Raw genomic sequence first — 70,663 nt, forward strand, 5'->3', positions numbered from 1 at the left:
AGTTATGCGATGGATTTCGTGTTTCTCTAGCTAGCTTGTCTAGGCATGCTTGCTTTTTTTTATGTTTATTCCTTGCTTCATTCTTTCTATGTTTGTTGTTTAGTGCTTGATCTTGCTGCTAATATGTTGCAAATTCCTCCATTTGCAAAGCTTTATTAATTTCATTAATATGTATTAAGATTTTTTTTTTTTGAAGTTTTAGGTTTCCACAGCTAACAGTGTACTCCGAGGCTTAGTTATTTTTGTGGCTGTAATTTTTGGTGGGCTTCCGTTCTCTGTACATTGTTAGCCCAACAGTTTTGGCAGCATAGCTTTCACTTTACTGAATTGCCTTGGTAAAAGTGGGAAGCAAGCTGCCTTCTCTGCATCATCATTGTACAGGGTGTGCTACAGAATGCACTTCTCCCTTATGTCATAGCGCATGAGGAAGGCAAGTTGTAATTCGTGTCAAGGCAAAAGCATTCGACGTCTTCGAGAAACGTAACTTTTTTTTTGCGCGCGAAATGTAAAATCTCATCCTTGATAGTCGACGCAATTCCGAGCAGTGGCATGGCTGAACTGCACAAGCCTAGCATTACCTCCGTGCATTCAACATGAACTGCCTAAGTTTTCAGATTCGTTCAGCACCAATGTGCATTGTCATTTGCTTGCACATGTGAATGGTGTTTTTAATGAGAATGCCATTGAATGAACTGCAATTAATGAAATGTTTCGAACATGCCCCTAGTGTACAAAGGACTGTTACTTACAGAGCATGTGCATGTGAGTGGTCGTCACTCTGAATAATACTCCATCACTTGCTCAGTGTATTTTTGTACAGGTGAAACGTTGACCCGTTTGAATTCTCATAATTTTGGTGCAAGATTTCACAGCCACTCTTGCTGTTGACTCGCTGCTGAAACCTTGTGTAAGTTCTGTGATTAATTTTAGTCTCATGAACTTTTTAGAGCGGTGAAATCAAGTCTAGTCGTGCGAGTAGCATTGATGTTTTTATGGTACTCAAAGTGCACCAGATTCGCTGTTTTTCCCGCTTAGTCTTGCTTGATTGCATTGTGCTCTCAGGTTCAGTTGCTATTTTTACATGTTTTTCTGAATCGCTTTTTAATCCTACCATGATGCTAAAGGGAACAGGCTTTCGCAGATTTTCATGGGCCACAACACCCCCCCACCACCACCACCACCTTCTCGCCCATGAATTCAGATGGTTCAAAGTGAATGTGATTGCATTCATGTATTTGGTTTAATAATGCAATTCGCTGAGCCAAATTCCTTCGTGAGCCTTAACGAGTAATAAATTGTTGTATTTTTAAGTAAACCTGTCCCTTGTGTTTTGTTTGGCAAGGCTTGAAATCGGAGTTTCAAGTGGATACACTGGTTTGTTACATTCAGCATCTGCTATTTAAGTTTCACTGAGTTGGGCAGATAAGGGAACATGTTTAGAGAGTGCGAAAACAATTGTCATTTGCCTGGCCAAATCAACTCTTGAGTGCCACAATGCAGCGCAACCAATACATGCAAATGTCTCGTTAGGAGAGACAAGGTACAGCTGTCCCCATTTCAGTGGACACCCAAAACACGCCATGAGTGGAGGGGTGAAAGGTGGAATGAGCAGGCAGAGTGGAGGAGGCACCATAGTGCATGGCTCCGCCTGTTAATTTCGGCTCTACTCCTAATGGATCCTATGGAGTCAACCATGGAGTCGGTCTTATGTAGCCATTATTGAGTGATAGTGTTGAACAAGTTAGGCAAAGTTTTCTAATGAAGTGGGAAAAGTTCCAGGACACAATGTTTGAAATGCATTGTAATGTTTTATAGGTATAATATACATGATATTGAGAACAGATTAATTCAGTGTCTGGTTTGAACCAGCATTTACAGTATAGCCTTATTAATTTCTAACAGTAAAATAATGTTCCAGTGTAACATCACTGCAATGTATATAAATTTTTAACATTTAATTCTTCGGTCCTACCTAGAATGTTGCTGTCCTAATGAGTAGTGGGTTTTGTGGTGCCAGTGAGTAGAGTAATATGCTATGCGAAAAAAAAAGAAAGGCAAGAGGAGCCTTGCTCCTCAGGCTTTGTTCCTGCAGGAAAGTTAATGCTGCCCAGTGGATGAGTACATCATCGTGCTGAAACTAATGACTTAAACATTCCCATTGCACGACAGGGTGAACACATTTCTGTGAAGCTGTTAACATATCTCAAGGAGCAGTTGAGTGGTTGTCTGTTCATGCTTTAAGGTCATGTTATGGGTCCACAAAGCCACGTAGCTATCTTGTTGCAAATGTCTTGTGAGGAAGGACAAGGCACAGCTGTCCCTGTTTCAGTGGACACCCAAAACATGCCATGAGGGGAGGGGGGAAAGGTGGAGTGAGCAGGCAGACTGGAGGAGGCACCATAGTGCATCGCTCTGCCTGTTAATTTCGACCACCTGGGCTTCCTTAACATGCACTTGAAGTCATGAAATTAAAGAATTTGGCAGGTACACAAGACTGCTTAAGCATGAGAATGTGAAAGCATTGATGTGCAGTCGTGCTCCATTGCAGAATGACTGAGTCATGACTGTGCTTACTTTAAACAGACTCTATACACCTTGCCTTATGTTACTTGTAAAGTGTGAGTCATGCTACATTGCAGAATGACTGAGTCATCACTGACTATGAGGCATCACTATGCACTCTATTTGTACACACTATGCACCTTACATTGCGCTGTAAAATGCAGTCATCACTATGGCTAAGCGTGGTTTGTACAAACTCTACGCCTTACCTTACTTGTAAAGTGCTGAGTCATGCTGCATTGCAGAATGATTGAATCATGACTATGACTGCATCATGACCACAGATACTTTGTACAAACTCTATACACCTTACATTATCTTACTTTGCAAAGTGGAGTCATGATATTTTGGAGAATGACTATGAGTCATGGCTGCGGCTATGAGTCATGACCTTCATAGGTATTGGTAGCTTATGTTTCATCTTTCGTGACTTTACATGTTCTCTACATGGGTTGTAAAATCGCACACCAGCTTTCTTGCATCCTCCAAAAGCCGGTAGCTGCTCCACTGGCAGGTTGTCCTACAGCGATGGCTGTTAGTGAACGTGTTCTACGAAAATGGGGTCCGGAGTTGACACAGGGAGCTCGAAGTTGCGTGCGGCGACCACCATTGGTGCGCAGTGTGCTGTAGTCTGATACAGTCATCATGACAATTCGTGGTTAATCCCATTTCGCAGAGGCACCTGCCAACCGCATGTCTGCGATGTCAAGCTAGGGGATTAACTGCTACATCACATCAAACGGTTGACGCCATTGGGTGAAGGGCCACTTTTGAGGGGCGTTTGCTGCTTCATTCTTGAGTAGTATGCCCCGTGCGTCACAGATGGGCATATAGGCACGTAGCAAGTGCTAGGAGGCGCCCTGTCATTCGGACCCCTAGCGCCATCTAGTGAATAGTTGCTCAAATGTTGCAGGGGTACTCGTGGTGCCAGCGTCTCGCGCTGCGTGTTTGGCACCCTGTCAAACTGTAGCGATGGCGCCAAACAGCGTGCCGACATAAATTTTAGCCGGGTTTCAGGAGCTACAAGATCTTGACAGCTTTTTTTTCGTGGAAACAATTTGTAGAAGGGAAGAAAAAGCAAGACCGGTGCAACGCCGCATCGACCTTTCTCGTCTCGTGTTTCACGTAGTTTGTTTTCAGCGTCAAATACTGATCCATTCAGTATGTCATAATAATAATAATAATTGGTTTTGGGGGGAAAGGAAATGGCGCAGTATCTGTCTCATATATCGTTGGACACCTGAACCGCGCCGTAAGTGAAGGGATAAAGTGTGTCTCATATCATGCGCTCGTAGTATTCCTAGCTGCGGCCCGCGGTGTACAGCTAAGCCGAGGCGTAGAGCGAACTTTTTGGTCATTGTAGCTGCGCGTGGGCTGCATGGAACTACGCATATCCTATGGCGCACCTGCGAAGCATCCCACTCGCCCACGACGTGCCGTCAGTTGTCAGCTGTTGTAGCGAAGGCAGCCGTGTGTTTATACCGCACGGCTAGGCTCGCACGCAGACGGGGAACGACCTTGACCCGAAGGGTAATTACAACTGTGACATTGTCGCCGATAGACGCCGCCGTTGCGAATAAAGGCCGCCCATGGCTGCGGACTGATTATAGTGAACTAGAATATATTCTAATGCACTATAGGAGAGATAAAGCCCCTGGCAGAGGACTCTGCCCCTGGATTACGGACGGCCATCAGGCCACATTTGTACAGCCTGCTTCAAAACGGAACGTGGCCGTCGACGTGTTCGGCTACTGATCCGGAGTACCCGGGTTCGAACCCGACCGCGGCGGCCGCGTTTCGATGGAGGCGAAACGCAAAACGCGTCCGTGTGCTGTGCGATGTCAGTGCATGGTAGATCCCCAGGTGGTCGAAATTATTCCGGAGCCCTCCACTACGTGCGACGCCTCTTTCTTCCTTTCTTCTCTCAGTTCTCCTTTATCCCTTCCCTTAAGGCGCGGTTCAGGTGTCCGCCAAGATTTGATATGCGCCATTCCATTTCCCCCAACACCAACCTTTTTTCAACTTTCGACATACATACATACAACATATATCAACACATACATATATCTCACAACACATACATATATCACATTTCCTTTCTCCCAAAACCAACTTTCGACCCGCCGTGGTGGCTCAGTGGTTAGGGCGCTCGGCTACTGATCCGGAGTTCCCGGGTTCGAACCCGACCGCGGCGGCTGCGTTTTTATTGAGGCAAAACGCTAAGGCGCCCGTGTGCTGTGCGATGTCATTGCACGTTAAAGATCCCTAGGTGGTCATCCAAAGAGGATTGGTCACCCATGTCCAGCGAGCGGCCAAACTCAGCGGTGCCCTGGAATAGGGGCGCCGACCTCTGCAAGACAGAGGGAGACATCTGCTTGAAGATGAAGACCTCTCTCTGACCGAAACACCTTGTTAGAACATTAAAGTGTATCCTATCCTATCCCAGGTTGTCGAAATTATTCCGGAGCCCTCCACTAAGGCACTTCTTTCTTCCTGTCTTCTCTCACTCCCTGCTTTATCCCTTCCCTTACGGCGCGGTTCAGGTGTCAAACGATATATGAAACAGATACTGCGCCATTTCCTTTCCCCAAAAAACCAATTATTATTATTATTATTGTTAGTATTTCAACTTTCAACGTGTTATATATAGTCGTGTGCTACATAGCTGCGTGCAATGGGCAGATTTCCCTTTCCTTTATTTCCTTTAGGCCAAAATGAGCCATGAACCACGCTCGAAGTACGTTATTTGTCCACTGCAGCTCTGGCGACAGATATTTTCTACGAAAACAGGGACACCCGTTTTTGTTCCACGCTCTAAAGACAAATATGTCTCAATGGGAGTAAAAAGGGAGTAAGCTGACCTCTAGCGCACTCCCTTTTAGGGGCTGGGTATTCGTCCAGGAGCAGATTTCGATCATGCTTGCTCTTGGCAACGGAGGCATACTACCACTGCAATGCGTAGTAACCTGACGCATTACAAGCAGTGCGAAGAGGTTTATAATAATAATTAGTTTTGGGGGAAAGGAAATGGCACAGTATCTGTCTCGTATATCGTTGGACACCTGAACCGCGCCGGCGAAGAGGCTTTCAAACACAATACCGGAGGCCTTGACTTGAGGTTAGCAAGCAGAGGAGTCTGTAACCTCGGTAAAAATTTTCGTAACTGCTGGATCAGCTTGCACTTCTAGGCATGATACACATAAAAATGAGGAGCTTGGCGCATGATGGCCTGAGTTGCCTAAGTGTCATAAGACCAAACACGAACGAGTAAAAATGAATCGTGCCTGTTGCTTGCAGTGAAATCCTGTTAATTCGAATTTCCTGTTAGTTCGAATTTCCGGTTAATTCGTACTGTCGCTGCGTCCCATCAAGCTCGCGCGTGATTCCGTTAGATTAAACGGCCAATAATTTGAGCGCTCGCACTCGCTGCTAATCCTCCGGCTCGTGGAAACCGATCGCGATGCTTCTGGATACCTTGCGTTCACACGGCTTCCCATTGCCGCCTCTGTTCACGTGCGCACGGTCAGTTGAGACCAACTGCGCTCTCGCTACCCAGCGTGCACTACCCACGTTGCCCCCTCAACATTGTATACGGTTAAACTTAAATCACTCGAACTCGGAGGGAAGCTGACATGTGTGCCGATTTGATGTGGAGTTCGAACTGAATGGAACTAGATCGGAAACGAGGGCTGATGCACTCTATTTCGCTCGTAACCGTCTTGGATACGTGCCTCAAACTCGGCGAGCTGCGCGGCAAGGCTCAAAAGACATGTAGGTGGACTCCAGGCCCAATGGGCACTGGAACTCGCTTGGACGTCCTGCGGATATCCCGAATGCGCGCATGACGTCCATGGGAGTTTATGTCCATTGGAGGATGGTTCGTGCCTCGGTATTTGGTCTGACAGTGCGCTTCTTCACTTTCCAAAACCGTGTCTTGCAGGCCGCGTGTTTGAGAGACCTTCATCGCGACGTTTACCGAAAGGCAACCAACCAACGAACAGCGTCAGAATAGTATACATGCTGTGCAGCCGTGAGGATTAAGGTCATTGTTGTTAGACAGAAACTGCCGCTCACGGTATATATAGGGATCAAACCATGAACGCGTAAGCAGGCGCTGATCGTGGCCTTCGGGACACATGATGGCCGTCGTAAACGCTTTATAGCGACGTATGCCGCCGCAGCTGCTTACGATTCGAGTCCGCGCATTCCCGAGCTGACAGCCGCCAGATCATTGGAACCGCGAGGCCTGGAGAAAATGCATCGCCGATGGATTTTTTTTTTTTGTCCTCTCTCGTTTTTATTGTCTCCCCGCGCCCGTAGGCGCTTGTTTTGGAACGAGTTTCCTGGAGGAAAAAAACCAAAATCGAAACTTAAATTCATAACTGTTGCCACCTGGCTTGAAAGTACTGTCTGGCTTGTCCACGAACCCGCCGCAGTGGCTCAGTGGTTAGGGCGCTCGACTACTGATCCGGAGTTCCCGGGCTCGAACCCGACCGCGGCGGCTGCGTTTTTATGGAGGCGAAACGCTAAGGCGCCCGTGTGCTGTGCACGTTAAAGATCCCCAGGTGGTCGAAATTATTCCGGAGCCCTCCACTACGGGCACCTCTTTCTTTCTTTCTTCTTTCACTCCTTCCTTTATCCCTTCCTTTACGGCGCGGTTCAGGTGTCCAACGATATATGAGACATACTGCGCCATTTCCTTTCCCCCCCAAAAAAACAATTATTATCATTACTGTCCACGAAACACCTAGGGACCCTGAAGAGTAGTTACTTGCCATGAAAATTTCCGTTTAATCGTGTATTTTCATCTACAATACAATTTTCGTTGTCCTTTTTCCGATATCGTTCTATATATGACCTCTTCGTGTCTTACATCTGATCGCAATTTTCTTTGCACCTTTTCTGATGCACCCGCCGTGGCGGCTGAGGCGTTATGGTGCTCGACTTCTTAACCCAAGGACGCGTGTTCAAATCTCGGCCGTGGTGTCAGTGCACGTTAAGGAGCCGCAGGTGGTAAAAAATAACCCGGAGTCCTCTACTGCGGCGCCTCTCATGGCTCAGGTGCAGTTTCGTGACGTTAAACCCCGCATACCACTACTGTCATGCACTGCACATACTGTATATGCAGTCATGGGCAAGGGTTTACCGGAGGATGCGGTTTTGCGGAAAATAATTTATTTCACCGCTGTCTCGCTGGCCACTCAGCTGGTACTCATTCCAGCAGATGGTGCGATCATATCCCCTTTTGATTCTATGCTTTCCGTTAACCTGCTTTGCCCGACCAATCAAAAGTAAATTCTGTCCCGCGAAACCGCATCCCGTAAGCTTTTGTCCATGACTGTAATAGTAGTAGTAGTAGTGGTTTATTAAAATAATAATAAAAAGGAAGGATAGGATTTTTGCTAGCCCCGGCATCTGCCATCGATACTGAAGCACCTGAGCTGGGGCAGCGGAAATAAAGGATAGCAGGCAGAATGGAGAGATGAAATGAAAGAGGTGAGGGGACAGTAGGAGAGGATAGGGGTAAAGGTAATATACAAAAACTGTATAGTTTATCCCTTCCCTTACGGCGCGGTTCAGGTGTCCAACGAATATATGAGACAGATATTGCGCCATTTCCTTTCCCCCAAAACCAATTATTATTATTATTGTTAGTAAAAAGTCTTAGGGTCAAAGGCTTTCCGCTTCAGCCGCGTAACAGAGGCATTACGGCACCATTAAAGACCGAATGACCTTGAAATGCTAGCATAAGGTAGTGAAGCTTCTTGTGGTAGTGAAGCTTCCTGCTTGACTTGTGTTTTGAATGATCCGCTACGCGGACCATTCTAGGAACATTCATTTCGCTGCAGCTGAACGCTGCGACCTTAAGACTTTTGACTAAGACTGTACGTGTTTGGCAATTTTGTTTCCGACATTTGTTTCACTCGAGAGTACGAGAAATAAATGTCCCGAAACAACAGTGATAAGAAGCAGAGTGTGCCAACTTGCACACACATCTCGCATGTTCGCGTTAAGCACGAGGGACATCTGAACACAGAGACGTCGTTTGTCAGGACGGCCTTTCCGAGTGGGCGCATGCCAATCTGCGGATCGCATCTCGGCGGGAGCTGCGCGAAATAGCATCAAGTGATCTGACGCGTCGCAAAAATAAACCAACTGGCGCAGGCAAACATTGGCACGGGCCGCGCGTGTGTTCTAGCTGTGCTATGCCGTTGTCCCACTTAGCCCCGCGCGCGAACTCCGCAGGGGGCGCTTACGTCACGCGCGATCGCACGCCGAGCGAGAGCGCTTTTCCAGAGCGCTGCCGCAGGAACGGGCGTTCCCACCGATCCCATTGTGCAGGCAGCTGCGCCGACGACAGAATAAAGAATGTAAATTGGTTATCAGGAAAGGACTGCTTGTTGCTATGAAGGGGGGGGGGGGGATACTGGCCCCGACGTATGTTGGCCCTTTGGGCACCACTCTTGAGGGCCAGGGGAGGGGAATTGGGATGTTGGGAAGGGGACGGGGGGGGGGGGGGGGGGGGGGGGCACCTTGCGCAGTGGTTAGGGCGCTCGGCTACTGACCCGGAGGAGAAAGGGCACCAGCTTACGCCAATGGAGTCCCGGACTAAGGACTCTCCTCTTTCCCAGCCTCTACCTGTACTGCAATAAATATATTTTTATCATCATCCATGGAAATGCGGCCGCAGTGGCAGGGCTCGCACCCGGGTACTCCGGATCAGTAGCATAGGGCCCTAACCACTGAGCCACCGCGGCGGGGGTGGTGGTGGTAGTGGTTTTATTAAAAATAATAGTTAAAAGGAAGGAAAAGATTTTTGCTAGCCCCGGCATCTGCCATCGATACTGAAGCACCTGAGCTGGGGCAGCGGAAATAAAGGACAGCAGGCAGAATGGAGAAATGAAATGAAAGAGGTGAGGGGACAGGAAGAGAGGATAGGGGGAGAGGTAATATACACAAACTATTTACACAATAAGAAATGTGTCCAGGTTGTGCGCGTGATTAGTTCATTTTAGAGGAATTAAATCACACACTCGCCAGCACTGTGATGGTTACAACTGGAATGGGGCGTCCAGTTATTAATCGTTCACGGTAGAACTCGCGGAGCGTTCGATCACTGTGTGTAACTATCTGGCGGGGGGAGGTCTTGCAACACCGTATGTATGGGCAGCCTCATTTCACGTAAGGGAGGTTCCCGAGGTGGCTCAGTAGTTAGGGCGCTCGGATTCTGGTCCGGAGTACCCTGGTTCGAACCCGGCCGCGGTCGGGTTCCTGCGTTTTATGGAGGAAAAACGCTAAGGCGCCCGTGTGCTGTGCGATGTCAGTGCACTCTAAAGATCCCCAGGTGGTCGAAATTATTCCGGAGCCCTCCACTACGGCACCTCTCTCTTCCTTTCTTCTTTCACTCCCTCCTTTATCCCTTCCCTTACGGCGTGGTTCAGGTGTCCAACGATATATGAGACAGATACTGCGCCATTTCCTTTCCCCAAAAACCAATTATTATTATTATTATTATTATTATTATTATTATTAGTATTAATTTTTCGCTCACAACGCCGACTACGACGGCGGGCATTCCGCAGAACGAGAGCCTTGACGCTATCGCGTTAAGATTAAATTACGGTTGCGCTGGGTGCGGCGACTGCAGAGCCGCATTCCCATCGAGTGCCCACAGAAGACTCCTTCATTTTATCCAGGCTATCTATTTCCTTCTTCCAAACTGGCCTGGATAACACGCAGGCAACCATATATGGTCCTCTGTACCTTACGTGACCGTTGATGCGTAGTGTATACGTTTATCAAGACATGAGTGGTCTTTATCGTTTTCCAGGTACGCTTGGTTGACCTGTATTCTTATCGATGTGAAGTCCGCTGTGTGGAGGCAAAATTGGCTCCGCCAAAGTTTATGCCCAAAGCCTAAGTAATGTATTTCTCCATTAAAAAAAAAGGAACCAGCTCTCAGCCTTTTTCGTGTTAGCAATGCACAGCTTAGGTGGTGAAAGTACGCACCAGCCAGCGGCACCAATACACGCGGTGCTTTGCTTATAAAAACGCCAACGCATTTAGTTTCCAAATGTTGTCGTTGAGGGTCTTTTACGTTTGGGTTCCATGTTTGGAACAACGAAGTCGCAATACACGTCTGTAAAGGGTAAACATTTAAAACTAAACATTTTGACAGATTTGCCTGTCTGGTTGGGTTTGAAGACTTATAATAAACTGCACTCCTTCATCAGGGGTGACTGAGGGCAGTAGCTAGCGTCCTTTAAGTATCTGATACTTAAAAGACGCTTGCTACTGCCCTCAGTCACCCCTGATGAAGCAGCCGAGTCGTCTTCGAAACGTTGGGTTGAAGTTAAAATTTTTGGTTGGAGATGTAGTTTATTATAAGGGTAAACATTTACAACTACTATATTACAGAGGAGCTCGATAGATGTATCTTTTCAGGGCGATCCTCGTTTTCCCTCTGACTTCTCGGTGCTTTTCCGTATGGTCGAAAACTGCCCCCCCCCCCCCCCCCCGCTTCCACACACGCTTTTCTAGGGCCCGCCGTCGATGTCCCCTGCTTAGTTCTCGTTCTCCCTACCCTATAGGTGAATTCCAGACGCTTTTCTCTATATATACATACAGTTGTATCGAGACATGTACATACATGTCTCCATACACAGGGTGTTTCACCTAATACTTTACACAATTTTTAAAAATAGGCTCTCTGAGATAGAAGGACACTTTTCTCGGCACAGCGTTGTAAGCGATGCAGTACATCAGAGTACAGCTAAGTCGGTGTAACTAGCAGGCTGGTTAACTAATAAAGAATAGTTCACTTTTGAACTATTACTTTTAGGCTCATTAGTTATTGAGAGGCGTGCAATCCACCACACCGTAAGTAATATCCATATCAGTTTTTAGAATTTCGAAGATGCGCTTGCCCTCGGCGCTGTGGCCCAACAAATTTTGGCTATTCCGACGAGTTATCCCGCCGCGGTGGCTCAGTGGTTAGGGCGCTCCACTACTGATCCGGAGTTCCCGGGCTCGAACCCGACCGCGGCGGCTGCGTTTTTATGGAGGAAAAACGCTAAGGCGCCCGTGTGCTGTGCGATGTCAGTGCACGTTAAAGATCCCCAGGTGGACGAAATTATTCCGGAGCCCCCCACTACGGCACCTCTTTCTTCCTTTCTTCTTTCACTCCCTCCTTTGCCCATTCCCTTACGGCGCGGTTCAGGTGTCCGCCGATATGTGAGACAGCTAGATACTGCGCCATTTCCGTTCCCCAAAAACCAATTTTCAATTCCAGACGAGTTACTGGAGTGGTTTCTTTGCCTGGGACCTTCTCGAAAGCGCATGTGTTTTGGAGCGATGTAGCCAGAATTTGTTGCGATACAGCCCCGAGAGTAACTGCGTTTTCGAAATTCTACAAATTGACGTGGATATTACTTGCGGTGGGCTGCACGCCTCTAAATAATTAAGGAGCCCAAAAATAATAGTTAAAAAGTTAACTGTTCAATATTATTTAACCAGCCTGCTCCGTAGCACTTCTTTGCTGTATTATGACGTACGGCACCGTTGACAATGCTACGCCGAAAAAAAAAAACGCTGTTCTAACTGAACAAGCCTATTTTCAAAAATTGTATAAAGTCTCGGGTGAAACACTCTGTGTGCTTATTGCTTCCATATACCTATGTCTATAGCTTCGGAGGCGCCAATCATCCAAGAATGTTTCCCTCTTTCAATTCATGAGTCTAACGAGGAGAATCAAGCGAGAGCAATTAAAATTAAAGCGGTCTAATTTGTGAAGGACTGTAGGATGCCGGAACGGGAAGACTGTGGAAAGAATGAGGAATCCCGGAAAGCAGCAGCAGACCTAAAAGCTCGTTCGCTGTATGTCGCTCCCCAAACGGCGAGCGTTCTTTAAAACAGCGTAGTCGACCACGCCTCGAACAGAACCAATCTGCTCGCTAAGCGCCTCGAAACCTCTGCCCGACCCTCGCGCTTCGTCGGGGTCTGCGACTACGCACTCTGCAAAGATGCGACACGGGTTGCGTTTTATTCTCCCATGACCTTATGCTGCATGAGTCAAATGTTTTTAGAGCGGAGTGCGGGTGCTTAGTAAGCGGAGCTGCTGAGGTGTCAGGTGGCCGACACCTTTGGCCCAAGCCGCCACGCTATGTGATGCGGGGCACGTGGCCAGCGTTGGCAGACAGAGCGTAGCCTTCACATTTTGAACACGCGCAGTCGTGATCGGTATGAGAAGGAACAAGGTTTTAGCATTCATTTATTGATTACGCAGCAATCATGCGGGGAAATGATTTTTTTTTGTTTTTTTAAAGTAATTTTCCTCGTATAATATCCAAAAGTAATCCTCAAATTTAGTAGAGAAATAACCAGAAAATGTACAATCTTCTGCTAAAAGTGCGTTCCCTTTAACATTGCTCGTGACTGTACGTTTCGATCGGCCGTCAACTCAAACCTAGGCTGCAACTAAGGAAACGTCACGTTCCACGCTTTAAACTCCACCGTGCCGGAATTATGCGTGGCTAAAGGCGTAAATCCTGGTGGGTGTGTTAAAACACTTGATCGGCGTGCTCGATATGATGCTGTCAGTGACGAAAGCTTTGAAATTGGGGACATCAAGGCGTGCTGTGGGGAAGGAAAAATGATAGCGGGTTACCTTGACATGCGACTGTTGTGTAATGGAGAACGTGCTCGAGGCGATAATGTCCTAACGGAAACCAAGGGGACAAAATGGACTGGGCGGGACGCGTAATGCGCCGAACAGACGACCGATTGTGTGTTAGGGGTAAATTCAAAGAGAGAAGGAACGCAGGCCCGGGCTGGCAGAGAGCTGGGTGGAGATATGAGATTAGGAAGTTTTCTGGAATGCAGTGCGGCCGCTGGGTTGGCGTAGAACATGGAATACGTAGAGTTTCTAAATATTACCTACAGAGCGAAAGCTGGCGCCACCATCTGCGCGAGCTTCTTACTTTTACAAAAATTTCTTTAGACAATGTATACACTGTCCGTAGACTTCTGTCTAAAGGTCTATATACTCTCTATAGACAAATCCTACACTACAACCTATAGGCAATACAAATCCAATGGACAGTCTATAGAGTATCTATAGATTTATGGCCGTACACTTTTAGTAGACTTTTGTCTATAAACAATGAATAGACAAAAGAAATATCTATAGGAAGGCGATAGAGTCTTTAAGAAGACTATAGACTGTCTATAGACAATTTTTATAAGGGTAAAGAGCACTTTATCCACAGCGGGAATGCCGGGAGGACGAGGTTTCGTGCTCGGCTTGGCTATTGTTGGACCGAAAACTAGGATTGTACCTCGAAATCGGTAGTTGCGCCCTGATGCTCCTCTCTGTGAGGAGATTAAATTATTTCAATACTGCGTTTTTCACTTCAATGCATTTAACGCAAGCGAAAGTTCAGTATCATGCTGGAATGGAAACTTTCACAGCATTTATGCGCGGTTATTTATGCTTTAGAAAACGGGTGGTGGTGGCGACGCCTGCATTTAATTTTTGGACCTATTCCAGCTTAAAAAAGCTTAGTTTTCAGCGAAAGTATTCCCTTATTATAACCCGGTATTTTATCGATGGAGGTTAACCTCAGTTTGCTCTCACTGCCCCTTTACTGTGGACATACGGGTCCGAAACAAAATCTGTTCAGTGTGCGCTTAAGAGACAGCGATCAAATGCGTTCGAGGTGTCTCCCTATTCCAGCATGCAGCGTAACATTAAGGCTTTAGCCGAAATATTGCGACTGTAAGCCCAGTTGTCACTTTTCAGAGCTACCATCACTGATGCCAAAAAAGAAAAAACTTCAATACAGTAGACTTCGTGTTGAGCCATCCTGTTTACCGCGCATGCGTAATGAATTGGAACTTGCTCTTGCTGAACGGAAATTTTTTGTAATGCCTTGGACCTCGAGACAGCAGTGCTAAACAATGAATAAAGCTTTGGAGGTCAAAATTCTGCGAGAATTTAAATGCCAAGCTTCCTGAGGCGGCAACGGTAACGAAGTAGTCAGGAAAGAACACGGCAGAGAGTTGGGGTGCACTAATCGTGCGCGTATTTATTCTTTATTTTTCTCTCTCACGAAGCGCAGCCCGGAACTTTCACTGCAGACGGCTTGGAATGGCGGCTCTTGAGATGAGTCACGGGGATTCCCCGTCTGTGAGAGACTACAAACGATCGGGTACTTACCGCTTAGGCACGAGAAGTGAACACACTATAGCCACACACTATAACACACTATAGAGAAGTGAACACACTATAGGATACAGCTTAACTCTGCAGTGAAGCTCCGCCCACATTCAGGAACGGCGCACAGAATTCCTCCACGACAAAAAAGTAGTCCGTTGTTAAAACTTCGCTTGTCACCTGAAGAAGGTGCTAATCATGGAGGAAAATGTTATGAGCTCTAGAATTTTTATACCTGGCTTGTTTAATAAAGTCAAACATTAAAAAGCTGATTTCGTTTACTTTTGCGACTGCCTAGCGGAGTGATACAGTACGCCGCGGACCATGGCCCAATGTTAACAACTGCTGTTTTTTTTTTTTCAGTTGTATCCCACTATAGGCTTGACCAAGACAGCCAGCTAAATTACTGTATACAAAACTTTCCCAGAGACCAAGGCGCGATTTCTGCAAAGGTTCTTTTTTTCGATTCGTTCTTTCGCTTTTCCAGCATTGGTAGTTACGACTAGTGACATGATGACTGACAGTTAAACGAGCAATGCTGAAGCTGCCGCGCTCCGGTGTCGAAGGCGGGGGTGACCAATGACAAAGCAGAAGGAAATGAATCATTAAAATAATCGTTGGAAAATATAGCCCCAGTAGGCGTTGCGATTTTGCTTTTGCTATATAGGCAGACTCCTATATTTGCAAAGTTTTCCCCTACCTATGGAAGTGTAAGTCGTGATTGACGTATACTGCAACAGAGAATTCAAAAATGCGAGTCCCGCTTTGGAGACAGTAACTTTGAATAAAGCGATGTCTGGCGATAATATACCGTATTCACCCGCCTAAAGGTCACACATTTGTTTTCGCAATTTTGTTGGGATGCGGCCCTTACACGAAAAAGTCGTTTTTCAGGTCAATTTCCAAACGTTATTGCGGTGACGCTACTTTATTGTACCATACGGTCTAGCTATTTCTGGCACCTATTTGCATGATACCGTTAGGTTCCATCTCCTGGCCTCCCTCGCAAATGAAGTCATCTTCGGTTTCAATCACAGCATTCGAAATTACTGTAACTGTATAGTTACAATATCCGGCGAAAGCAACACCGCGTGCATTAAAAATCCACGAGCAGACAAGCTGCAGTGAAACTCTTCTCAGCCATCCAGTTGGCGTCATCCGTAGTCAGCTGTACCTATCCACTGCGAGTGCGGGCTTCTGCATTGTGACTTAAAAGCCACACAGCTGGATGATGAAAATGACAGCAGCTGGCAGATGTCCTGACCTGGCAGGTCCCCAGTGAACGTACTAGAAAATTTACACACACACAAAAAGCAGTTACTATTTGCAGTTTTTTTTTTTTTCAGATTCCTTGTTCCCAAGTTGGGGAAGCGCGGCCTATACATGAGCGCGGCCTTTAGTCGAGTACATCCGGTATATAACTAATAATTTGGTTCGTTATAGCCCTGGGGTGCTCCAACTGTTCGTATAAGATATCCCGAATATGACGGCATCGCCATCACGGTAGCTAGTTCATTAAAGCTCGGTGAAAGTAGTAGAAAAAAGCTGTACCAGATAACGCACGTAAGAGGGAACTTACGGTCCGTGACAAACGACTCATTCTTATCACAACTACATTGTTTCTGGTACGAAATCTTTAACACGATCAGGCTGCCGGCAATGCCGAGCTGTTTCGCTCTTCAGTTCGCGCGCTTGAGCATGTACTTTAGCGTGAATAGAACACACGTACGCGACCGAGAAAAAAGAGAAAGCACCCAATTATTCCCGTCAACGAACCTTAGAAACACTCCCCCGTTTCCTTCGCTCTTTCGTCACGACTACCACAAATACACACGCAAAAAAAAAAAACAGCCGCGCAAATTTCTAGGCTTATATAAGGCCATGCTCAGAGCGGCGGCGTGTCTTGTCGGTTTTATGTGGACCAGCGGGTCAAGCGGGCGGAACGCGTCTGCCCAGCCTTGAAGCGTGAGCAGACGACGCGCTAGAAAAAAGAGGAGCAGCAGACGACGCGCGTCAAAGCGCGCGCATAAGAAAATCGTCTGCTCTTGTTACAGCAGGCGTGCAGAAGGAGGCGTGCTCTGGCGTGTGGGAGCCCGCAGTTTTCTGGCACTTCTCCCAGGATTCCTGCAACAACGCAAACAAGAAAAGAAGGGCAAAGAAAGAAATGAAGGCATCACTTTCACACTCTCGCAAAGAAAACGAAAAGACGAAATAACGAAAAAGCGAGAACTTTTTGCCTGCAGAGTTAGCGAGTCGGCCGTGAGAGATTTCCTGCCGAGAACAAGCAGGGTATATATGCGTGCTCCCGGGGTGTGTATGTGCCTTCTAAAAATGGCGGCCGACGCGGGGAGTGCGGCTAATCACGCGCTGCCGTTATAGTATATCGCCGAGCTGTTAGAGGCATGGCGTACGTGCGCACGGCTCTTTCAAGCGAAGACCGTAAGCCTTTTTTTTTTTTTTGCGAAGCTGGCAAATAGCACTGGGTGTGAGAAAACTGGCATTCTTGGAATTCAGTGACACGTTCTTTCACTCGCTCTTTAGAAACCCGGAGGATGCTTCCAAATTTAAGGCTCTACACTTTCTTGAGCACTGCAAGAATTTGCGCGCTTTTATAGAGGAGCGTATTGAGCAGATGCGAGCTTGTGAATGCCAGTAAAGGCGCGCAATTTTCCACTGAAGCTGTGCACGGTCTGTAGAATAGAAATGAGAAGTTGAAGCGACTATATAAACATGCACACAGAAGCTGATAACATACTCGAAGTTTGACTCAGCTTTTGCATTCTGATGTGTAAATAAACAAAAATGCACTTCCCAATTGAAAAACAACAAATTTTTCTGTGGTCACAGCAGAGTTTTGTATTTTTGGGGAAGAACTTGTAGCAACGAGAGCCATCTTTGTAGGGACAACAGAATGTTCTGTAGTAGTGTGCTGTCCCTTGTCGTAGCGACAGAACCAACTACAGAAAGGTACTACAACGATACACAAAAATCTGTCGTATGCGACGGAACGACAAATCAATTTGTCGTGTTTAGTGAACGATTCTGTGGGGTTTTTTTTCGACCGGGTTCACGGTGGAAACGAGCTTCCACGGGCGATGCCACAAGCTCAGTTGCGATGAGACTGTTCGCACCTCTTGCAGCGAGGCCGACTCATGCGGTGCGATAGTCCCTTTTATAAAAGGGAGTGCGGTAGATGAGAGTTTACTCCCTTTTTACTCCCTTCTGTTTAGACAGCAGGTTTCACCGCAAAGCAGGAGCGCTACTTCGGGATGCTCCTGTCGGCCCTTACAAAAATTTCTTTAGACAAGTCTATAGACTGTCCATTGACTTCTGTCTATAAACTCTGTAGACTGTAGACGAATCCTAGAGAACAGTCTATAGGCAATACAAATTCTGTAGACAGTCTATAGACAATCTATAATTTATGGCCATACACTTTTAGTAGACTTTTGTCTATAGATAGTCCACAGAGTATGAATAAACAAAAATAAATATCTATAGGAAGGCAATACAGGCTATAAGATGTCTATAGACCATTTTTGTAAGGGGAGCCCTCTGCGCTTTTTTTTTTTGCTCCGCGGCGAGACCTTTATTCTTCGAGTTAAGAGCCGGTGTAACCATTTCTCGTGTCCCCCGTAAGTACGACACATGCTATACACAACTTCTGTGGTTAGAGAACGATGTGAACTCGAGAGCTCTTGATTCATCGGTTCGGGTGATGGACGGTGGTGGGCTCACAACCGCTATACCAACCGTGAACCAAGTTTTCCTACATGTCTTTTGACAGCCATCCGCTCAAGACTAGTCGGTTGCGGAGCGTTTCCTTACATAGTCGAAAATTTGCGGCAACAGCAGCGTACGTGGCCCGTAAGTAGCGCGAAGCCAGGCGGTATTTCCAGTGACGTGCGCTTCATCGTGACAGGAATTAAGTGCGCGCTCCTTGGGAGGCAGTGCGTATACCAAGCACGAAACGAATAAAAAACAAAACAACACAGAAAAGGAACACGCAAGCGACTTGGCAGACGAGGTATAAGGCGCAGCGAATAAGGCAGCTGCACTGTCTGCGATGTGACGACCTCAACCACCCCCCAGCGTCAGAGGTTGTTGCGGAGAGACACGGCGAAGAAGAGACAACTAAGGAAGGAAGGGGGTTCGTAAGAGATAAAAAAACAACAAAAACAAAAAAGGCCACTAAACGTATAGAATAAAATAAAAGAAAAAAAAGAGAACGAATTGAATGAGCGGGTCGGGAAAGGGTCGGAGGAAGCAGAGGGGGTAAAAGAAGCCCGGGAGTGAGCTACAGCGTCCATGGCCACTAATGATACCCCCTCTGTGTATCTGGCTGCCTTCCTCCTCCCCCCCCCCCCCCCCCACCCCTCCTCCGCGCGGGGTGTTGTCTCCATAGGCCTCTGTATACAGCAGCACCGAGTCTCAAGGGAGGTGCCTTGTGTCACGCCGAGGAAAAGAGTGTACGGGGACGCATGCAGCAGTGCAGCCGCTCCTTGCCCAGGCAGCGGAACACTGCCCGGCACTGGTGTGTGCAGTGTCTGTCTGTTCAAAAGCAAAACGTATAGAAAAAGATAGAAAGCACGGAACGAACGCTGTCCTCCGTGCCTGCGTGTAATGGATGTGTACTCTTTTCTTTCTGGGCATGCGTGCTGCCGTGCATCTTGGCGCGTGAATGTATGTTTCTACATGGACAGATGGGAGGAGGAGAAGGGGGAGGATTGCATTTAGCGGGGTACCCGCATGGTTTTTTGCCGACGCAGACGGCTCCCCACTCTCTTATACGCAGTGTTGTTTGTGACGCGGGATGATGTTTTCCGCCATTCCGCCCCCATGTCGCAGCGAGATCTACATAATGTAGCCCTTTGGCGGGGGTCGAAAGGCCACGACCCCCACCCCGATGCCCTTCTTTTCACAACAGAGCCTGACATATGACCTACATCCGTCGATGGGCACCAAGCATGCGCTATACACCTGCTACCGAGCACGAGTGGACGGTGTATATCTAAAATACCCAACTTTGTGAGTGCCGCGAAGAAGGGAATAGAACAGAAAATGCAGCGCCTCATTACAGTCCATTATTGCACCGCAAATGCGAAGCGCTTTTTGAGATCTGCAGCCGTCATCCAAGGGCGCTGAGGCGGATGATTTTTGTTTTTGCTTTCCTAAATGTGCCGCTTAATGCCGTCTGCCATGGCCACCAGCAAACACAGACGGACAGACAAACAAAGCAAAAGCGATCCCGGGGACTCATTTGATATGCGGAAAGACGTTGATTTAACGCAGCCTGCTGTCACAGTGATGGTGTACATTGAAACTCCAGGAACGCTGTGCGCCATTTACTTTTCCGAAGATCAGACATCACGTTATTTACTTCATTCATTCATTCATTCATTCATTCATTCATTCATTCATTCATTCATTCATTGGAAGGCACACAAGAGACATTACGCGAGGGGTGGGTCGACTTCGATGATGGCTTTGAAGTGACCGAAATTGATGATGGTCGCCAGCCACTTCTGATTTTACTTCAGTACAAAATTTTAGGTCACCGTTCATACAATAAACAGACCCTTTTGTCCCCTCTTTACGCGAGTGTTCAGAACATCTATGCTGCCTGTATGCTATTAAGCCAGACTTGTGTCCAGTATGCCATGCTCGGTCGCATATCTCTCTGTTGTGGTGCGTTATAGCATTTGTGGACCCTTCTGAGCATGAGTACATACTGCAGCTTCCAATTTCGCTAGAAAACAGACAACAGTGCTTAGTAAGCACGAATTAGTCGCGTGCAAGCTACTTGGCTCGCTGCTTAAATTTTTCGTAAACAGTTGTCTTTTATTCTGTTCCAAAGCATGCCCATGCACGGTTATTTTTTAAGAGTCTTCCGTGCTTTACTGATATTTAATTTTCGCCGGCTCTTGACCTAGTTCTAGGTTCAGGTCAGCATATATACACATGCACTTCCTTTAAGAGGTCTAGGACCAGCCCCCCCCCCCCCCCCCCCCTGCAAACTCCGATTCATTTACTGGTTAACCCACAATTAAGTGAGCGGTGGGCAGGTTTAAAATCGTGGGCAGCGCCGGGCTTATTACACGATTAAGGGTCGTTAAACCTTAATGGAGGTGAGGCTAAACCACACACCTCGAAACAATGGCTCGCAGTCCGACTGCAAAAAAAAATATATAAAAAAGAGCCCGCTGTTTGCATCGCTGTCGTGCACATGCAAATCACGCACATTCAACCACGCCCCCTCTCGCGAAATCTCGCGCGTTTTTCTCGCGGCCGCACATTATGCCGTTTCTTCTCACGCTTAACCAGCTTCCCAAGGCGTGATCGCACTGGCGTTGTTGGCAACGCGTCGGACACGTGATGCTAAACACAATGTGACGACGCGAGCGAAGGTGGCGGTGGGTGGAGGGGTGCACGCGCACTAAATATAGCCGTAACCCATTTCCATTCACGGGCCGGTGGCCGCGGTAAACCAAGGCTCACAGGAGCCTGGCATTGTTCTAGAACGCACCGCTGCCCCTGCCCAGTTGCTCCCCATAAGCGACCGCCATGGCAGACCGCATTATATAGGTGCAGAGAAGGCGGTGATGCGATGAACGCCGTTGTTCTCGGAGGGTTTGTTTTGCGATCGTAGGTGTCGAGGGACTCCGTGATATGTGTGCGTCGTCTGCTGTATACGCGCGCCGCCGAGCCGCCAACGCAGACGACCGCCGTCAGTCGTCTGCTCGGCTCCGCGAAGTGTGAATAAATCGTGCGCGAAATTATGATGGCCGATTTCATTGCTTCTACAGCACTCGAGCAAGCAGGGACGGGTGCGCGCGATGGCTTTTTTATTACAGGTTATACCTCGCTGCATGAAGCCCGGCTTGGATGCGATTGCGAATGGCCCGAACATTTCTTGCTATTTTTTTCACGATTTTGTTGCTAAATGAACCGCTGCTTGTCATCGAGCGACGGTTTGTTTTTGGAGCTGCTTGGCACGCCGTATTCATCCTGTGCGCAGAAGATACAAGTCAAAATGCGTTGTGCTCTCACAGGAATTTAGCATTTCTGCACTTTAAAAACCTTCACAACAGCTGGAGCTTGGTATTACAGCGGTGGTCTAATTTGGTTAAGCTTCGTTGACGAAATCACATATATAATGAACGACTGACGCGACTCTTCTGACGTCCGCTTGCTATGCTAGCAGCCTCGTATGCAAACCAGTCTTTTACCTCTAAACTGCAATAATAACAATTCTGCATAAGTGCCGACAACCCGTGCACGGTTTCAGCGCCTTGTAGCAGGCTGGAAATTGTAAAGTTTCTTTGAAGATATTCAAACTTGCACTTTCCTGACGTCACTATTTTTGCAGTGAGGTCAGCCACCTTCCCTTCTCGTATACGTGTATATCTGTAGCCAGGAAGATGACTTCAGGGTGCTGGCGTCGCGTTGTTGCAAATACATTAAAATGTTCTGACGTTGCACATTTCCTCTCAGGTTTCAAACAACGCTCGTTATAAGATAACCTTCTCGGATAAGTATAAAAGTGTGAACTATAAGAGACCTCAATTGACGCATGCATTCGCTTATCTTCCCTTACTCATTTCCTGCGGCACTTTCCTGTGCGGGGAATACTCAGTATTCATTGCAGTTCCCCGGGGTCTTATTTTCTCAGCGACGCACGTTAGATCGCTGCAAGGTATAAAACGCGCTCTTGCAGAACGAAACGAAGGTGCCAGGCACATGTGCTTTTGCATTTTTTGCGCCGTCGGTGTCGTTGGCTTAACACGCCAGGTGCAACGCAGCACACTGATTGGTTAGAACGGAGTGACGTCACTAATGACGTCATGAAACGCGCCACACTGATTGGAATGGAGTGACGTCGTGCATGACGCCATGAAAAAGCGCCACTCTGATTCGTTAGAATATCGAACACGGATTGCCCGAACACTTGTGACGTCAGAAGACATTCGCTGGAGACATCCGAGACATTCGCCTGATTAGCTAATGCAAGTGGTGCGGGTACCCTACACTCTAAAAATGAACAAGCCTATATATGCGAGTAAAAAGGAAGTAAGCCGCCTTCTAGGGCACTCCCTATTAGGAGCAGGGTATGCTGCCCAAGTACTCGAGTAGACTTCGATCACTAAGTATTCTGAATGCTTATTCTTGGCAACCCTCGCTAAAATGGTCCATAGGCAGTCTATAGACTTCTTATAAACTCTATTGCCTTCCTATAGATATATTTTTTGTTTATTCCTAGGCGATAGACTGTCTATAGACAAAAGTCGACTAAAAGCGTATGGCCATAAATCTATAGATTGTCTATAGACTGCCTATAGGATTTGTATTGCCTGTAGAGTATTCTCTAGGGTTTATCTATAGGGAGTCTATAGAATTTACAGATGGAAGTCTATAGACAGTCTATGGACTGTCTAAAGGAATTTTTGTAAGCGAACGGAGGTATATTCCCACTGCAAAGCATCATAACTTGATGCAGTTAGCAATGGGAGGATGCTTTTAAACGCGGCGCTGGAGATCCTGAGATTAGCAAATACAGGAGATCGAAACCTCGGTTAAAATCTTCGTAACCGCTGTAAAGCTTCGCATGTCTTTAAGAAGGAATTTGTTTCCGTTGCCAGTCTTAAGTATTTTGTGTTTTTAGTGATGGAAATCTACAGCAGGGCTCGGGCAGCATAGCCGCTAGAGGTCAGCTCACTCCTTTTTCTTTTGCACCTGCTGTGTTTAGAGAGTACTGTCGCTAACCGTAGTTACCCATACAAAAATTTATTTAGACAGTCTATAGACTGTCCATAGACTTCTGTCAATAAAGTCCGTAGACTCTATATAGACAGACCCCAAAGAATAGTCTATAGGCGATAGAAATCATATAGGTAGTTTATAGACATTCTATAGATTTATGGGTATACACTTTTAGTAGACATTTCTCTATAGACAGTCTATAGAATATGAATACACAAAAAGATATATCTATAGGATGGCAATAGTCAATCAGAAGTCTATGGACTGTCTATAGACCATTTTTATAAGGGTACACGCTGAGTGGGATCAATAATTAGCATCACCTCAGTTGTCGCTGAAATCCGCATTGCCAGAAAGGTAAACATCCGGTAAATTGTTCCTTCCTTGCAGCGCAACCGTAACATCGAGCCGTGAAGCAAAAGGCGTCCGACCAAAAAAAAAAAACAAAAAAATACAGATTAGAGCGCGTCCGTTGAGCTCTTAATTAAGATCGTCTGCGTCGAAAACTGGCTGCAGATCGATATCGTCTGGTCCACGCATGCAGCTCTACAGAGCTCGCATACAGAGCAGACGTCGTGATTTCACTGCCTTCACGTTATACTTTAGCTCGAGGTTTCATTCGGCAGTGCGGGTCATTTGAGCTCTCTTATCTTTATAATATCCCACCCGTGGCAGCTAACGACCACAAAGCCGACCGAATCGAGCCGCGAAACAAGCCAAGCCGTGCGCATTATGTACGTGTGTATACGGCACAGATGCGGCGCCAATAAAATCGCAATCTCCTCGAAGCTGCAACCACCCAGGAGGCGTGGCCATTCGAGAAACCTCTTCGCGACAGTCCGTACTTTCTTTCGGAAAAGTTTTTTTTCTTTTGCTCTTGGTGCTGTAATGAACTGCTTTTTTTTTCTGCATTACGTAGAAAGCATCTAGGACAAAAGCCGTCACACTCTAAACAGAAAGGAGTAAAAAAGTGAGTAAGCTGTCTTCTAGCGCACTCCCTTTTATAAAAAGGAAGTGCACAGTCTATAGACCGTTCATAAACTTCTGTATATGAAGTGTATAGACCCTCTATAGACAAACCCTAGAGAATAGTCTATAGGCAATACAAATCCTATAGATAGTCTATAGAGTATCTATAGATTTATGGCCATACACTTTTAGTAGACTTTTGTTTACAGACAGTCTATAGACTATGAACGGACAAAAAGAATTATAGGAAGGCAATAGAGTCTATCAAAAGTCTATAGACTGTCTATAGACCATTTTTGTAAGGGCTGAAGCTCCCGTATTCGCCAGTAGGCCATTGAGAATGAGAAGGTTTCACTTACGTGGTCCCTAGTGGGGAGGGGGGGGGGGGGCTGTTTCGGCAGAGCTTTAACGCCGTCACTTAATTCGTGCCATGAGGGCAAGGACCAGAAGTACAGCAGTCTTTTTTTCTTCTCCTTGCATTCTGCAGCAGCCTTTACCACGGAACCGTGGGCTGGGAGTCTCGGTTCGCGGGGGAGGTCCTTTATTTCGCCGTTCCTCATTCACTGGATCGCATGGTTTTACTTTCGTTTAATCAGGTGGAGTTCCGGTGGTCCTTAATGGAGAATTGTATCCCAGCTCTCATTACCAGCAATTCGAGGCAGCGACCAGCCAGTGGCGACTAAGCCTAGCTAGTGGCCTATCACGTTCTGTTCTTCAGTCACTCGGTCATTCTCCTCCTTTCTTACGTCACAGATGACGTCAACACGCTATTTCTGAATCTTGGAAGCCATGCGTCACGTGATGGCAGGAAAAGTAACTATAGAAGCGCTTGTCCCGAATTCCTAGTAATACAGTCGAACCTCGTTATAACGAAATATTGGATATAACGAAGGAATGACAATTCCCCTTGTAAGCTCGGTCAACGCGGGCTATAACGAAGTAATGGCCGGGCACCTTCAACTTCGTTGTAACGAGGTTCAACTGTATTGAACACCATAGTTCTTGCGGGCCCGCAATTGCATGTCAGCACTTCCGGGCAGAGCTCTTGTGACCGCACTGCACAGCTCACCTGCCCGGGTTAACGATTAAAAACCATTACATGTCTTTGTAAGCGAACACACTGTCACCAAGTACGGGTAAGGCCTAAAAAACACAGAGCCCGCTTCGGCGTTTGTACTTTAATCATGCGTTACGTAGAATGAGTGTGACGGTTTCTTCGGGTTTCGTAGGGTTTCGTAGAAACGACCTTTGGTCCTGGAAACCGTAATGGAGGGTGACTTTCGGAGGGCCGTGGCGAGCGAACCAGTGGTCGCAGAGGGATGCGGGTGGTACCAAACGAATCGTCGTTCCGTGGTGTACACGTTGGCATCCGATTTTGTCGAATGCTTAGGCGGAAACAATTTAGCTAGCGCTCTCTGTTTTTTTTAAATTGGTTTTGGGGGGAAAGGAAATGGCGCAGTATCTGTCTCACATATCGGCGGACACCTGAACCGCGCCGTAAGGGAAGGGATAAAGGAGGAGTGCAAGACGAAAGGAAGAAGGAGGTGCCGTAGTGGAGGGCTCCGGAATAGTTTCGACTACCTGGGGATCTTTAACTTGCACTGACATCGCACAGCACACGGGCAGGCACCTTAGCGTTTTTCCTCCATAAAAACGCAACCACCGCGGTCGGGTTAATAATAGTAATAATAATTGGTTTTGGGGGAAAGGAAATGGCGCAGTATCTGTCTCATATATCGGCGGACACCTGAACCGCGCCGTAAGGGAAGGGATAAAGGAGGGAGTGAAAGAAGAAAGGAAGAAGGAGGTGCCGTAGTGGAGGGCTCCGGAATAGTTTCGACTACCTGGGGATCTTTAACGTGCACTGACATCGCACAGCACACGGGCGCCTTAGCGTTTTTCCTCCATAAAAACGCAGCCGCCGCGGTCGGGTTAATAATAATAATAATAATTGGTTTTTGGGGAAAGGAAATGGCGCAGTATCTGTCTCATATATCGGCGGACAACTGAACCGCGCCGTAAGGGAAGGGATAAAGGAGGGAGTGAAAGAAGAAAGAAGCAGGTGCCGTAGTGGCGGGCTCCGGAATGATTTTGACCACCTGGGGATCTTTAACGTGCACTGACATCGCACAGCACACGGGCGCCTTTGCGTTTTTGCTCCATAAAAACGCAGCCGCCGCGGTCGGGTTAATAATAATAATAATAATTGGTTTTGGGGGGAAAGGAAATGGCGCAGTATCTGTCTCATATATCGTTGGACACCTGAACCGCGCCGTAAGGGAAGGGTAAAGGAGGGAGTGAAAGAAGAATGGAAGTTCGAACCCGGGAACTCCGGATCAGTAGTCGAGCGCCCTAACCACTGAGCCACCGCGGCGGTTAGCGCTCTCCGTTTGATCTCGCATTCGCGCATCATTAAAAAAAAAATAATGAAGCGCTCTCCGTTTGATCTCGCATTCGGGTATCATTATTTTTTTTGTCCGCTTGCGCCTTTGCATCTTCGCCGCTGCTGCGAATACGCCAAGCCTGCTATAGTTCGTGATAGGGGAGTAATTACTCATTGACATCCACCCGAGCGCAGCCACACGGCTACAAAGGAAAGCTATATAGCTTTCTCAGAAACTTCGTAGTTAAAGAAAAATTCGTCTTGGTCAATGAGTAATTACTCCCTTATTACAAATATACTCCACCTTGCCGGATTTCCCTAAACATTTGACCAACAATGTTCCAACTTCAAGTTACTGATCAATTCGCTCTCGCCCTACCATAACCTTGCCGTCCCGGTTAGCTCAGTTGGTAGAGCTACTGCTTTACGGTGAAGCGGTGGTCCCGGATTCGAACCCCGGACAAGGGAGAATGTTTCTTTAACAACGAAGTTTATGAGAAAGCTGTATAGCTTTCCTTCGTTTCCTGCGCTCCGGTGGATGTCAATGAGTAATCACTTCCTTATTACAAATCTATATACTCCATCTTAGGGGATTCCCCTAACCATTTGACCAAGCTGATATAGTTCCTTCTTGGTCGTACTAATAATAAAATGAACAAAACAAACCTGTGAGCCTTTCCCCGCGACCTCTACGCCCGGCCGTGGCGCGTCCGTCGCTTCCACTCGCCCTTACGGCGATCGAGGCACTTTCCACGTTTTCCGACTCGCATCTCTGCGCGGCGCACCTACCCGAGCATTGCGTCGCGGCGGTCCATTTCGCAACGAGGATATTCCGATCACTTTCTTCGCCAACACCGCCGTTTATTTCTTCGCCCTTCGCCTCTCTCTTTCTCGGTCGCTCGAAAGAAACGACACGTTTGATTGGGTTAACCACGCTCTGTGGTGGCAAAGTGCGCGCGCGTGCGTGGTGACGTGTCGAGGGACTAGCTGACGAACACATGGAATCGTTCATCTCAAATGTCGCCCGCGTGTCGTGCACGGAAGAATAATAATAATAATTGGTTTTCGTGGGAAAGGAAATGGCGCAGTATCTGTCTCATACATCGTTGGACACCTGAACCGCGCCTTAAGGGAAGGGATAAAGGAGGGAGTGAAAGAAGAAAAGAGGTGCCGTAGTGGAGGGCTCCGGAATAACTTCGACCACCTGGGGATCTTTAACGTGCACTGACATCGCACAGCACACGGGCGCCTTAGCGTTTTTCCTCCATAAAAAGGCAGCCGCCGCGGTCGGGTTCGAACCCGGGAACTCCGGATCAGTAGTCGAGCGCCCTAACCACTGAGCCACCGCGGCGGGGCACGAACACAAATTGAAGACAACGAGAACCGCCAATTCGTCGTCTCTGATTTGCGTTCGTCCTTCACCTGCCTCGGTGGTTAGCGCGCTCGGCTACTGATCCGGAGTTCCCGGGTTCGAACCCGACCGCGGCGGCTGCGTTTTTATGGAGGCAGAACGCTAAGGAGCCCGTGTACTATGCGATGTCAGTGCACGTTAAAGATCCCCAGGCGGTCGAATTTATTCCGGAGCCCTCCACTACGGCACCGCTCTCTACCTTTCTTCTTCTACTCCCTCCTTTATCCCTTCCCTAACGGCGCGGTTCAGGTGTCGAACGATATATGAGACAGACAGATACTGCGCCATTTACTTTCCCCAGACCATTTATTATTATTATTAATATTATTATTATTATTATTATTATTATTATTATTATTATTATTATTATTATTATTATTATTATTATTATTATTATTATTATTATTATTATTATTCGTCTCTCTCTCACCACCGCCACATGTATCAAAGCACGAATGAGGCGTCCGCATATCCAGGGAGCCAGTTATGCGCCTTTCCCTTCCTCAAAGTCATCGCCGTCTAGAACACTGTCAACGCCAACGCCAATGAACACCGTGAACGCCGACATCTTTCGCTTTGTATATCCTGGATTAGGTGAGCTAATGCACATTCATTTTTTTTTATCCCTTCCCTTACGGCGCGGTTCAGGTGTCCGCCGATATGTGAGACAGATAGTGCGCCATTTCCGTTCCCGAACAACCAATATACCAATCTACTTCAATGCTTCGGAGCAAGCGCGATAAGTTAAATTGATCACTGCCAGATATATACCAGATGTTTCAGCGAGCATTTTCAAAAATTTTCAAAAATAGGCTTTTTAGGGTAAAAGTATGGCTTTTGCGGCGTAGTGTTACCAGTGTTGGCGGACACCTGAAAACCGGTGAATCGTCTTAAGTAGTAAGCTGGTTAACTAATTTTAATAATTATTTTTTAACTCGTAGAGCTAGGCGTCTAGTTGCAATTAGAGATTTGTAGCCTTTCTTTTTTTATTCGGATGACGTACTGTTTATAGCACTGCGTCGTATTTCGTGTGTTGTGCTTATTGATTCCTTTTACTGATCAATCAGTCATTGCGCACTTTTCTCAGCCACTGTGACAGGCGATGGCCGACATTGCTACTGCTATATTGTGCTCTTTTCACACGTTCATGCCAGTAAAGTAAAAAAAAACGCCGTGCCTGCATCAGCTTTTTATGGCTGCACGCCGGGCAGTCGGCCAAAGTCCGAGGGCATCGCCTTGGCCGTGTATCTATCTACACCGCGACGTACTTACTGGCCTTGCGGATTAATGGCTTTTAACGCCAACTCGCTGGACACAGCTTTTTCCTCGTATAGCATATAGAGCAAATGAGGCGCTGTTGGCCGGTTAATGTCGCCGCTTCGCTGAATGCGAAATACCTCTGGCGGCGGAAAAGTGAACGAACTCGCGCAAGTGATCTGCATTCGCGGGGTATACCGACACACCGCATAGAAGACGGGGAATTCATGCAAAAGAAAGAAGTCAGGATAATTTATAATTTGCCTCGGGACCATCCTACCTCTGAGCACCTTAATCTCACAAACACACGGAATGTGTACCATCTTTATAGCTTAACCTTGGCCCTCTGTTACAAGCAAGAATTAAGAAATGACACATTTATCAAACATAACTGGACTTGTAAACTACGCAAGAGTTGACCCTGTATACGTCGCACAAAGCAGTTTTGCGTCTGTACACCTCGAACAACCTATGGTTTGCAGATGCTCAGACATATAGCCTTCCCTCCCTTCTCAATGACGTCACAGGTGCTGGACTGAGCATTTCCTCTTCTAGCCAATCCAGTTTGTTCTTTTATCTTTGTTCATAAGTGTGTGTGGTCCCCTGTTATTGCGAGAAATTCAAAGTGTTGAATTTTGCCTCTTTCGTCGGTCACTTTCATTTTTTTTGCTTTGTAAATGCATATAATATGTTGCTTGTTATCACATTCCTGTGTTAATTGAGAGATCCTGATTTGTCACAATCTGCTGAGCTCTACGCTGCGTTCCTTAGACAGGTAGACAGACAGAAAAGCTGTATTGAGCAAGTGAGTTTTAGACCCAGCTGGGTCCCCTGGGTCACTGCGCGGTCCCGCACTGCATTAAGTAGGTCATGCCGGGACATGACGTCGGCAGCCCGAGTCAGTCATCCATCAACTTACTTTTTCTGCTCAATTTTGGCAGGAAACCTTGAGTTCCCGTATTTAATGTACCACTGTATCCCTTCCGCAGTGTCTTTGATGTTTTCTTTATATATATATATATATATATATATAGCAGACAAGGCAAATGAAGTGAGGGGCTCGTTTGACAAACATACTAAGGAAGCCAACAGTCACCGAAATTAAGGTGCATAGGGGAATGTTTCTTTTTTTTATAATATCTAATGCCAATCAATTAGTTTTTTAAAGAAAATTATTTATAAAGCAGCAGAAAAAACAACCATGCCGCCGGTGGGATGGTTGTTTATATATATATATATGGTTAAGGCTGCCGTACTTTTTAGGGCTCGAGAGCCTGTCAAACTCCCGAGGAGCTTTTCCCTCAAGACGTCCTCTCTCGCTGAAGAGTAAATGAACTTAACTTCAACGTGACGACTCAACATGGCGTTCTGAACAAGGTGCTCGTATGCGACGGCGCTGTCTTCTCGTTTTGCAGAAGTGCGTTCTCTTATCATCATCGACCGCAACCAGAGGAGTATACGTGTTTTCGTGAAAACACACTGTGAAGTCGTCATCGCCTTCCACTCGACCCCGGGGGAGAGCAAGTGATGGTGGTAGATGTACCACGACGGTGCTTACAATGTTGCCTACTCTTGTTTTGTGTTGAATAATAATAATTGGTTTTTTGGGGAAAGGAAATGGCGCAGTATCTGTCTCATATATCGTTGGACACCTGAACCGCGCCGTAAGGGAACGGATAAAGGAGGGATTGTAAGAGAGAAGGAAAAGAGAGGTGGGCGTAGTGGAGGGCTCCGGAATAATTTCGACCACCTGGGGATCTTTAACGTGCACTGACATCGCACAGCACACGGTTTGCTGCGCATACATTTGGGACATACACGTTTGGTCTATGGTTTATGGGGGTTAAACGTACCAAAGCGACTCAGGGTATGTGGGACGCCGTAGTTAAGGGCTCCGGAAATTTCGACCACGCAGGGTTCTTTAACGTGCACTGACATCGCACAGTATACACTGACATGAACATTCAGTAACCCCCCCCCCCCCCCCCTCACTTCTTACAGCACCCTACTGCAGCTGTCCATTCGAAGAAGCCGCGAGCAATGTGACCAAATCGTAAACCCCACTCGAGAGAATTTTTTAACGTTGGTTCGCGTTCAAGTGAAGAAACCGGCAAAAAGTACAATATGTAAGCGAGAGATGTAAAACTGCACGATTACATGTACACTCTAAGCGGTAGTGTGTGTATATTCACTCAGACATTTATGTGTATGCCTCTTCTTTGTGTGCAGTTTTTTTTTTTTTTGCTGGTCTTTCCACTTGAACATGTACAAATAAACGGAAGGTTCTCGACCACTGAGCCAGTGAATACAACCGACTCGACTTCAGAGCCGTCAGAAAGAACCGCCTGAATCACACGAGCCACTTTCTCATACGTTTCTTTTTTTCCAGGACTGTATACAGTTCTTGAAAACGGAAATGAATGCAAGCAGTGACACTGATTTCATATGTCTCTTGCAATCCAACACCCTGCCTTCTTTATTTCTTGTTTTATATACCGCTAGCGAATGGCTCAATCATCTAGTGTTCATGTGCAACGCCAAACAACACGTCACCCAGAGACATGAGCGATTATTGAACTTTGACCTTCATCGGTCTACGGCCGAAACACTACACGGCTACCGCAGTATGGTGGTTTGTTCAAAGCGGCACTTTCGTCATTACATCCGATTTGCTGACGGGCGCGAATGAAAAAAGAAAGAAAAAATATAATACTGTTTCGGAATCAAAAAACCAAACCACCGTAGCAGAGCGGCTGACACACAATGCACCCTCCCGAGGCACGCATTGGCGAACTTTCAGAAAATGCTGGCTTGTTGCCAAGGGTGTGACATCTGAACCAAATTTTTTTTTGTCCCGTGTGATTAGGAAACAAATTGAAAAACGGAACAGGTGCCACATGTTTGCAAGGCCTGACAGATAGGGTCGGCATGCCAAAAAAAAGAAAAAGAAATCTAAAACAGAGCATCCGGAATCAGCTTCGTTGTTGTTGCTCACCTCTTCAGGCATGACAACACACCCACGAGAGGGGATTAATTGGCCGGCGTTTTGTGAGCGATGCCAAAGAAAATTATTGAAGTGACTGCAAGGTAAACGGGGGAATGAAGCGCACATATATGAACGCGAGTGAAATGAAAGAGAAAATAACTGAACAGAAAAAGACCACAGAATTGATTGGGAATAATAAAACAAGAACACAGAAAAGCGCACGACAAAATTTGGGACAATTCTGAGCACACTCAACAAAGAGAATCCGCCGCCCGCCGTATTAGCAAAGTCGTGAAGGTACTCAGAAATCGGATTCAACGCGTAACGCCTGGGGCTCGCACCGAAGGAGAGGAGAATGTGAACTCACAGAATAAGCAGGGGAGGAGGAAGACATCCAGGAATACATTCTCCACTGAGGTGCAAACCGCAGGCAAGAGGATATGTAATGCTCTAGTGATTCAATTTCCACGCACGATTCTCAAAGGTTTGCCGGAGTTAAGCCACATTTGCAGAAATACAAATCTAGGCGGGGAATTCTGCACCTCGGGAACTTCATTGCCACTCGCAGGAATGGGCTTATCGACGAAGACGAACATTTATAGATGAAGATGAAGTTCGCGCACAGTGCTTTTTTCGCCCTAATACATTTAGAATTCTTTTATTTACCTTTATATTATTATTATTATTATTTCTTTTCGGTCAGTACCCTACTTGAATTAGGGGCCACCGGTGTTGGACTCCAACGTGCGCTTCGTCTGCATTTTTTTTTTGCCACGTAAATGTACAGCTGAATAGCAATCTATTGCGTTGCGGATCAGTCCGTGGCCTTGAAAACTCTGGAGCATAGTATAGCGGCTCCAAAATTCCCCAAGGTCGCACCTTGGGGAACGCAAGTGCTGTTCTGATGCAGTGAATGCGCAACGCATAGAGAGCTATAAACCAGCCGCGGAAGCTCAGTGGATAGACAGTCGAACCCCGTTACAACAAAACGGTTTGTACCGAAATAATGGATATAACGAAGGAATGACGATTCCCCTCAGAAGCTCGGTCAACACTGTCTATAACGAAGTTACGGCTATAACGAAGTAATCGCCGGGCTCCTTCAACTTCGTTATAACTAGGTTCAACTGAAGGCATTAAAGGCCTAAATTCTCCTTTCTCTCTTCACAATATCAGACGACTGGGTAGCGACGTGCGCTGCACTAAACGTTTTTCCTTGAACTCGCGTCCCGGAAACATTTGTCCCCAGTGGTACATATTAAGGAACCCAGCTGTACCGCCGAGCTGTATTTTTCTCACATTTTGAATACGTTTGCTTATGGCTCGGTCGCATACAGGAAGTGCGCTCTAAGCACTTAGATCTGCACTCAGATCCTCTAGTGCAGGCCTTAATTGCTTCTATTAGTCATACCTCATGACAGCAGCCGCAAATGTCAGCCCGCATTGTCACGCGAGGCCACCCCAACCAATCGATTTAGTGCTGACATGAAGACACGATGCAAATACAGGGAAGTGACGTTCGCGCGCTCATTAGCCTTTTTTAGGCAGTTTTATTGCGCACTGCTCGTCACAGTTTTCGCTCTGCCATCTGCTGCAAGGACTCGAAGGACACTGACGAAAGTGCGCGCGTTCGCTTGAAAGGTCGCAGATAGTTTCTCATTCGCAATAACCACCGCTTTACCGGAAGAGCCGAAAATTGTTGCAACTGGCTGAGAACACAGGGCCCAGTTTCGAGCCTCTATATCTCGGCCTGTCCCCTACCAAGTTGATCGGCGCAGCTGAGGCTTCTTTAAACCCGTCTTCGAGCCTGTGCAGCCGTTTACAAGTGCGAATCATTAACGAACTTCCGGCTCTTCTGCGCCGATTTTCCAAAACAAACGCTTCTTCGCTGCTCGATGAACGCCACGGTGCTGCGGCGCCTCGTCCCACGAGCTGTTCGTCACCGGCGACGAACCGCGATTGGATGCTGCCGGTATTTGAAAGGGCGCCGTACGAATCCGAAATTCAAACGCGCGAAGGAGTCACTCTCTCCAGACTTCCGTGTGAGTCACGGCGTGCTGCATATATGCATTAACGTAATAGCCTCCGCGCAAGACGCGCTACGGCGACGCGCACATCGCGCGAAGGAAGGATACGTCGCGAGAGAAAACGCCCTTCCCGTCGACTTCGCAGTCGCCTAGCACGTGATGCCGTGCAAGTGCAGAGCTGGATTAGCCAATGCAGCAACGGGATCTCAGCTGTGCTTCTACGCGATAAGCGGCTGAACAAATGACACCGCGCCTAGGCAAACGTAACGCAATATCCCTTGCCGGCAATGCATGCCGCTTCGCTGCTGCCACGGCTCGTTGTCGTCTGCCGTGACTGCAGAGCAGACGACACGCCGCGCCGGCGAACAAAGATTTCTTCCTAGCCCGCAGTCTTCTCCGCTCCACGACTCAATCCTCGACCTTCACGGCCCGTGAAGGCAGCTACGCGGGCCGAAAGGGCGGAAAAACGTCTTTTGAGGCACCTCTCTCGCAGGCACGGAGACACTCGAGCCATAAGAAACGCTACCGCAGAAAATACCGACGCCGACCTTAGCGGGCCAACTCGCGCGCTTCTCTGAGAGAAAAGCCCGACGCCAGACACGCCAAACATCCAAACGACATCACGGGGCGGCAAAATTCGCCCCCCACCCGCTGTAGCAAAATGAAATACCAAACACGGCACGAGCCGGCAGCACGGGAGGTAGAATAGAAACGAAGAAGCATAACAAAAGAATGCCCCCACCATCCGAATACTGTATCTTTATTCTTTTTACCGGTCCGGGCACGCCGGCGCGCGCGGCTCCTCATGGAGCGTGCCCCGCGCGCCGTCCAATCGGAGCTCGCGGTGCAATTCTTTACCATATTTGGAAGTACGCCACGCCTAGCCGAGCTCGCCTCGAAAAGCTGGTGGACTCGACGTCAACGACGATCGACGTTGCCCGCCTCATCGGTCGTCGGACCTGGTCCTTCGGTCTTCAAGTGACTACGGTGAGCCTCGAGCCGATTTTCTGACATTAAAGGGCTAAAATCTATTCGACTGCCACCGCTCGGCGACGTCGTGGTCCGATTTTCGGTTCCGCTGAACGCGCAGTGGTCGCGTCGCCTTTTACGCCCAGCCGTCGCCCTTCGCTCTCTTCGGCGACCTCTCCCTCGCCATCTGCGTCTTTCCCCCTCGACAGGGACGGGAACGCGTTTTTGCCGGCGACTGCTTCTTGTCTCTGTTCGGCGCCGTTTAGTAACGCCACCGCAACCGCCGCCGTCTCCCCGACCCCTTCAACGCCGGGACCGAACTTTTTTCTCTTCCAAATTCCTCCCGATTCCACTGAAGGTAAGCCCCCGAAAAACCTCGGTCACCTATTTTCGAATCCATCCCGAGAAGACGACGGACGGGCCGGCGTTTCGAAACGCGCGCAAGTTGCCGGTTGCTGCGTCTGCAAAACTCTCCCGGCTTGCCTGTGTCGCCTGCCAAAAAAAAGTCCCTTTGCGCTTCTTTGTGCCTGCAGTGTGGCCGCACTCTCCCACCGCCGCCACTCATAGCCGGCAAAGTGGCTTTTTAACGACCGGTGTCCCTTAGGCCTAACCCAAGCCGCGCGACTCGGGAGAAATTCGCGTTAGTACGCACTAGCACTACGCGTTCTCCGCAGATTAACGCCCCGTTTTAAACGCGAGGGCGGGTCTTGAAGATCAACGATTCTTTTACGTCGCGTCTTATCTACTGAACCGCATCGTGCAATGTGAAGCCCTCCGGGACAATGAACCAGAACCGGCGAATCTGCGTGCCCCCTTTGTTGCTGCTTTAGTTCCGGCGATGTTCGTTACGCGAGCGTGCTGTGTACGCGTGTTAGTTCATCCTACTCAACGTTTTCATGATTATTTTAAAAATTTAATGAAACGGGTCAATGCGCACGCCGCACATGGTGCCGGCCAAGCTGCTCCGCTCGGGGACTCCGCCCCCAGCGATATCGAGATGTCGGATTCCTGGCATTAAAAGGCGCCGCACGATAAGGAATACTTCACTATCTCGCCGGCACTTCGGCAGTATTGCCCTTCAAGGCTGTTAGTGATGCCCACATCATCGCCTATTTTCCTGGTATCCCGGCCCTTATCACTTAGCTGGCCTAGCGGTTGGCCGGCTTAGGCGTGGTTGCTTCAAACGTGATTTCTTCGACGTCTATCACCCCTAATTGAAATAGTTGGCACAACCATCCCTTGCTACGCTTTAATATTCAATATTTAACCAGCTGAGCTTTGATTAGTTGCTGTGGGCAATTCGTGTTGGTGACTTGTCGTTTACGCTATCTTGGACTTTGAATTCAGTCTTTGATGGACTTAAGGCTCTTAAGTTCATTCGCATGCAGTATGCGTCTGATAGAAAGCCTATGTACTGCATCTGATAGAAAGCCTATGATGCGATCTCTTTGCATTACATTATGTCGTTAAGCATTCGGACGGCAGTCACCGATTTCGATGAAAGACAGCGCCGTAAGCTTTCTTTGTTCTATTTGATCCTGGGCTTAATCGTGCCTTGAAAGCAGGCTGTGTCGAGCGAAGAGGTGACACGTATATCTTTTTTTTTGTTAATTTTGCTTTTTGCCTGAGGTCTTTTATCCCGGCGGAAATGGGCGCTGCCGAGAATGTGTCATGCTCCATGGATGCTATCACAGCCATCCCTCCCTCCGGATAGCGCATTTCCTCGACCGCTATCAGCGTTCGACAGCTCGTTATCTGATGACAACCCTACTGCCTTCGTGGCATGTGTCGCAGATTTGTGTAAGCGCTTTGAAACTTCGCGGGGCGTGTCCTTGTAATTTTTTTCTAATTCACGTTCTAAGCGAGAATGCAGGTCGTGATGCGCTGGCTACACAGGAAGACCTTAGTGGAACTCGCAGGGGTAGCTGAAGTATATGCGATTTTATCTTGGAATTTTCTAACTAGAATGTAAGTTTCGTAATTCTTTACATGTGGTGCAGCACATGTAAAGTACGACGCACAGTACGACGCCAGATTAGTGTGTCGCGCGTCACTGTTCCCTGCTTTGGCTGCCACATTCGCGAATTTGGCTGAAGCTAGAGGAAAAGCGGCTACTGTTAATCTGTCCTCATCATGCGAAAGTTAATGTCGCTTCGTGAGAGGGGAAACTGGTATTTCTCATTTGTTCCCGAGGAAAGTACGAGAAAAAGAGGTCTTCTAGGCACTAACTGCTCCTGCGCGGGGCTAACGTCCCCATCTCGCGATGACGTCACCGCGGTGAGGAACCGATTAATTCAACTGGCGTTTCCTCGTCTGAGGTGCTCGCAGTGGCACTTCGGGACGCGCGGCACGTGACGTCACTGCGAGCGGCGCCGCTTCCCCCCCCCCCCCCTGGTCATGACGTCACCCCGGGATGTCCACATGGCCCGTCTAGTAGGGTGACGTCATGCTCGCCTGGGGTGAGAGTGGTTGGCGCGAAATTCATACGCTGCGCCACCACGCTGCCTTGGATGCTCAGCGAGCTACCACACTTAAATTCCGCGACTTTTGTCAGTCGTAATGTCTGCTGCTAGCAACCTCAAGGTGATCAAATGGACGCTGAAATTACTTCCATCATGGCAGATATCGTGGTACTTATAATGGGGAAACTGAAGCTGGCCTCGCCTGTCTGCTGAGCGATTGTAATGTCCCTAGCACGCGTCATGGTACAATATCATGAAATGAATATCGCTGTAAATTACCAAGGTGGATTTCAGTAGCACCTCCTCTTTAGCATGCACCCACCAAAGCCAGATGGCTACAATGAAAAGCTGTTAAACTTTCACAGAATCTGCGCAATTGAAGAAAAATTCGTCTTCTGAATTTTTTTTTAACTAAGAAGGTTTGTAAAATACGTACAGCATTCCATTGTAGGCTGTGGGGGGTGGATGCTAATGAATGAGCGCTTTCCTTATGAACATCGGAGTAGCTCGGAATGGTCGCTCATGTTTTGTATTGACAGAAAAATGATTGTATAAATCCATTAGGAGAAAACTTGGTTAAAAGTGAGAGCACTGAATATAACATTAATTTCCAATAGCAGCTTTCAAAGAGAATCACTTCGTTGAACCGATTATTTCGCTTTAGGCAGTTTCAGAATGAGAGCCCACTTGTCGCGAAGTAATAGTCTCTGCATGAGCTGTTCAAGACTGCCCTTAGTGGGCGTGCCGAGCCACCAGCACCGCGAACTGAAGTAATGGCAGCCTTCGAGACTTCCAGCCATCCAAATGGCTGGATTTGCGTCGCCAGCGTGGTCGGCAGTCACTGCAGTGCTGTGGTAATGCAATCATGAATTGCCACTGCAGGCACAGTGGCGTTGGAGAGCTAGTGCATCAGGTATTCCTCTGCCCCCGTGGCTAAACGGCGCCCAGTAATTAACCTCCGGTGGCGTGCGGCGATTTTGGCGATTAGCGGTGCCAGCGGCTGTGTGGCTCGTCGCATCTAAGCGCTCACCTGCCGTTGCCCTTGTATTTGCAACGACAGCGCTATCCTCAATTTCTGCCGTGTGCCGCTGCCTTGACGATGACTGTCGTGCTAAGCTTCGTCCTCAATGCTCCAGCAATTGCTGCGTTGAAAATGACATTGCGGGAAACCTGCGGCGTACCGGCGAAGGAGCCATGACTTCTAGCAACGGCACTGTCGCGGTCCGCTCAAAACTCCGGATCTGAATCCAAATCGCCCATTAAGCTTGCGTATCCGGAAGGAAGACCGGCTGCGTTTCACGTGCAGCGTCAGGGCCTCGTTCCATTATCGAGGAATCGAATCTGGTGCTGAGGCGTACGTGAGGTTGCAAACACCGGCTGTACTGCTGCTACAGAGTGACAAAGTCGGGCTTACCTGCAAGCCTGCAGGACCCCTGGTCGCGGTGCACGAAGCTGTCGCTCAATCCTGTCAGGCTGGCCGGCCGGGTCGAGTCGCAAGTTGTGCCGCTGCGTAGCTTCCGAAAGCGTCGTGCTGGGAGAACGGCAGCGTGAGCAGGCGATTCCCGACCCGCGAGCGCCGCCATCTTGGCTGCGAGCGGAGGAGGGGGAGGAGGAATTTGGAGGGTTGCCAGACCAGACCTGCCGGAACGCGCCGCGGTCGGCCTGACGCGGCCGTCGCGCTGGGGAATCTGCTGCGAGGGGGCGGGGTTGGTGAGCGAGCGCGTCCTAAAAACGGGTCCGCGCCGGCGCTCGAAGCCTCTTGTGTTGTTGTGCGGTGGAGAGGAGGACGAGGGGACGGAAAGGCCGGTCGCTTGTGGGAGGGAGGAAGGCTCTCCCCAGGCGGTTCTCGCGAGGGTTTGAAACCGTTTTACGGGCCTTTTTTGAGCAGCCCGGGTTGCTGTGCCTTCTAAACGCGGGGCCCCCCACTCGAAGTGGAGGGGAAGGTCTGCGGCGGCCATGGCCAAAATTGGGTCGGCGAGCCGGAGCGCTGAGCCCGTGCGGTGAAACATCGACGTTATTTTCCTCACAGTTCGCCAATGCTTCGAACTGTTGAGCTCCCCCGCTTTATTGTATACTTTTTTCAACGCTGCATGCGACGTAGTTGACAACAGAACGCACGTTGTCTCCTAAATCGCTCAACGCCTCGCGTTCGCGTCCGTTGATGGCTCTCTGTGGCGACTGCAGTGTTCCGCAACGGGCCTCGTCACAGCGACACACTGTTTCCGGCTATCTTTGCTGCCCCGTGCTTAGCCTCGTGTCGAAACTGAACAGTAACGCCCGCGCAGCCGCTCGGTGTGTGGAGAGACGACGGCAGAAAAAGACTTCAGCTTCATTTCGATTGTTGTTGTGTTGCATTGGTCCCACATTGTAGCAATCGACAACCGTGAACTTGGGCAAGTCCGGAAGCGGTTCCCAAAATGGGACCGGGGGGGTGTTTCTTTAACTGGAACTTCCGCGTAGATTTGTTCTCGGAGCTTTGACTCGTCGCATCGATTCGTACCAAGGCGCCGTTTATTTCTTCGCACCGCCCTCTATCTTTCAATCTTTGCTGCTCGGTGCTTTGTTGTGCGAGGCCGGGTCGGTTCTGCGGCGGCGGTCTAATTAGGTCCGTAATTACGGCCTCCGTTACACGACGCAGAGGGTGCGGATTGATCTCCCGGTCACCCTTGCAAGGTGCGCTGCAGCCGTGGACTAGTTGGTTAGTGACCGAGCCATTGTCGGATGGGAGCGGGTGATAAAGCACCGGCTGCTGTTGCGGCAGCTGGCTCTTGGAGGAGCTAGCTAGCGGTGCTCGCGCGATTCTTTTGTCTAAGCTCCACTTGCTCTACACCGAGAACGTGGGCACGACGCGGAGGAGACCCTGGCCCTTCTGTGTTTTGCGTCAGATGCAGTGGAGCGCCAGCACTGCGGTATTGTTTTTTTTCTTTATGCACAGGCTGCGTTTTGCTGGCGCTCCGGCAGATGGCGGTAGGCGTCAAGCTGCTGCTCGAGCGTGTCGTCCATGTGCGCGTGTGACGAGGAGAATCTGGCGCGAAATTCGAGTTGGTTTTGTACTCGACAGGCTCACTAATCGTTCGGTCGTTTCCTTGCCAATGCACCATCTCCGCCGGTTCGATGTCTGAGCCAGCTGCTTGCATTGTTTGTTCGGATGCGAGTCCTGACGTCACAAGTTGGGACGTCGTTCAACGAATTACGGTCAGGGGACAGTTGAAGCTTTGCGAGCAATCTGCGCTGCGGGATTGGACGGAGGAAAGCAGCAGGCAGTCCGCGCGCAGTTTGGTTAATTGTGACGTCATGATTGACAGCTGAACAGGACACGAGAGGAGATTTCAGAGAATAGATCGGGGGAAAAAAACGTGAAATCGTTTTAAGCGGTTCTTGGCAATTTTTTTAGTTATTCATCGAAGTTAAATATTTGTGGGTGTCACAGTCAGTCGTCACGGGAGCAAAAAAAAAATAAAAAAAAACGAAATCATGTTTCCCATAACACTAGTAGAACATGCTAAAAGGTGCTTTGTTCTGTGTTGTTGGTACCTGACAGTATCTGTCTCGCATATCGGCGGACACCTGAACCGCGCCGTAAGGGAAGGGGTAAAGGAGGGAGTGAAAGAACAAAGGAATATAGAGGTGCCGTAGTGGAGGGCTCCGGAATAATTTCGACCACCTGGGGATCTTTAACGTGCACTGACATCGCACAGCACACGGGCGCCTTAGCGTTTTGCCTCCATAAAAACGCAGCCGCCGCAGTCGGGTTCGAACCCGGGAAGGAGAAGCGATTTTTGGCGCGTATGTGTTACTTTTTTTTACTCGATCACCTCGCATTAACCACGGGAACTCGACTCGCACCTCCACAAGTATGGTTTCGGTAGAGACGTCTGTCCCCGACAGCGCGTCGAAACTTGGCAGCGCGCATCACTATTTGGCGCAACTGGCACACATCTCTATAGCCATTGAAGCTTTGGCGACTAATCTCTTCGGAGACCTCATACCATCGGTGAGCCTGAAATGCCTCGCTTCGAAACGGGTCCTTCCTCACGCAGGAAAATGAAAAACACGCGCGCACAGGTTGCCGTGGTGGGAAACGTCTGACCTAACGTGGCTGCGGTTTGGTTACGCTGCCTTATATGTCACACTCTCATCCCAGCTGGCCGCCTGGCTGTATGCATCTGCTGTCGTTAGTGGCGTTACTCGCAAGGCGCCTAATTTCGAAGCAGGAATTGCGGCAGGGGAAAAAATGTATATATGTGGGAAAAGTCGGAATTTTCAGTTCGTCTAGCCAGAGGAAATTGAACGGAGGAACTACAGCCCAGACGACGGTTGGCCTCGTGGAAGACCTTCCTCTTTCGTTATGCCGCGGTGTCTACTGACCCGTTATTCTTTCTTCTTCTTGTCTCGTGTAATACACTTGGCCGCCGCCAGTCGTTTGGAGAGCGATTGAAGAACCTGCGTAGGAAGGTGGGTGGGGGCGGTTAGCTTTGCTACTGTTGTACCCAGCAGGCAGGAATGTGCCGCGAGTCTGAGAAGCGTGAAGACGCGTCAGGTGGCACAGTTTCCTCGGTCATATACGCCGTGCCCGCTCTTTTCTGCTTCCTCGAGATTTCCTCCTCCTTTTTTTTTCTTTCATTCTCTCCTTTGGGACAGAAGCTGCCGCTGTGCTTTGAGAAGTGTGGCGCCGTCTGGCGCTGTTTGGGAGCAATTTCTCTCGGCCCGCCGGCGTTGCGTAATGAGCCCCGTACAAGGCGGGGAACGGCGGTGATACTGGCGGCAGCGGGGAAAATGGTGGCGATGAGGGAAAAAACGCCCCCCCCCCCCCCCAAAAAAAAAAAATAAAAGCTGTGGTAGCGGTGCTGTCGCCGGCACCATTGCGGATGGCGGGCGACGCGGGGTCGTTTACGTAACGGTGTCGTCGTCTTGACCGACTGACTGACCTTCGGGGGCTGTTCGAAGAGGGCCTTCGCTGTGTGCGCGACCTTGTGTAGGGGCTATACCGGCGGGTTTCGAGCAAGGATGGACACGCACTGTCCCGGTGATGAGTCGTTGCCAGAAGCGGTGCACGTTAGAACCGGGCGTTAAAAGGCAGAGTAAGATGCCTGGCCTCGAGAGGCGAAACGTAGGACAACCTGTAGTCGATTCCTGCGGAGTGGAGCGCTGTTGGGGAGCGGGATTAATCTGAGGTGCGTTGAGTTTCTCGAGCTGTCTGGGTCACTAGAGTGCGAGTCGAGGGAAACGTGATAATTGCATTGATAGAGTAGTAGTAGTAAGTGGTTGTTATTAAAATAATAAAAAGGAAGGAAAAGATTTTTTGCTAGCCCCGGCATCTGTCATCTATAGTTCGATACTGAAGCACCCGAGCTGGGGCACGGGAAATAAAGGATAGCAGGCAGAATGGAGAGATGAAATGAAACAGGTAAGGGGACAGGGAGAGAGGATGGGGGGGGGGGGGTAATATACGCAAACTATTTACACAATAAGAAATGTGAGCATTTCTTTTAATTTAGTAATTTAATAATGTGGGCAATTCTTTTAACTTAATAATTGCATTGAGAATTTCTCGCTTTCAGCAGGGGTCCCGCATCTTAAACTCGCTCCTGCAGCACATGACATTTCCGTCGTGGTTACTACCCTATATATAGGTGTAACAGTGTAGGATCCCTCGGCAGCACATCACCAGAGATCTGTCGGTTAGGTACGCTCGTAACGCGTGACGTGATTGCAGTCGGCAGCGTGCTTATAGGGTAATCAAATCGCTGCTTCATTGGCCCCTGGGGTAGTGGCGCATACAAGGGAAGCAACGCACGCCCGCGGCTATAGCGAAACTATGGTGACGTCGTCGGAACACGGCCGTTTTCCGGTCACCTTTGTTTCGTCGCATCCCCTACGCGCGCTTGTTGGCTGACAGTGGACGTGCGCCTGGAATTAATCGTCGCCCGGCATTCCGTGTGGCCCCCTCTGGGCACGCTTGTACACGCGACACGTCGCCGCGGAAACTCGTGGCGCGTTTCTTACCACCGCCGCCTTTGTGTGGCTTCTCCCGTCGTCTCTCCTCCCGGCAAGGTTAACGATCTCGGCGTCGCCGCCTCTTATCCTCCTCCCACTTGTCGCCGCAGTCTTCTTTGAGGGCGCTTGCCCGACCTGCTTCCTTCTACAATCCAATACAACTCAAGAACGCAGCGGCTTTTCCCCGTCAAAGGACCCCCTTCCAGCAAACGGCGTCGGCCGATTCTTATGACCCTGATAGGGTGACAAAGCATGGAGCGTCGACACAATGACTTTGGTTTGGTTTATGGGGGTCTAACGTCCCAAAGCGACTCAGGCCATGAGAGACGCCGTAGTGAAGGGCTCCAAAAATTTCGACCACCGGGTGTTCTTTAACGTGCACTGACATCGCACAGTACACGGGCCTCTAGAATTTCGCCCCCATCGAAATTCGACCGCCGCGACCGGGATCGAACCCGCGTCTTTAGGGGCGGAAGCCGAGCGCCGTGACCACTCAGCCACCGCGGCGGCTGTCGCCGCAATGGGGAGAGGGGTCTATCCTCGGCCATAGAGGGAGGGGATTATCCCGTTTCATCTAGCACTCCCTGCTTTGACACACTAGATGGGTCATGAAGATCGGCCGACACCATTGGCTGGAAGGGGCTCCCTTAACGGGGAAAAAGCGTTGCTGCGCTCTTGAGTTGTATCAGACTGGAGATATTTTTTTTTTTTTTTTGTAGCGATAGCTACTTTACGCTAGCATTTCGAGCCTTCATCAGTGTGGCGGGGCCGTTGCTCACGTGGGTTGATCACGTGGTGAGGCCGTTGGTCACGTGGTGCGCAGCAGCTGCTGCTGCCGGCGGCGCGCCTCGCAACAGCTGTGCGCATGTGCCGTGTGAAGTGGGACGCAGATGAAGAAGGAACGCCCGGTGTAACGGAGCAGCGAAAGACTGTCTTCGCAATTGAACTGAGCAAGTTCCACTCGGCCAGCTGTAGCTATCGCGTCACTCGAGATTTAACCAGAGCTAAACCACCGCCAATTTTTTTTTTGGTGACTCGCACCTACAGATAGCCTCAATAGTTTTTTTTTCCCTAATAATAATAATTGGTTTCTGGGGAAAGGAAATGACGCAGTATCTGTCTCATTATCGTTGGACACCTGAACCACGCCGTAAGGGAAGGGATAAAGGAGGGAGTGAAAGAAGAAAGGAAGAAGAGGTGCCGTAGTGGAGGTCTCCGGAATAATTTCGACCTCCTGGGGATCTTTAACGTGCACTGACATCGCACAGCACACGGGCGCCTTAGCGTTTTTCCTCCATAAAAACGCAGCCGCCGCGGTCGGGTTCGAACCCGGGAACTCCGGATCAGTAGTCGAGCGCCCTAACCACTGAGCCACCGCGGCGGGTAAACGTCAAACGTTGTGACCTAACGAATAGGGAAATAAGTACACAGTCGATCACACTTATCTAGAGTGCTCGAGAGGTGGCATTCGGGGGGGGGAAAAAAAGCAGAATTCTAAAGCAAGTATTGACTCACTGATAATGGTTGCACTGGACAGGAGCAGAATAGAGAAGTGAATCGCAAAGGCACCAGCGCCTTACCGCTGGCAAAGCAGCTGCGAAAAGATATCACTTAATTTGCTCCGCAGCACACCGGCCGAGCGCTCTAGACAAGTGTGATCGACTCTGTACTCTCCGAGGTATGCGCGGTTTGGACCCCTTCTCGTTCGGTGGAGCTGGGGCGGGATTAAATGGGCGCCGCTGTAGTACACACACACACCGCCTTGTAACCCGACCACGGATGGACGTCACGCGGGCATTTTGCGAAGCGCCCAGACGCGTATCGCGTTCGCCGCCACTGCGCTCGGCGCATCCTGTGTGGCGCGTAACGGGATTCCGACGTTCTTACCGGCGCGCTGGGCAGGCAGCCGAATGCTGCGTCAACAGGAAGGACGTGGGGAGGGGCGCGGCTTTTCTGCTCTCCATTTTTTAAATGCCGTTTACGTCTCTGTGCCCTTTTGTTGCCGCTCGGTTGCTCATCGGTGTCACTGACTGGCAGGCGTCAAACGCTGCGCATGCGAAACTGTTGGAGCTGTACTGGTTTAATTTGACTATCCTTTGTTTTGTCTTTTCTTTGCGGGGAGGGGGGTGTGTGTGGAAATCGTAGTGCCGCTTCTGTTCCTGCTCACTGTGGGCTACACAACACACACAATGGCATCCATCCATCCATCCATCCATCCATCCATCCACACACGGATAGATGTTGGAACGAGCTTGCACACAGAATGCGCCCGGTAAGCAGCGATGTACAGACCACCTAGCTCCTAACCTGCTGCGTCGCCTCCTGGTGATTTTAAGTGTTAAACTGTGGTATGCTGTACTTCGGCGCCTCACGAACGAGAGATTGGTTTATGGGTGTTTCACGTCCCAAAGCGTGAGTACTCGGGCTATGAGGGACGCCGTAGTGAAGGGCCCCGGAAATTTCGACCACCTGGGGTTCTTTACCGTGCACTGACATCGCACAGTACACGGGCCTCTAGAATGTCGCCCCCATCGATATTCGACCGCCGCGGCCGGGATCGAACCCGCGTCTTTCGGGCCAGCAGCCGAGCGCCATAACCACTCGGCCATCGCGGCGGCCACTCACGTACGACAGAAGTGCGCAAGCCGGTAGCGCATATCTTCGCAGGGTGTAGTACAGGTCCTTGTGCCCCGTCCTTGGAGCGCCGAGACGCGGTCCTCCCTGACGCTGAGCCGTTCGTTGGCCCCGTTTACATGAGGGATCACCAGCAGGGCACGCGTCCTGGATGGGATCTTAACTCGTGCGGCCGGTAGCGTCACGCCGTTTGAATAAAATCGGCCTGGACGGCGGCGATGAATGGAGGAGGCGGGGGGGGAGAGTAGGCACGCCGCATAACGGGACGTGCTGCTGCGCGATATGGTTACGCAACTCACGTGCGCGCGCGTGCTCGCCTTCGTGCGGCAGATTGCTCAAGGCCGGCAACAGCTGGACGAGGGGCACTGCCTGCATTCACTGACCCCTCCCCGTGCGATGGTGCTCTGCCAGCGTCATGTTTTGTAGCGCGAGGCGCCGTATCATGGTAATAACGGCGGCTCGGTCGAGTTCACCGAGCTTTGCTTGGCGCCCGTAATTTGGCGCGTTTTTCTTGAGCGATGATGATGCTACCGTCTTTGTTTTTTTCTGCTCCCTGGCACCCGCCGGGCTTCCAAGCAGAGCGGACAGAGAGAGGGAGGGGGGGGGGGGGGTTATAACCAGCTGACCACCGTCGCGTGGAACTTTTTAGCGAGGGGTGTTGCAGAGAGGCCCCGACCGCGTCGCGTCGTCTTCGGTCTGGGAGAGGTGTGCGTGTGGTCGTCGCCGCCGCAAGCACGGTGGCGTCGGCACCTGGAACGCGAAACCGCTGCTCTCCGACCGTGGCTAACCCAATTTTCTCCTCACGGGTGCGAGATTTGCGCGCGTGCATGCATTAGGCCGCCGCCGACGTCTCTCTGTGCGCAGCTCAAATCGTGCGCCCTTGGCGAGAGCGAGCGGGTTCAGAAACAAAAGGCGCCGCTCTGCTGCGCTTTCTTTTCGGGATGGGGGGCAGAGGATTGAAGAGCAGCAGCGGATCGCTTGTAATGACGGCGCAGGCGCTCCCATCGCTGCTCGAGTTATTCGCGCCGGTGTGTATGTGTGCGTATATACGCGGTGTTGTTCGTGGCCTGTGATGCGGGCCTCGTAAAACGAAAAAAAAAGCAAAAGTCCCGTTGCTTTCGGGGCTGTATGGGGAGAGTTTCGGTGGCGCGCTTGGTTCGTGCCTGGCGCACCATATTTCCTTGACGGCTGCGCCCCCAGACGGCGCCGCCGCACTTCGCTTTTGTTCTACTTCAATCGTCCGCACGTTTTTCTTTTCGCGTCACCGCGGCTTATGGCGTTCCTGTCGGCGTTTTGTTTATTCAAGTGTCGTAGTAGGTCCCCCTTGGCGTTTTCCGCGGGCGATGCCGTGCGGCTGCGTTTGTTTCTGCCCACGGCCGATAGCTTCCTCTCCCATGCAGCCTCGCTCTTCTGGCGAATATAATCCCGGTGCCTGCGAGGCGGGAGCAATTTGGATCGTGTGGCACCGATTCCTCACCTCACCTCCCCCCCCCCCTCCCCCTCCCCTCTCGTGGCGGCATATAAGGGCGAGCGTAATCGCTTCGGGCCCTTTTGAAGTCGCTTACGTAGGCGTGCGAGTTAACTGCGCGTCCGTATTAAGCGCGCTTCGGTGTCCGCCTTCTCCTCCTCTGTGGCGTATGTTCTGGCAACGGTTGCGTTCTCGTATTTAGCCGGTGCATCCAAAGCAGTGCGTCTCCACTGAACTTGTTTGTAGTGCTGCGCCTCTCTGGCCGCCTTTTCTTTTGCCCGTCGGGCCGGCGATACTGGGGCAGTCAGTCTGCTCGTAGTCTACTGGCTATGATTGTTTTGCGCACGGTTATTTCTCCAAGGACCGCGTAGTGCACCCCCCCCCCCCCAGCTCCCTCCGTGTGTGAGAAGGCGCGGTGTACAGTGCGCCGTTGTGATAAGTCTGGCCCGTTTTATACGGGCCGCTGCCGGGCCACTCCGCTTACAGCGAAATGCTTGTTATAACGAAGTCGCCCCTGCGGTTAGCAGTTGCTGCCTTATACGTTGGCGGAGGTGCTTGCTTTCTTAATGCCAAAGCGTTATACGGCGTATCGACTGTACGAAGCATGGCGTTGTTGACCGCGAAAGTGGTCACGAAAAATCCCAGATGACGTCATTGAGGTATCAAAAAAAGAAATCTCTTCCTGCCCGAATAGGCGGACCACTACTCCGAGAATTGCCAATTCCTGAAGGTGCCGGGAATTGATCCCTGAACTTCTGATTGCGAGCCGAGCTCGCAGCCCATGGGCCACAATACCGCGTTGATGCTTGGCGAACAAATGTTAACCTAGTATCCGCGTTGCCTTGTCACTGTGTGCTAATGAGTAGGTGTGTCACTAGGAAGAGAAAAATATAAAATAAAGAATGGGAAAAACGGTGCCCTCGCATTCAAATCACGCGAGTGCCGTCCGTAATTTTTGCGCAAGCGTGCAAGGAATTTCAGTGTGACGACGGTGTCGGTCATTCCTCTAGCACGCAGCAAGTGTAGAGGCGTGCCAGTGGCACCGTCACAACCGTGGTTCGGTGTATAGTCAAGTCTCGTGTATCAGTCCCGTAGGGTGCAGCAGCTGCGGAGGAAAAAGTTCACACGCCAGCGACGAACGGCCAATATAAAAACTAACGGGCGCAGTGCCAAATTTCGCGGGGAGGCTCGTGTGCGGGGCAACGAAGAGACAAAAAAAATAGAAGCAAAAGAGCGCCGCTCTCGATCCTGTGTGTGTCGCATAGCTGCGCCGGCGCGCGCGGAGCCTGTCCAAACATGGGCATTGATTTCGAGATGGAAAGCGGGGGGGGGGGGGGGGGGGGGGGGGAGAGGGGGCGTGATTGCGCGCGTCGCTCCATCGCGCCCTTCCTATACCCTCCCGTTCTGTCAGGCGTCATTGTTCGGGACTCTCTCCTCCTCCGGTCGCCCTCCTCCCCCGTTTGCCCACTGGCGTTGATGTTCCGCGTGTCTGTTAATTCGCCGCCCCTTTTTAATTCCGGCTGCTCTGTATTTCGAGTTGGTTTTTAATAATAATAATAATTGGTTTTGGGGGTAAGGAAATGGCGCAGTATCTGTCTCACATATCTCGGTGGACACCTGAACCGCGCCGTAAGTGAAGGGATAAAGGAGGGAGTGAAAGAAAGGAAGAAAGAGGTGCCCTAGTGGAGGGCTCCGGAATAATTTCGACCACCTGGGAGATCTTTAACGTGCACCGACATCGCGCAGCACACGGGCGCCTTGGCGTTTTTCCTCCATAAAAACGCAGCCGCCGCGGTCGGGTTCGAACCCGGGAACTCCGGATCAGTAGCCGGGCGCGCTAACCACTGAGCCACCGCGGCGGTAGTTGGTTTTGGGAGTGACTCACTGAGGTGCAGCACCAAGGGTCGGCCACTGCCATGTAGCCACGTGACGCGGGGGCGTTTCTGTGCACTGCTTACAAAAACGAAAAGCAAATACTCTTCTGGAGTAATAATCTTTGCTAATTGTTCGCGCTGTGTTCTCATATCGTCACTGTCTCTGTACACACGGTGTGAGGATATTGCATCGTGGGTGCTATCGCGCCCATTATAGTACACTACTTCGCTTGTTTCAGATAGGTATGTGTGCATCCGCCCCGTAATTAGGAGCGTCTAGGTGATTGCTGGAGAGTTTGTTTCCTCGACGTTGCTTTTTTTTTTCGCCGCATCTATTTTGTGGCGCGAGTGACGCGGGTGACGATTACGTGGACCGCAAGCGGACTCGTAGAGATAATCAGATTTCGCCTTTTTTTACTTCCCCTGTGGTATTTCGGATACCGTGAAACATAACCTTTATTGTTCAACCACGCTGGTGACATCACGGCAGACGCTGCTGGGGAAGTAGTAACACGGCGGCTGTTGTGGGTGTGACCATACCATTTATGACAATGCAGCGGATGTTTTATGAATTTGAACGCCTGATATTCAGCGTGTTGAAGCTGGCAGAAGCTTGTTACCCTGTGTAGGGTTATAGTTGGGGTACAACTCAAGAACACAGCGGCTTTTCCTCGTCAAAGCACCCCCTTCCAGCCAATGGCGTCGGCAGATTCTCATGACCCTGCTAGCGTGACAATGCAGGGAGCGGCGCTACAATGCAGAGAGGGTTCTACCCTTGACCATAGGTGGAACGGATTAACCCCTTTCATCTACCACACTCTGCTTTGTCACACTAGCAGTGTCATGAGAATCGACCGACGCCATTGGCTGGAAGGAGGGTCCTTTGACGGGGTAAAGTCGCTGCGTTCTTGAGTTGTATCCGATTGTGGTCGGCGTAATCGTGCGCTTTGTACTTATGGGGACTTCACGAAGGCCCAGGCACTGAGAAAAAAAGAAGCGAGTGGTTTTTTGACATTGCAAGGACAGGTGGAGGAGTTGCAGCGTTCCGCCCCGGCTGCCCGGGCAAGCACCAGCTGCCGCCAGCCGACCGGCGTGCTGTTGTTCAACACTATTGTTGTTTTCTTAATTAGCTGAGAAATAAACGAAGTCTCCCGCGCGGGTGCGAGCCCTTGTGGGGTGGCCCCCGTGCGCGGTGCGGCGGCGCCTGGCCCAGATTAGACCCCGACCGAGCCGTGCAGTGAAGCGGCCAACTTGGCAGCAGTAGCTGCGCGGTCCATCTCTGTGAGAAGGCGCGTGCGCGGACTTGTGTACTGACTGCTCGGCGGGCGGCGGTGTGTGGGTGTGTGTGGCCCCGCCGCGAACGTTGGCTGGCTTTTGATTGTTGCTACATTCGCCAGACTGACCACTTTGGCGCCGATCCCGAACATTTTTCGGGCGGGTGGCTGCGCTTATGAGCTGCTGGCGGGCCGACTCGCGGAGCGCGCTTTTTGTAGCTCGGGCCGCCGCCTCGGCTGCGGCGGCAGCAGTCTTTCTGGGCCTCCTCCGAGCTTTCGTACCGTATACATTTTTTTGCACCATGCCTAGAAAGCGTTGTGAACCACGGCCCTTGCTTGCAACCAATAAAAAACTTTCGTCCCGGGAAGGCGAGATCGAAAGGCTAAGCGGCATCCTGTGACTATTGATAGTTAAAATGATTCTGAAGTCACCAGGTGGTCGAAATTATTCCGGAGCCCTACACTACGGCACATCTTTCTTCCTATCTTCTCTCAGTGCCTACTTTATCCCTTCCCTTACGGCGCGGTTCAGGTGTCCAACGCTATATGAGACAGATACTGCGCCATTTCCTTTTCCCCAAAAACCAATTATTATTATTAATGATTCTGAAATAGGTTCGGAACTAGCCTGGCATTGCAAGCGTTGAGCTGTATAGTCAGCGTTGAAACAACGAAACGTGGTTACACAGTGGTTTTTCCCCCATTCAATGTCATCGACGGCTTGTCTGCGTAATCGCCGTGTTTTTTTTTTTTAATGTCTTTTGAGCGTTTGTACAGGCACGGACTTTCGGTGCTTTGGATCGATGAGATCGCGTCTACCTCTTTGCCACGTCCGGTTCACTCTGAGGTTTCCCACTTATACACACCGATACAGTTTGCGTGTTCTCGAGTGGGATGTTTGCGGTGGTTTTTATGACCAGGGGGAAAGCGGGACATTCCTTGTGCAGAGCTGCACGAGCTCGTCGCAAGTGGCGATTCGGGGTGGGAGGTGACTGACAGTCGATCGAAAGCAGTGCGTAGATCGCTACTCACCGGACGTTTCTTCGACCTCCGTTGGGCGAGGGTCGTTGCATTCGTTGACGGTTCTGGAGTAAGTGGTTCGTTCGGCCGATACCAAACGTTAGCGTGAACAACGTGCTGGGGCAATGCGGTGGCTAGCCCTACTTGGTGTTCTATTGTGGCGGCTTGGAGACTCGGAAAACAGGCGCGTTTTACCCAGTATTCTGCATGGAATGCCAATTCGCGGGCTACCATTCGTCGACGGGCACGCTATGATAGGCTAGCGGTGGAGCTGCGAATCATCTCGGTGACTAACGGTGTTGTCTGGTGTGGTTCCTTTCGGGAATGAGTGTTGCTGCGCCTTGGCTGCAGTCGTGCCGCGGTCCAGTACGCCTATAATAATAATAATAATAATAATAATAATAATAATAATAATAATTGGTTTTTGTGGGGAAAGGAAATGGCGCAGTATCTGTCTCATATATTGTTGGACACCTGAACCGCGCCGTAAGGGAAGGGTAAAGGAGGGAGTGAAAGAACAAAGGAAGAAGAGGTGCCTGTAGTGGAGGGCTCCGGAATAATTTCGACCTCCTGGGGATCCTTAACGTGCACTGACATCGCGCAGCACACGGGCGCCTTAGCGTTTTTCCTCCATAAAAACGCAGCCGCCGCGGTCGGGTTCGAACCCGGGTACGCCTATACGTCGAATCGGTGGTCAGCATTGAAACGCCTCATGTGCGACCTGAAGCACTTTGCCGTCGGCGATGTGGAGCGTCGATAAGAGTGGCATGTGTGACCTGGTATGGGCTCCTGATAAGGGACACTTGGGTGGCTGCGATACCGCGAAGCACATCGCTAACTCTGTAGGTGTTCGTGGAGTACGTGCCGCCGCGGTGTATTCGCGGGGAGGCATTGGAAACGCCATAGCCGAAGTCGGCGGACATCGAATGGGACGCGATTCGCTTTGACGGTCTTACGACAAGAGCTTGGTCTGGTTGGGAACGCCGCGTCCTACGGGAGCGAGTGAGGAGTTTTTCACCACCGTTTATGGCCCACGAAGTCTGTGCCAATTAATAAACACATCTGCATACACATCTGTGGGTTCGATCCTGGCCGCGGCGGTCGAATTTCGATGAAGGCGAAATTCTAGAGGCCCGTGTACTACTGTGCGATGTCAGTGTTGACTTCAAAGAAACCAGGGTGTTCGAAATTTCCGGAGCCCTGCACTACGGCGTCCCTCATAGCCTGGGTCGCTTTGGGACGTTAAACCCATATAAACCAAACCAAACATCTGCAAAGACGACTGAGACGCAAGGCTTTTTCTGCCCATGGCCCCTGGATAAGTGCGATTGTCCCCCCATGTGCGGAACGCGAGTTTCAATAGCAGTTTTTGTACGGCTAAGTCGTGGAAAACGGCGGCTAACTTAAAAGTTGTGCCTGGAAGGCGCAGCTGTATGCCCTCAACTGATGGCTGCAACGCGTTGTAGAGGACGCGCCTAGATGTTCCAAGCTCTCTCGATCGGCCTGCCAGCGCGCTTCTGCACTGACTCGAAACTTTGTCTCGAGCTGCGGCAAAGTCCCGTTGCTCCCCGTGTTCGACAAGTGCCGTTCCAAAGTGATGGCTTCGGCCCTGCTAGAGGTGTGTCCCACGTGCAAAGATGCCCGCGAAAAAATTAGGCAATAAAAAACAACAAAGCGTTCAACCGCCCCGAACCGAATGGACGGCGGGTGAAGAGCGCCTGGCGAAGGCCAAACCGGGACATGGCTCGCGCTACGGCTTTTCCAGGCTACCCGGGGAGAGAGGGGTCCTGCGAAGGGTTCCTCTCCGTGAGTACCAGCTCGGGGAGAGAGAGAGAAGGGGTTGCCGGGGGCGAGGAGGGGTGAGATGTCCGCTCGAAATAGCCCGCCCGGTGCCCGAACCCTGGGTCCCCGCCGCGCCGCTGCCCATTCTTGGGTCTCCCGGCGCCGCCCGGCTTTGCGGTGCGGCCCCCCCTCTCCCCTCAGCGTAGCGCTGCGCTGGGAGCGAGGGCCGCCGCCGGCCCTATATGGCGCTGGCCGCGGGCCCTGAGCATACGTCACGTCCGGGTCACGTGACGGCGCGCGAAGCGTCCGGCGCGCCGCGGCCCCCCGTATATAATCTCGGAGCGGAGCCGAGAAGCGTCACTCCGGGCCTCTCGGCGTTTACGAGAAGTTTTCCATTCGTCCAGGCGGGGCATTTGCTCAACAAGGTGGGCAGCGGCAAGCAGCAGCAGTTCGGCGTTTTCCCCAAATCCCCCCCCGCAAGTGTGCTCTCGGCTTCTGGTCGTCGCCGGCCCTCCGTGGATTACCGATTAGCGAGAGGGATAATCTGTTGTTCGGTGCTAATTGCGTTGAAGTCCCAGTGGCTTAACTGCTTAACGGTTACCAATAGTTCTTCGCCAACGCCTCTTCGCCGGCCCTTCGGCAGCAACGCCGTGCTTCGCCTCTTGGATTATTCGATCGCCCCGCTTTGAGTTGTTCCTCGGTTCCTGATCCCGGTTTAGCTGAAAAAGCTTCGACGCGGTGTAATTCGTGAGTACTGAGAAGACTCCAAAATTTGCGCCTTTAGCAAGTTGACGACCGATCCGTTCGGTCCCATTGGCCGGCGTTCTCTAGGTCAGCTCCTTTAACGGTGCGACGACGAGTTAAGCTTCGCCCCATCAGCAAGGGGGGCGTGGCTCCCGAGAAAAGCCGGCGCGAGGGTTAGCGCGCTGCCTCGAAGCGCGCCAAATTTGAACGTGCCGGGCGGCCGGCTCGGTATCCGCCTGGCTCCCTTGCATCTATTTTTAGCTCGCGTTCGCCCCGGACCACCGCACGCGTATGCAGATTCCTAATTAGTCGAGCGCCGTTACCGTGCGTGACTAATTCTGTTTGTATTGGCTGTCGTTCATCTGTTGCGTTCTCGCGATGTAACTGCTTTCGCGAAGCACTCCTGCTTACGCCAGCGCCCGGTAATTTGCTGCGATGCGTCTGCTTGGAAGCGTTATGCCGAGCGCCACGAGTAATGTTTAGCTTTTTTCAAAACGGAAGCATTACTTGTGCGCTGCCAATGTGCCACTACGGTCACCTTGTCTGTGACACTCGCTATCATCTGGCTTTTATCTGCTGAGGGACGCTCCGGGATTCTGGTGCTCGGCTTTCCCACGCTTCCAAGCAGCCCCGTAGTGGTGTCTGTTCCTGCAATAACCCTTGTGCATTCTCCCTTCTGTGCAGCTAAACAGCCAACATGTGTGACGACGAGGTTGCCGCCCTGGTGGTCGACAATGGCTCCGGCATGTGCAAGGCCGGTTTCGCCGGTGACGACGCTCCCCGCGCCGTCTTCCCCTCCATCGTGGGTCGCCCCCGCCACCAGGTCTGTATCACCCCCCCCCCCCCCCCCCTCCTTCCTCGGACTGTAGTCACCGGGGCACAGGTGCAGACCTACACGAGGGTTTGCATCTGTGCCCACCGTGCAGGGTTTTAGCCAGGCTTTAATTGCGAGGTGCTAATTGGTTCACCGCAGCCTCTAAATCGTTTACGAGGGATCGAATAATGGGGTGCTAAATTCCAGTACTGGGACACAGCAGCCACTAATTCCGATAGAAGAAAGTCTGTAGTTTTCCTACCTTAGCTGAACGGGCGTGCCAACCGCTATTGTAACAATTCGCGCCGTTCTTGCACTGCTAGCTGTTCCTTTACCCCCTTTTTTTCTTCTGCGCTAACTTCTATCCGGTTCCAGTGGATAACGCCCCCCCTCCGGCACTGCCGCCCAGTTCGCGACCAAAAGCGGGCGCCTCTGCGCGCTCGAACAACCCTTCGTTCTTTACTCTGCCGCCGTCTAGTTTCATAGCGCGTTCTTCATCCTCCTCCTCGCGCCGGTAATGACCGGGCGGCTGCACAGTCGACACCATTGCCCTCGATCTTGAACCCCCATTCCCCCTCTCCCACCGCGTCTGCGAGAAGCCCCGCCAAGGGGAGACGAGCGTTACGTCGGGGGGCCGCTGCTTTTAGCTCCGCCGCTGTTTTCTCGGCGCGTAAGGTTTCCTCCCCGCGTTCCTGAACCGGGCCACCGTGGCAAGAGCGTGACCGTTTTACTTTTTCACCGGGTGCGCGCCGCGGCGAGATGGCGGACGGGGCGGCGTGTAATTGCCGCTTAGCGTCTTCCCTTTGCCGCGTGTCTTACGCCCAGAACGGGGCCACGCTGCTGCACAAAGGGGGAGGAGGCTGGCGGCACCCGTCGCCTCTTCCTTACGCACGGCAACGCGTAGTTGCGTAACCCTAGTCGGGCTAGTAGCAGCGGAGAAACCCGTATCGCTCGCGAAGTTATCCACCATCTGAAGACAGGCGGGCGGTGAAGTGGATCTTGAGGAGCGGCGTCTTGAAACGCGTGGAACACAAAAAAAAAACAACCGTAGGCTGACGCGACAAGCACGTTCCCAGTACGGTTCAGACTCCCGAGAAATTGGCTGAATTCGAACGGTTCTTGTATTCACGTACACGATTTGGGGCGCTGTGAGGCGAATCTATCTCCGCTGTCGGTTCGTCCCCGTACCTGGTCTACTTTCGGCCATGTTGGCGCACGGAGCTTGTAGGTGTAGGCGTCGCGGCTAGGGCGCAGTGTACTGATGCCCGGCGCGATGTCCCCTCCCCGCAGGGTGTCATGGTCGGCATGGGCCAGAAGGACAGCTACGTGGGCGACGAGGCCCAGAGCAAGCGTGGTATCCTCACCCTGAAGTACCCCATTGAGCACGGCATCGTCACCAACTGGGACGACATGGAGAAGATCTGGCACCACACCTTCTACAACGAGCTGCGTGTCGCCCCCGAGGAGCACCCCGTGCTGCTCACCGAGGCCCCCCTCAACCCCAAGGCCAACCGTGAGAAGATGACGCAGATCATGTTCGAGACCTTCAACACCCCCGCCATGTACGTGGCCATCCAGGCCGTGCTGTCCCTGTACGCCTCCGGTCGTACCACCGGTATCGTGCTCGACTCCGGCGATGGTGTCTCCCACACCGTGCCCATCTACGAGGGTTACGCCCTTCCCCACGCCATCCTGCGTCTCGACTTGGCCGGCCGGGACCTGACCGACTACCTCATGAAGATCCTCACCGAGCGTGGCTACTCGTTCACCACCACGGCTGAGCGTGAAATCGTGCGCGACATCAAGGAGAAGCTTTGCTACGTCGCCCTGGACTTCGAGCAGGAGATGGCCACCGCCGCCTCCTCCTCTTCCCTGGAGAAGTCGTACGAGCTTCCCGACGGTCAGGTGATCACCATCGGCAACGAGCGCTTCCGTTGCCCCGAGGCCCTCTTCCAGCCCTCGTTCCTGGGTATGGAATCGTGCGGCATCCACGAGACCACCTACAACTCCATCATGAAGTGCGACGTCGACATCCGTAAGGACCTGTACGCCAACACCGTCCTGTCCGGTGGCACCACCATGTACCCCGGTATCGCCGACCGCATGCAGAAGGAAATCACCGCCCTGGCTCCTTCCACCATGAAGATCAAGATCATTGCTCCCCCCGAGAGGAAGTACTCCGTCTGGATCGGCGGCTCCATCCTGGCCTCCCTGTCCACCTTCCAGCAGATGTGGATCTCCAAGCAGGAGTACGACGAGTCCGGCCCCAGCATTGTGCACCGCAAGTGCTTCTAAGAAGCAGCCGCCGCACTCTTCTGCGCCGCGTGCTTCTTCCTACTCCTCCCTCTGTCCACCCCACCGCCATCGACATCTGCAGAGCGCCCCGCCGGCAGCGCCATCTGGGGGCACGGCGACGCAAAAAAAAAAAAACGACGAACAGAACTTTCTCTTCGAAACGCCGACTTTTTTTTTTCTATGGTCCCGGAAGACTTTTTTTTTTCTCTTTACGATTCGATTGAACTGACGGTTTGAGTCTTCGGTCCCGCGCCTCTTCACCGCGGCCTCTGCGATTCCCTTGCAGCGGACTGCGGCGTCGGCTTCGTGGTCTCCGCAACCCCGCCCCACGTTTTCTCGGTTGTGCGTATTCAAACTGAGGTGGTCCCCGCCGCTGCCGTTGGGTGACCTTCGTGCCTGCGGCGGCTCCGAAGCCTCGTCTTCTACTGCCTGGGTTTTTCGTCTCGCGCCCTTCATTATCCTAGCAGGAGCGTCGCCTTAGAGACGGCGTTTTGTTTTCTCTAACGGTGGTGTGTGCGTGTGCGCCTAGCGTTCTTTCGGCGCCTCGTCGACGAGGCGCGGGCGGCGGCCAAGGAGCACCCGGAGACCGGCGGAGGGCTGGGCAGAGACCAACCGCTCACGCGAAATTTAAGTTAACGAGGAAACATTTTTTTTTTGTCATTGGTGAAATAAAATTTGCTTTTTTTCAGTAATGCTTGTCTTATGCTTCACTCTGCTGCGATTACCAGTGGCCGTTCATAGCCGCTGGCACATTGCATGCAATCTACTTGGATGCCTTCATGGGCACTCTGGCTTCTCGTCATGGCTGCGCGGTTGCCAACGAGCACACTTTGTAGCCTTCAACACATGCTACTTCGGCTGACCAGCCTCTCGGCTTTCGAATAGCGCAAGTCATAGCCACTGAGCCATCACCAGGGGCTTGCCGCGTTAATTGGCCACCACGGGTGGTCGCACCGTGCGGTCTAGCTGAGCCAAGACTTCGTGCTAACATCTCCCTCCCACTGAAATGTGCCTGGCTCTTCAAGGTCTGGTCTGAGCTATCGAATGCAGAGGCATTGCAACTGCAGGAGTGACAACGGGCATTGTGCATCGCAGTCAGCTGCCAGCAACCGGCCAGAATTTATCATGGCATCGGCTCTTTTATCTCCTCTCGTTCCTTGTGTCGGCACAGGTTCCCTCCTGGAACCCTGTCGCTGTTAGCCCCCTGCTCACCAGTCCCCGTTGCATACACGCCCGCCTTATTCTGTGTTCGCCCTTATTCCAGTAACCACAACTTGACGTAATTGCCGCTTGCTCCCGAGCTGCTGTTTTCCCCTCGTCCGAGCTCGTTCAGCGTAGGCGCGTCCCCTACAATACGCCTACCCAAGGCGCCCGCGGTGTTTGAACCTTTCTACAGCAACGTTGTCCTCGAATGTGAGGCTTCACCGGCCTCGTTCTCGTCTGTCGACCTCCAATCCTTCACGGCCTCCCTGCTTGCGAGCTGGCCTTCTGGAACTTGACTTGTTCAGCCGACACTTCTCCGGTTCCTGCTTGGCCTTGTCATGCCCGTGGCAACACTGGACAGGTAAGACGCGATCCTGCGACGAACTGCGTATGCAGGATGCGCCAATTGCTTGAAAGTTGTCTACTGATCCGGAGTTCCCGGGTTCGAACCCGACTGCGGCGGCTGCGTTTTTATGGAGGCGAAATGCTAAGGCGCCCGTGTGCTGTGTGATGTCAGTGCACGTTAAAGATCCCCAGGTGGTCGAAATTATTCCGGAGCCCTCCACTACGGCACCTCTTTCTTCTTTCACTCCCTCCTTTATCCCTTCCCTTACGGCGCAGTTCAGGTGTCCAACGATATGAGACAGATACTGCGCCATTTCCTTTCCCCAAAAAACCAATTATTATTGAAAGTTGTGCGAATTTCGCTTTTGCTGGCTTTTATGGCCCACTACGGATTATATGCTTTGCATTGGCTGCATTTACACTTCGCTCTACTTCGGCTAGCTTTCGTGGCTCGCTAATAGATGTTGCGTTGTCGGGCAGTCATATTGTATAAGCTGATGGCACGCACTCTCTTTCGGCGCTCAGCCTTCGTGGCTGATACAGCTTTTCCTTTTAGCCTCTTGTCAGGAAGGGGGGGGGGGGGGGGGGAGGTTCTCGCGCTTTGCACGCTGCAGGCGCCTGAGGCTTCTCGCTCGGAGGCCAAGATTGAGAGAGACGTTGGCATTTTCGTCTAATGACAGTTTCTGCCTGCAGCTAATCGCATACCGACGTGTAAGCGATTGCATTGAGTCATCATACTGATGCTCAAACACCTGTTTGGGACGTGGGTCACTCGCTCTGAATAAGGGCCGTAACATCGACGCTGCCCTGCGGCCCTGAACATTGCTTTGGCCAATGCGGCGCATTCTAGAACTCGAGTTCTGTGGTTGCCATGGTTTCAAACAGAGTACATGGCTTACGGGGTGTATTGCTGGTGTAGTCTTGTCGGTTACCGTGCATCAGCTCTTGTTCCGTTAGGTCCGCCTCCGTTAACAGGTTTTGAAGCGTGCTCCTGTGTATCGGGGTCTGTTGTGTTAGCAATAGATTGACGCAGATGTGTGTGCTGCCCGCATGCATGTTGTACGCAATACGTCTCTGCCTAATCCCAGAATGGCTGTAGTCTCCGTGCGCAAGCATCCAGACTGTCTGGCGTGCTAATGAGCGCGGTGGATCAACAGGTAATTTGCAATCGACCAAGTGTTCCTGTCTTTAGTTCCCGTCCCACCAAGTTTGCTTGGCTGGGTTGCAGAGCGAGCGTGGCATATTCCCTGTCTACCAGGATTCTGAGGAACGCCGCCGATACTGCTGTCCCAGTAAAAAAAAAAAAATCGCCAAACACAGGGCGATAACTTCCGAGTACTCATTTTGCGTGAGCCCAACACGAGTTTCACCATAACGGTTATGTGCTAGCTACAGCCTGCTGCGCATGCGCTGTGACCAGGCGTGGAACACGCACTTGCTATTGCGCATGCGCGGTAGGCTCCCGGCTGATCTTGTGTTCGTCTAGCTATAGTGAGTCTGGTGAGTTTTTTTTTTTCCCCGTCTTCGACCCAACGGCGGTGTTCGCACACGACATCAACGCGTCCATCTCCACTCGCTGTCCAGAGACCCGGATAGCGGGGAATGCGGAAGTTTCTCCCCCTCCAGCTGGCGGAGGGGAATTCTCGAAAAAAAGTTTAGGCACGTATACCGAACGCTGATAACGCCGAGAGCAGGTCCCCTCGGAGCCGTTTCTCCTCTGCACTTTCAAAGCTCCTGTGCCCCCGCTGCTGTAATCGAACCCATCTCGTGGGCTTGCTTCGGTCGCTCGGAGACCTGGACGGCGGCTTGCTGGCGCGCATTTGCTCTTCATTAACGACAGAATAACTGCAACCAGCGTCCGCCTAAGCGCAGTCGTGCGGCTAGAGTGGATTCAATACGGCTCTAGGATAAAAGCCTGAAAGAGCCGTGCGCAATTTGGAGGGGCCCAAAAATGCTTCGTTAAGACTTTTCGGGCTCTTTCGTTCGTTGCATCGCAACGGTGGCCTAATCGTTAGAGCATACACGTCAAATGCGGGATGGTGCGGGGTTCGATCCCCAGTGCCGTCCGGTTGCCACCAGTGATACAGTGGGCACAAGCATTTCCTTGTCCTCGGCCTCGACTGCTTGGGAACTGGGTCTTTTACCCCACCTTGAGTAGACGAAAAAAAGCTGTCATGGCGCTCTTTGGCCACAGAGTCCCTTATACCATAATATAAATCATCGTCGTTTTTTTTTCGTTGTACGATAACGAACAGGCAACTGCAATTTGGAAGCCAGGTAAGACAACATACGCAGCGGGAAAATCGTGTATCTCACAAAGGGGCAATGTAATTGTAAGACTCCTCTGGAGAACAACGAACGGCACAAACTCCCGAGAGCAAAGCAAAAACAGTATAATAAATTTCGCGTTTAGGGATTGAAATGGCACTTAAATGTGAACCGTTGACTGTTGGCTAGGGTGGAATAAAAAATAACCAGAAGTTACAAACTGTCAAACAGCTACGATGGTTCAATTACAGAAAGACTGTGTAATAGCTGGCTGCCATGTGGCAACCACTCATGAAAACACCGACTCGTTCTAGTGCGTAAGCACTACTTCAGACGTTCGAACCCAGAGCAAGAACCTTGTCTTGTGAGATCGGAGTAACTCGGTTATAGCTCGGGCTAGTTCGGAGGAGCGTCGCGCCAGCTGTAGCCAATTGGAGGAAGCTCGGGCAAGGATGGATTGATGGATGGATACGGCTGAACCCTTTACATCGGGCGGTGGCTCAAGCCACCTAGCCATGTCTTGTGAAATTTTACTCCTGTCTTGCTTTTAGCCACCAATCAGATAACCTTCGCTTGGTTACTTCTACCCGCTTAAAGTCCACTTTCCCTTCACTATCCCTAAACCCCAATGCCTTGGGTAAGTCAGCCCCGCTGCCTTCCACTGTAGGGTGAAGCCCTTTACAGAAAAGTATCAAATGTTCAGCCGTTTCCTCCTCCTCTCCGCACGCAATGCACAAAGTGTCTATCTCCTGGTACCTGACTCTATACGTCTTAGTCCGCAAAACTCCAGTCCTGGCCTCAAACAACAAAGAACTTCCCCTACAATTATCATAGATATTTTCTTTGACAATTTCCTGTTTAAAGGTCCGGTATGTTTCCAGTGCCGATTTCGTCAGCATCCCTGTTTTCCACAAAGCTCTCTCTGTTCCTTTAACCTTTTTCTTAACCGATAATTGCTGATTTGCCCCCTTACTGCTGTCCAGATATTTGCTTGTCAATTTTCTAGTTCGCTTTCTCCATTTCGTGTCAACATTCTTTATATACAGGTATCTGAAAACTTTCCTAGCCCACCGCTTTTCCTCCATCCTTCTCAATCGTTCCTCAAATGCTATCTTACTGCTAGCCTCTCTGCTCTCGAAAGACGCCCATCCCATATCACCCTGTACCCCCTGATTTGGTGTATTGCCATGTGCTCCCAAAGCTAACCTCCCTACTCCCCGTTGCCTAATTTCCAGCCTTGCTTGAACATCTGGCCTCATACACAGGACCGCATTCCCGAAGGTCAGGCTAGGGATCATCACCCCTTTCCAGATCCCTCTTACCACCTCATACCTATTGTAATTCCACAGTGCCCTATTTTTCATGACAGCTGCATTCCTACTAGCTTTATTCATTACATATTTTTCATGCTCTGTCAGATGCTCAACACTTATTTATCCACACCCCAAGATACTTGTACTCATTCACTACTTTTAGCACGAACTCCTGTATTCTATGCTCGCCGCCCTGCAGGTAATGGGAGGAAGCTCGGGTAAGTTCGGAGGAGTGCCGTGTCAGTTGTAGCCAATGGGAGGAAGCTCGGGCAAGTTCGGAGGATTGCCGCGCCAGCTGCTGGTAATGGGAGGAAGCTCGGGCAAGTTCGGAGGAGTGCCGCGCCAGCTGCAGGTAATCGGAGAGAGAGAAACAGAAAGACGGGTGATCCCCAGTAGGGTATACCCTACACGTGGGAAGGGGAACAACGGGAGGAAGCTCAGGAAAGTCCGGAGGGTCGTCGCGCCAGCTGCAGCCAATGGGAGGAGGACGTCGCGCCAGCTGCCGCTGAGTGGAAGAAGGATGAAGAGCGAGGGCGAAGGAAGAACACACGCTTTCGCACGTCTATTCGGTTTAACTACGTTAAAACCGTACCGCTTTTTTTTAATTTTAAAGCTATGGTAAGGCCCTTACCAAACTGAATTTTTATGCTTTGTAATAGGGGTGTTTGGTTTGGTTTGGCTCATGGGGGGTTTAACGTCCCAAAGCGACTCAGGCTATGAGGGACGCCGTAGTGAAGGGCTCCGGAAATTTCGACCACCTCGGGTTCTTTAATGTGCACTGACATCGCACAGCACACGGGCCTCTAGAATTTCGCCTCCATCGAAATTCGACCACTGCGGCCGGGATCGAACCCGCGTCTTTCGGGCCAGCAGCCGAGCGCCATAACCACTCAGCCAGCCACCGCGGCGGCTGTAATAGGGGTGTGCGAATGTCGAAAATATTGAATACGAATGGAATTCGCATATACGAAGAAAAAATGCCTGCGAATATATGGAATACTTGTTCAGTGAAGAAAAATCAGAAAAAGATACGCAAACGTTGTTGTTCCTTATTTTCTTTGAATGGTCTTTGAAACAAAAATGAAACCAGACTAGCTCAGTATCGCAAAAAAAAAATTAAAACGGCGTGCACAGAAATGTGTACTGTAGACAGCATAGCAGTATGCAACCCGTACTGTGGTTATGCAAAACGAATAACTAAACGAAATCCATTAACGACACATGACAAACTAAAAAAATTGGCAGTGGCTTAGCTCCGCTATGCCAGGATATACGTAGCGGGAGGTACGTTTCCCTGGCTGAGCTTGTTGGCACTGTATGTTTGGAAATGAGGGACACGTCCGCTTGAAATATCCGGGTCGCAGATGCACTTTCGGAAACTTGAACGGTGTGATCAGTCACACGACGGGCCTTCGATATCCTCTTCGGTTGGTTCCCGTTGACTCACGCCTTCCATAGGCTCCATCTCGGCGGCTATGCGGCGTCTATTACGCTCGGCAGTCTGGCGTCTCCGTTTGGCAAGGCGTTTCTCTCTCTGTTCGGGCGTCTCCGCTGCTCTCTACGCCTTCTGACGCTTATTTTTTCTTTGTTGAGTAGCCAACTGCCAGGCGACAACCTCACGATCGGAAGAGTTAATGTTATCTTGTCTATACCGCCGTTTAGCAGCGGCTGGACTCTCCTTCCGTGCATCCATATCAAGCGTTGCGATACAGTCGCCGATTACATCTCCGCTTTTTATGCGCAATGCTGCGCATGCGACGACGCGCGGTTCGGGTGATGACGCGGTGTGACGTCATACCAAACGGCGGCGGCGAGCCGCATGGTGTGACGTCATGCCAGATGGCGCCGCGAGCGCGCAAAGCACAGTAACCATCTCGGTAAACACCCGAACTGCTCCGTAAAATTAAGGATAAAGGAGGGAGGGAAACGACGAAGCGCGTGGCGCACCCACTCCTCCTCGGTTACCATGGTAACGGCGCATGCGCACAACTGGCCTTCCGCGTGTACCATGCTCACATATCTCGGTGGACACCTCACCCGCGCCGTAAAGGAAAGGATAAAGGAGGGAGGGAAACGACAAAGCGCGCGGCGCACCCACTCCTTCCCGGTTGCCATGGTAACGGCGCATGCGCACAACTGGCGTCTCGCCTGTACTGCGAAATGTTCGACTGGCAGCGTAGTGTAGCTCCCGCTACAAAATATATCCGTCACGCAGGCTCAGTGGTTAAGGCGCTCGGCTACTGAGCCGGGGCTCCCGGGTTCGAACCCAAGCGCGGCGGTCGCGTTTCGATGGAGGCGAAACTCTAAAGGCGCCCGTGTTCTGTGCGATGTCAGTGCACGTCAAAAATTCCCAGGTGGTCGAATTTTTTCCGGAGCACTCCACTACGGCACCTCTTTCTCTTTCAGTCCCTCCTTTATCTCTTCTCTTACGGAGCGTTTCGGGTGTCCACCGATATGTGAGACAGATACTGCGCCATTTCCTTTCCCTAAAAAACATTTTTTTTTCATTTCGTCTAGAGTAGTAGTTGCTATATGAAATGCTCTTCCCATGAAAAAAGTAACAGCATGAGGTTATAAGTGAGCGGACAATTTAAAAAAGTAATTACAAGTTTATTAATTTCTAAAAGCTGGGTTGCGCAAAAACCCAAGTAAACTAAAAAACATGCTGATGGCCTAGCTATGTTAGGCCAGGATATACGTAGCGAACGCGCGCAGACTTCTGCATCACAAAAGTGAATTCACTAGATGCGCCTTTATTCACGGCTGAAGATTGAGCCGTCGTGGCGGAGTGGTAGCGTCTCCTCCTCAAACGCCAAAGGCCTTGAGCCGCTCTGTATGCTACGTGAATTTTAATATGACGAAGCCAGACATGCTGGCTGACCACGACAGTGTCGTATGTACATAGCGTTTTGTGTTTTCTTGTTGAGTGTTTTTTTTTGTTTAAATGTTATGCGCCAAAGCCATGGCAGGCAATAAAGAAAAAAAGGCCCTGGTTCTATTCCGAGCCTCGGCACAGGTTTCTGGTTTTTTTATTCAGTGAATGTGCGGGGGGGGGGGGGGGGGGTGTCTGTGGCTCCCATAGATGCCGCCACGGAGTACGTTGGTTAGCGGTTAAGCGCAGGTTCTGTTAAAGCGCGTTTATACTCCAGCGTAACGCTCACGCGCTGCACGGCGACGTCACGTCGGCCAAAGCGAGACCCTCTATACTCCAACTGCGCTTGACCGCCGGCGCGTTCGGCGGCTTCGGCGCACTCTGACCGCACTGGTGGAGACTTGGAGCTCGTCGCATTTCGCACCGAGTGCACCAGCCGCCGCCGCCGGCCCGGCCAGACCGGATCGGCTCCGCGGCGATCGAGGCGCGCGTTGTGACGTCATGTGCCTCCTCGGAGCACGGCCACGGCGAAATCGCAAGTTCGCGGCCAGTAAAGCTTTAGCTTTAAAATACAAGAGTAAGCAACAGGGCTGCAACGCACATATCCACCAGCCTTGCTTAAGCAAGGGGAACGAGCCTGTCTTCCAAGTCTCCTTCATGTCAGCTTTACCTCGTTGTGACAAATACACGCGTGTTTGTTGCTCACAACACACATGCTTACTCCTTCAGGCACAGAACTGTGAAAGAAGCAAACGCTATACTTAACAGCAAAGTTTCGGATTGGAAATAAAGAACAAGTGACCGCGGCCGCAATCCAGAAGGCGCCAGAGAGCCTCCGATCGCGTATAGTTCTGATCACAGGGAGCCTGTACAGGAACACTACATAAGTCCGCATGCATGCATGATAACGGTAGCGATGGGAGTTCCGAACCCGACCGCGGCGACCGCGTTTCGATGGAGGCGAAACGCAAAGGCGCCCGTGTGCTGTGCGATGTCAGTGCACGTTAAAGATCCCCAAGTGGTCGAAATTATTCTGGAGCCCTCCACTACGGCACCTATTTCTTCCTTTCTTCTTTCGCTTCCTTCTTTATCCCTTCCCTTACGGCGCGGTTCAGGTGTCCGCTCGCTGGACCTCACGGACAAAGAGGGTTGGGTGATCGCGGTCTCCAGCTCCGAACCGGCCTCACAAAGGCGGCTGGTAGAGTGGGCTGGAGAGGTCGCCGCACGTCATGGAATGTTGGCCACCACCCGGGATCAAGAGCCAGACCAACCCTAGGCAGTAAATCATCCATAAGGCTCATCAATAGTTTTCACCTACCTAGGTGTCCGCCGATATATGAGACAGATACTGCGCCATTTCATTTACCCAAAAACCAATTATTATTATTCTCCACTACGACACCTCTTTCTTCCTTTCTTCTCTCAGTCCCTCTGTTCTCCTGTGGCAGTGGGATCGCCGACTTTATATGCAAAAATCGGGTGTGTGCATAGGTGTGAGGGTAGCCCCCATTCTCAGTAACATTTATCTAAGCCGGGTTGATATGAAAGTTGAGACTGATCTAGCCGGTTGTTGTAATAATAATAATAATAATAATAATGATAATAATAATAATAATAATAATAATAATAATATTCATAATAATTGGTTTTGGGGGGAAAGGAAATGGCGCAGTATCTGTCTCATGTATCGTAGGACACCTGAACCACGCCGTGAGGGAAGGGATAAGAGAGGGAGTGAAAGAAGAAAGGAAGTAATAGGCGCCGTAGTGGAGGGCTCCGGAATAATTTCGACCACCTGGGGATCTTTAACGTGCACTGACATCGCACAGCACACGGGCGCCTTAGCGTTTTTCCTCCATAAAAACGCAGCCGCCGCGGTCGGGTTCGAACCCGGGAACTCCGGATCAGTATAGTCGAGCGCCCTAACCACTGAGCCACCGCGGCGGGTTTGTTGTATACGCATTTTTCGTTATGTGGACTATTACCTGGTGCTGGCTAGGTCCGTGAATCCAGAATTTGTGTCAAATGTTCTTGTTGTTTTTGCACGGAATGGATCGGGGCTGAGGTTCACACATGAAGTCCCCCAGGAAACAGTCTTGCAATTTCTTGATTTAAAGTTGTCTTTCGAGCCCAACCATGTCTGTTGGCAGTAATCACCTAGGAGTGAAAAGCCTATTTTGAATCACAGGTCCTTTCATTCAAAGCTTGTAAAAAGTGTTATCGTTACGGGATGCTTACGTATGGCAGTAAAGAAATCTTATCATAAAATGATGCCCAGTCTCTTAGCCCAGGCAGACAGATGTAGGGAAGCTGGTTTCCCGGACTCAGTTCTCGTTTCGAGTGCAGACAAAGTTCGCCGTTCCCTGAAATCGTCTGCAAGTACCTCGGGGCTGGAAAAGGGTTTGGAAGAAGGGAGAAGAAGGGTAGTGGTTATGCCATATGTCCACAAGCTGTCGCACCCGATTAAAAGGGTGGGGAGCAAGCATGGGGTAAAGGTTCTGTTCTCAGCACCTAACAAGCTAGAAAGAGTGGGGGCGGCGGTTCAAAGAAGGCATGAAGGGCGCAGAAGAAATGCTTGCAGCATAAATCATGGAAATAGATATGTTACCTGCAAGACTGGCGTAGTGTATCAAATTCCCCTGTCCTGTGGCCTTACATACATAGGCCAGACTGGCCGCTGCGTTAACATACGGCTCATGGAGCACGCTAATTCTCTAACAAAGAAACAAACCAACCTAGCTAAACATTGTTTCAGGTGCAAATGCACGCCGTTTTTTGATGATTCTGAGGTCCTGTTCACTGATTCTGACCAGCGCACTCGAGAAGTAGCTGAGGCATTTCATATTATCAGAAAAAGTGAAGGACGCGTGAGTACGCCATCTGTTACATTATCGCCTCGAGAAATCAATATGCAACATAGTGGGTAGCGGTCCTGCGGATGCACACGTGCTTTTAAAGCTGTTTTTGCCATGTACTAGCACTATGTGTCTTGTTGACATTGCGCATGTGCGCTGTTTTTCGTGAATGTATATATGACGTGCTTCTACCTAATAACAAATCAGTTGTAAGTTCAGCGCTGGTTTGTGTGTCTCGTCTTCTACTTGGTCTGTGTGTGTTTTTGCGCTGTTGAACCACCACTATGTATCACCAACTAGCCCAATCCGCAGTTCTTGTCCCTCTGTTCTCTCAGTCCCCCTTTATCCCTTCCCTTACGGCGTGGTTCAGGTGTCCGCCGATATATGATACAGATACTGCACCATTTCCTTTCCCCAAAAACCAATTATTATTACTATCCTCCACTACGGCACCTCTTTCCTCCTCTCTTCTCTCAGTTTCTCCTTTATTCCTTCCCTTACGGCGCGGTTCAGGTGTCCGCCGATATATTATACAGATACTGCACCATTTCCTTTCCCCAAAAACCAATTATCATTATTATCCTCCACTACGGCACCTCTTTCTTCCTCTCTTCTCTCAGTTTCTCCTTTATCCCTTCCCTTACGGCGCGGTTCAGGTGTCCGCCGATATATTATACAGATACTGCACCATTTCCTTTCCCCAAAAACCAATTATCATTATTATCCTCCACTACGGCACCTCGTTCTTCCTCTCTTCTCTCAGTTTCTCCTTTATCCCTTCCCTTACGGCGCGGTTCAGGTGTCCGCCGATATATGAGACAGATACTGCGCCATTTCCTTTCCGCAAAAACCAATTACTGTTATTATCCTCCATTACGGCACCTCTTCCTCTCTTCTCTCAGTCCCTCCTTTGTCCGTTCCCTTACGGCGCGGTTCAGGTGTGCGTCGAGATGCGGGACAAAACCAATTTATTATGGAAGTTATTTCAGCTGAACCATCACTCGAGCAAGAAGGGCATAACTTCGAGTTGACGGTGACTTGTTACGGTTAAGAATTGGCAGTGGAAACTTCTCAAGCAAATAAAGGCTCCGATAGCGTGACGCTTGGTCCTGTGAATGTGGGCGTGTCAGGGGTGTAGCGGCCTGACGAAGCGAGGCCGCTACATGCGATATAAAACTGGCGGTGTATACGTTCGGCGGCTGACGATAGATGGTGCGGAGATCTCTCTGACTGCTTTTTCGCCTCTGTGCGACTGCCGCGCAGACAGTGCGCTCGTTACGGGGACGTTTCTACGCATTTTGCTCGCCATACGGCCTCGCGCGCCCAGTCAGCGTGTTGCAGTTTTTTTATCGCGGGAACCCGAAACTGCGCGCTAAGCTGCCTCAGCTCGCGCAGCTTGCGAGTTTGCCCCGATGGCTGTCGATCTAACAAAATAAATGCTTTGAGCAGTGTGGTTCAATTCAATGTTTTATTTTCGGCATGAATACAAAACATTTACAAACCAGTGCTTGCGCCCATAGACAGGTGCTTGAGCCCGTAGTCAGGTGCCCTGACATGGCCCATGCCTGAATATGGCATAGACCACCCGAGATTTTACCTTGAAATGACCTTGGCCGAGAGGTAGTATGGAACGTACCCAACGTGTCCTATGCCCAGATATTCAGTTGAATGTTTTATTTTCGGCATGAATACAAAACATTTACAAACCAGTGCTTGAGCCCATAGCCAGGTGCCAGGTGGGTCCAAAAAATAAAAGTGCAAATTGTTACAGGCATTCGTCATGAGAGTTATTAGAATATAGAAATGTTATTGTAATAAAAAACAGTAACATATATAGATACTATAATAGATACGGAGCACTATTTACACAAGGTGGAATCGCGCGTACAAAGCTAGAAGTGGAGC

General features: G+C 50.5%; 3 protein-coding genes across 6 annotated transcripts in view; 2 read left to right on the plus strand and 1 right to left on the minus strand.

Annotated features, from left to right (window-relative positions):
• Nucleotides 1-1,315, plus strand: part of LOC144101191 (transmembrane protein 104) — a 26,013-nt gene extending 24,698 nt beyond the window's left edge. The window contains exon 12 of the mRNA XM_077634261.1: nt 1-1,315. This exon is cut by the window's left edge and continues 2,380 nt beyond it. The gene's annotated coding sequence lies outside the window, so the exon portion shown is untranslated.
• A 13,308-nt stretch (nt 1,316-14,623) lies between these two features.
• On the minus strand, nt 14,624-52,433 carry LOC144101193 (uncharacterized). 2 transcript variants are annotated; one of them, XM_077634266.1, is made up of 3 exons: nt 52,280-52,433; nt 39,415-39,588; nt 14,624-16,900 (listed from the first exon to the last, which is right to left on the minus strand). In XM_077634266.1, exons 1-3 carry the CDS (start codon nt 52,318-52,320, stop codon nt 16,825-16,827), a joined length of 291 nt encoding a protein of 96 aa, XP_077490392.1. In that variant the 5' UTR covers nt 52,321-52,433; the 3' UTR covers nt 14,624-16,824. The 2 variants fall into 2 exon arrangements, with proteins under 2 accessions (XP_077490392.1, XP_077490391.1); XM_077634265.1 differs by lacking the exon at nt 52,280-52,433 and having other exon boundaries at nt 39,415-40,101.
• Nucleotides 35,453-58,594, plus strand: LOC144101192 (actin, clone 403). 3 transcript variants are annotated; one of them, XM_077634264.1, is made up of 3 exons: nt 35,453-35,556; nt 55,478-55,616; nt 56,898-58,594. In XM_077634264.1, the coding sequence occupies exons 2-3, from the start codon at nt 55,491-55,493 to the stop codon at nt 57,900-57,902; spliced, it is 1,131 nt and encodes a 376-aa protein (XP_077490390.1). In that variant the 5' UTR covers nt 35,453-35,556; nt 55,478-55,490; the 3' UTR covers nt 57,903-58,594. The 3 variants fall into 3 exon arrangements, with proteins under 3 accessions (XP_077490390.1, XP_077490389.1, XP_077490388.1); XM_077634263.1 differs by lacking the exon at nt 35,453-35,556 and adding an exon at nt 35,752-35,896; XM_077634262.1 differs by lacking the exon at nt 35,453-35,556 and adding an exon at nt 54,338-54,474.
• The last annotated feature ends 12,069 nt before the right edge of the window (nt 58,595-70,663 follow it).

This window comes from Amblyomma americanum, chromosome 8 (genome assembly GCF_052857255.1).
Source record: "Amblyomma americanum isolate KBUSLIRL-KWMA chromosome 8, ASM5285725v1, whole genome shotgun sequence".
Taxonomy (NCBI): domain Eukaryota; kingdom Metazoa; phylum Arthropoda; class Arachnida; order Ixodida; family Ixodidae; genus Amblyomma; species Amblyomma americanum.

What these genes read in the sequence shown, in the direction of transcription:
- LOC144101192 (XM_077634264.1), top strand. Translation starts at nt 55,491, where the DNA reads ATGTGTGACGACGAGGTTGCCGCCCTGGTGGTCGACAATGGCTCCGGC. An exon ending in TGGGTCGCCCCCGCCACCAG is followed by an intron (nt 55,617 to 56,897) that starts GTCTGTATCACC and finishes CCCTCCCCGCAG; the next exon opens with GGTGTCATGGTCGGCATGGG.
- LOC144101193 (XM_077634265.1), bottom strand. Translation starts at nt 40,009, where the DNA reads ATGTTTCACCGCACGGGCTCAGCGCTCCGGCTCGCCGACCCAATTTTG. An exon ending in GGGGTCCTGCAGGCTTGCAG is followed by an intron (nt 16,901 to 39,414) that starts GTAAGCCCGACT and finishes GCGTTGTTGCAG; the next exon opens with GAATCCTGGGAGAAGTGCCA.